The sequence below is a fragment of the Nuphar pumila genome, chromosome 14 (genome assembly GCF_984573655.1).
Source record: "Nuphar pumila chromosome 14, dmNupPumi1.hap1.1, whole genome shotgun sequence".
Classification (NCBI taxonomy): Eukaryota; Viridiplantae; Streptophyta; class Magnoliopsida; order Nymphaeales; family Nymphaeaceae; genus Nuphar; species Nuphar pumila.
This window is the reverse complement of record NC_143262.1, coordinates 64,943,473-65,015,561: the sequence shown is the minus strand read 5'-3', so window position 1 is coordinate 65,015,561 and position 72,089 is coordinate 64,943,473. Positions and strand designations below refer to the sequence as shown.

At 35.0% G+C, this 72,089-nt stretch overlaps 1 pseudogene; it reads right to left on the bottom strand.

Annotated features, from left to right (window-relative positions):
* Positions 1–12,449: 12,449 nt before the first annotated feature.
* Positions 12,450–48,669, bottom strand: LOC149816894 (alkaline/neutral invertase E, chloroplastic-like; annotated as a pseudogene).
* Positions 48,670–72,089: the final 23,420 nt, after the last annotated feature.

Below are 72,089 nucleotides of genomic sequence, written 5' to 3'. Positions count from 1 at the left end.
CATTAAAGTCTCCTTCTTTACACACCAACAATAGACTTCAAGACACCTTATCAATCTTCTTTTTGTAAGACTTTCTCATCAATCTTAATTTTATTAGTCCTCAAATTTGCATTTGGTACTAATATAATTATACTTACAATTGAAGCATTGAATATTAGAATGATCATACCATTGTCGATGACCCATTCTACTACCATAACCTCTACTTGTTCGTATTGGTCTTCTTTAAATCTCATTATTGGCATTACCAAAGTCAAGTCCACCTCTATTTGATTGACCATGACATCTTTGACCTCTTCCTCTGGTCCACCTCTTGTTTTTCTTAAAGACACGTTACTTTGCAAAGCTTAATCTAATAGAGAATTAGTTTTTTTTTGTAAATCATTGCTTATAAACTTGAAGAGAGCTCATGGATTGATTTATAATCATAGTTTCTAGATCTTTGGACTCTTCTATAACTACAACAACAAAATCAATGTTCGTATTCAAAGATTATAAAATATTTTTCACAATTTGAACGTCAGTCAAATTAATTTTTTTAATTGATTAGATACCGTCACCTTCCTTCATTTGGAGCACTTCAAACTTGACTCTTAACGTTTGAAGGCAAACTTTGAAGTAGTTTTGGAGAATCTTCAGTGTTTGTTTTGAATTGGTTGTCAATGCAATTATCTCAAAAATTGATTGATCTACACGTAGATGAAAAAGAGAGATTTCTTATTTTTTTTTTTATTCGCCATGAGAGATTTCTTGTCATCTTTTGATAAAGTATTCAGTTGAGCATTTATTAGTTCAGTATATGCATCATTTGGATACACCAATTCTTGTAATTATCTTTGGACAAACGAGGCTTGATTACTTTTTAGTTAGTAGTGTCCTCAACTATGGTAATCCAAAAAGACTAGCGACTTGTTTCAACTCTTCCAACCCATGCCAAGAAGAAAACAGTAAAGATTCTCCATATCTAAACCTGAGTTTAGACTGGTTGATCATAGATTATAGATAACAAGTTTCATCCAATTCATGTAATATCCTCTTACACTTTATAGAAAATTCTGCTTGAAGCATCTTACAAAGAGATGGTTATAGTTGCTAGACTCCGTATTAAAGATAGAAGACATCTCCTCTAAGGGTCGATGACGCCATTTTTAATTGTTTAACCAGTGTTTTTCAGGAAAATGGACTCTTATTTATTGAGCACCTTCGTCCACCACTTGGAAACTTATGAACTGGGCTGAGTTGGTTTAACAAAAAGAATTGGTGCACCTCCCTTGCCTAATCCAACGGTTGAGTCACAGTCAACGTGGCCGAATGTTGAAGTTGACCTCTTCTAGGCTGACTCAGATTAATAACACGGATTTGGATCTTAAAGACATGCATCATCCATCTTAGCCTATGTATTATTGGACAGCTTTAAACCTACTCTGGACCGGATTCAGGCAGACTTCTGACCAAGATTTACTCAACACACACAAATATACACGTATAGTAACCCGTAACAATGAACGTGCAAATTGTCCACTGTTGGGTGGGATGAGGGCGTGTGATCAGCGGCGGGCGCTAATTCAGCACAAAATCGACTGATTTTCTGCTGAGACAATTAGCAGTGACGCTAATTGGTCTTTTTTGCCCAAAATTGACGCGCGAGGTACATCCGACACTCTTCGACTTTTGTCCATAGACTGTATGAGTTTCATATATATATATATATATATATATATATATATATATATATATATATATATATAGAGAGAGAGAGAGAGAGAGAGAGAGTAGTGTAAGGTTGAACACAAGCAGCACGTGCACAAAGGGCAAAACAACACCGTTTAGCAGCAATCAGCAACCGCGCTACAGCCCCATTTTTTTGGACGCACAGTGCGCAACCGTACATCTGATGGTCATTCTACGCCATTGACATCAAGGAGAGTTCGATGATACCGCATACTCTCTCTCTCTCTCTCTATATATATATATATAGAGAGAGAGGAGGGTATCATCGAACCCCTATATATATATATATAGAGTGAGAGCAATAGTACAATGTCAGTATGAATAACTAGTAATCTCACACTGACAGCCAAAAGAACACTTAACATGCTATTTTTTTCTGTAGCTTTTACTCAGAATAATATACAAGTGAACACAACAGTCTCACTACAAGAAAATTGTTAATTAGCGACGGAAATTTGCGACGGATTTTTTCCGTCGCTAATTAGCGACAGATTAGCTAGAGATAGAATCTGTCGCTAATTCGCTACGGATTAGCGAGGAAACAACTTTTATCGCTAATCTGTCTCTACTTAGCGACGGATTAGCGACTGCAATTTTTTGTCGCTAATTTTTATTACAAGAACACCATTTTAGCGATGGATTTAGAGAGGGAACTCTGTCGTCGCTAATCCGTCGCTAATTAGCGGCAAAATATATTCCGTCGCTTTTTTGGTATTTTGGTATTTTGATTTAGCGACGGAATTTTTTCATCGCTAAGCCGTCGCTAAATGTCGCGTAAATCCCTAATCCCATCCCTCTTTCTCTTTTTCCTGTTTCGCTGTCTTGCTCCCGCCCGCCGCCCTCTCCCTCCCGCCGCCCGTCGGCTCTCGCCACCGCCCGGCCGCCGCCGCTCGCCAGCTGCCGCTCCCCGTCAGCCTCCCGCCACCGCCCGGCGACGCGCAGGTAATCACTTGCATCTTCTTCTTCTTCTTCTTCTTCTTCTTCTTCTTCTTCTTCCTCCGATTCCTCATCTGCAGCCTCCAGGTCATTATTTTTGAAGTTCATATGATTACGAAAATTGGGAGAAATTCGGGGTTTGGTTGATGTAGGTTTCGAATGATTTTTAAATACATACTTTTGTTTGGGGTTTTGATTTTTAGTGTTTCGATTTTGGACATGGGTGAACGGTGAATCGGTGATGGCTTGATGGGGCTTTCCAAATATATAGGAATTTTGTTTCTAAACTAATTTGATTAATTTGTTGTTACTTGTTAGTTGTTGCTTGTTAATGATTCATGAATGATAAAGTTAGAGTTTAGAATTTTTTGCACAGTTTGTCCATCACATTTTCAGTTGCTAGATGGGATCTCAGTGTCATGTAGATGGCTATATATGTTTTTTTTTCTGATTTCTTGAAATAGTGTTGCTAAAAGAATATGTTTGGGATTTTTATGCATCTCATTGCAACAGATTCTTTTGGTTCAGTTACTTCAGTTGGAGTTTTTTTTTTGTTTGATTTGAGCATGTGAATGTGAAGATGTGTGATGTCTGTGGTTGGTTGACTAGGCTGTTTTTTTTGTTTTAAATGTTCTGTTATAAGTTATGACCCGCCTGTAGCATATAAGCAGGTGTCCGCTTCGAATTTCCGATGATGATTGTATCATCAGATTGAAATTTAGATAATGGTTTTCCATGGTTGGATTGTGATACAACTGAATCCACGTATTTATTCAGATTTTGGTTCTGATTTGGGCAAAATTGTATAAACAGAGTTCCTAACTTCTATTTTGATATTTATTTCATAGAATCATTTTTTGCTTTCTAGAAATTGCAGAAGGGTCTCTGATTTGCCTATTACCCCCTGGAGTGCCATTTTGCTACGAATTGCATGAGTTTTATTTTTCAAAAATAATAGCAAGTTTAGAAACTCTTGTTGCATGCGTAAACTAGATTAGAAAAACAAAACATTTGTTTGATTATTTTGTGAATATTTTTTAGAATTACTAGTTTATAAAGAATCTTTTAATCCTAGTATTTATCTATGTTTAGGCAAATGACAAATAGAATAATCATGGTTTTAGTAAAGCCATCAATATCGAACTGAGATATAATTGATTGTGGGTTTGGATCTGATCATATTTGGGTTTATTTATGTAATTAACCAATCCTATGCGATAAGGTATCAATTGCTATGTCAGGGTAGAAATCACAATCCCTCCACATGTGAATTGCTTCTTCTTAATTCATTTTTTCCATGATGTTCAATGCTTCTGTTTCACTTTATTTCATCGCATTTCATCATTAGATATATCATCAACAATTTAGTTGTTTTTTGCATTGCATAAGTGTTTGTGTTTCCCTAATTAGCTTCAATATTCATTTTAACACAGTGTTTTTTGCAGATTTCTCAACGGAACTCGCTTGTGCCCCGCCACCCGTGGTAAGTAAGTGACAAAAACAATGCAAATCAGGTAAATACCCGTGGTGAGTAAGTGATGCAAGCGCATCACATGTTATTTAATTTATTGAATGTAACACTTTATTGTTCACACACTCACTTAGTTGTTGATATCTAGGACTGCTTTGTTGGAGTTCGGAGATCATGCTGAGCATGATTTTAATGTATGAGAATAGAAGTGTTCTTATTTTTGGAGTACGCTCATGCTATGCATGGTAGTAGTTAGTGGGATATTGAAGTGTGTTTGCTGCAGGTACATGTTTGACATTTGTTTGATATGAATTATTTCGATGTATTGCAATGTTTGATGTGATTGTATCCATGCTTACATGTAGTTACTTTCAATTTGATTATGTCTTCCATGTGAAATTGTATACTGAAAGCATGCTTCAAATGAATGTATCGTGTCATGAATAGTTTGCACATGAAAATATTAAGTTATCAATGCATGCACCATAATTCTTGTGATTGTATGACATCATATATTGCATGATAAATTTGATATTTTGTTCATCATAGCATTCTGATGGTTCTCTTTTAACTGGTTAGGATACTATTCGTAACATCATACGACAGAATGACTGCAAACCGTGAATGGATGTACCGTAGGTTAATGGACAATGAGTTATCGCATGAATATATGGATGGTGTCGATAGTTTTATTGAATTTGCAACGGCAAGTGTCAGTACGGTAGATCCCACAGGTCGGATTCGGTGTCCCTGCAAGATTTATAAGAATAATCGATTTGTAGAACCTCATGGCGTTAGACATCATCTATACAGGAAGGGTTTTGTGAGTGATTATCAGAACTTGATGTTTCATGGAGAAGAATTTAGAAACAATTTTGATGCACGGGTGAATGTGGTGCACGATAATCCATATACGAATTTGATATTTGATGCTGCAGGAACAGAACTGGGTTCTGCTATGAGTTCTAGTGATATAAGAACTGCCGTAGATGAAGAATCACCAAACGATGCAGCTAGTAGATTTTATGATTTACTTAGAGATGCTGATGAGCCACTTTGGAACGGTTGTGAGAGTCACACTATCTTGTCTGCAGTTCTTCAACTAATGAATTTGAAGTCTGAGTATAATTTGAGTCAATCATGTTTTGACCGTTTGTGCATGATTGTGAAGAGTATGTTGCCTAAAGATGAGAAATTGCCACAAAATTTCTATCGTGCGAAAGTTATGGTCAACGCTCTAGGTATGGGTTACAAAAAGATTGATGCTTGTCCAAATCACTGCATGTTGTATTTCAAGGAGCAGGAAAACGACATATCATGCCTGTCATGTGGGCATCCTCGGTTCAAGCCAAAGACAAGAGGCAATGGTAACACGAGATCAAAGGAAGTTTCATACAAGTCGCTCCGCTACTTTCCTATCACTCCTAGATTGCAGCGATTGTATATGTCTTCAAGGACAGCTAAACACATGAGATGTCATGCAAATAAAGTTCGACACGATAAAAACAAGATCACGCACCTGTTGACGCTGAAGCTTGGAAGCACTTTGATCGTACTCATCAGAACTTCGCAATGGAAGTGCGAAATGTTAGACTCGGTCTATGTACAGATGGATTTAATCCATTTGGGGGTAGATCAACTCCATACTCATGCTGGCCAGTATTTGTAACTCCATACAACCTTCCACCAAGCTTGTGTATGAAACATCCAAATCTTTTCTTGTCTCTGTTGATCCCTGGTCCGACCTCACCTGGCCAAAATCTTGATGTATATCTAAGGCCATTGATTGATGAATTAAAAGTACTGTGGGATGACGGTGTTACAACGTATGATGCCCACAAAAAACAAAATTTCAACATGAAGGCCGCTGTTCTATGGACAATCAGTGACTTCCCTGCATATGGTATGTTATCTGGTTGGAGCACACATGGGAGGTTGGCTTGTCCGTACTGCATGGAGGATTCCAAAGCTTTTAGATTGAGGCATGGAAGGAAGCCTTGCTGGTTTGATTGCCATCGTCGATTTCTACCCAGCGATCATCCGTTCCGACGTCAAAAGAATGCATTTACAGCAGGCACAACTGAAACGGAAGGTCCATCCTCAAGATTGTCTGGCATAGAGATTCTAAGAAGATTGCGATACTTTCCAGATGTATTAACAGATGCCCGCAGTCCTACACCCTTCCGTGGATTTGGGAAGGATCACAATTGGACGAAAAAATCTATTTTTTGGGAACTACCGTATTGGCTGACCCTATTGATACGACATAATTTGGATGTGATGCATGTAGAAAAAAATGTGTTTGATAATGTGTTCAATACAGTAATGAATATTAAAGGAAAAACAAAGGATAATCCGAAGGTCCGTATGGATTTAAAATTAATATGTAAAAGACCAGAATTGGAACTCAAAGAGTATAATGGCAAAGTACTGAAACCAAAGGCGAAGTACGTGCTCGGACCTGATCAAATAAAACATGTATGTCAATGGTTGAGACAACTGAGATTTCCAGATGGATATGTCTCTAACATTGCTCGGGCTGTGAAGATTGATGATGGACAGTTATATGGGTTGAAGAGCCATGATTGTCATATCTTTATGTAACGATTGATACCCCTAGCATTCCATGATATGTTAGACAAACCTATATGGGGGGTATTGTCTGAGTTGAGCGAATTTTTCAGAACATTGTGCGCATCGGAGGTCGTTGTATCAGATGTAAAGAATCTCGAGGACTCTGTCATCACCACTGTTTGTCTGTTAGAAAAGATATTTCCGCCAACATTTTTCGATGTTATGGAACATTTGATCATACATCTGCCATATGAACTAAGAGTTGGTGGCCCTGTGCAATATCGATGGATGTACCCATTTGAAAGGTATATGTTTTTTTATATTTGTCTCTTTAATGACAGATATTTAAAATTTGAAATGTATATTCTTGTCAGATGCATGTTCGACCTAAAAAAAAAGGTTCGTAATAAAGCAAGAGTAGAAGGCTCTATTTGTGAGGCGTACACTTTAGAAGAGATTTCAAATTTCTCATCTATGTACTTCGAACCTCATATTCCAACACGTTACACATGCCCGCCCCGTAACGATGATGGAGAACAAGTAACTGTAGCTGACAAGCTGTCGATATTTCAACCACTTGGGCATGCATTTGGTAGTTGCCGATCAAGGCTATTGACAGATCGAGAGCAAGATGCAGCACACATCTATATTCTTTTTAATTGCTCAGCGATCGACCCATACATCGAGTAAGTATATGTATATGCAACTCAATTATAAATCCTTTTATGTTCTATATGTGGATACATGACTCGGTAATATAAGTATTTGTGGTTTGCAGACGAGTTGATCTGGAGTTGCGAAACGAAGTTTCACATCTCACTGATGCAGAAGTACAAAAAGAACGTGAAACTAAGTTTGTGGAGTGGTTGAAACAGTTGGTAAAGAAGCTAACATAAATTTTGTACTTATAAACAACACTAAGTTACTTAATTGATCGTGATCACAATCATTGTTTATGTTTGTGCGTAGGTTCGCAATGGTGATGTTAAAGATCAAGGAATATGTGATTTAGAAAATGGTCCGACCAAAGTTGTGCAATGCTACAACGGGTATATCGTAAATGGTTATCGATTCCATACAAAAGACTACGGTGTAAACAAATCAACGATAAATAGTGGCGTGTGTGTCAAGGGTAGCAGCTACGGTGAAAATGAACATGATTACTACGATGTTATAGAGGAAATAATGGAGTTGACTTACTTAGGCATGAATAACAGGGTTACGATATTCAGGTGTCATTGGTTTGATCCAACTGCAACAAGACTCGACAAAGCTTCAGGTATTGTGGAGGTGAATCATAAATCCAGGTTTGGAACATATGAACCATTCATATTAGCCTCTCAAGCTCAACAAGTTTATTATACTTCATATCCGAGTATAAAAAAGTCAGATAGAAATGAATGGTGGGCAGTTTGCAAGGTGAAATCCAAACTATACCCCGAGTATGATCAGTTACAGGAAGATGAGTTAGCTGAAGACAGTGATTACTATCAATCAGATGATGTCTGTGACTTCGCTTATGGTCACGATGTTGCGCATGATATGCATGTCATATCTCCATTGGCTGATGAAACATTCATAGAGGAATGTGATCCAAATGATGTACCAAGTGGATGGGCAAACAATGAAGAAGAAGAAGAAGAAAGTCAAACTAGTGACGAGGAAGAATTCTCAAGCTAGTGAGCAAAATCTTATACTACAAACCTCTATTTAAATGCATTGTAATACTTGATGTGAGTTGTATTGCAATACTTGGTGTGAATAATTAAAAATTTTATTTGAATGTATTGTAATACTTGATACGAATGATTCAAATGCATTATAATACTTGATGTGAATGATTTCAATTATCTGAATGTATTATAATTTATGCAATTAACGAATGATTTGAATTAGTGCAATACTTGATGTCAATGATTTGAATTATTTGAATGCATTGCAATGCTTGATGTGAATGACTTGAATGCATTGTAATACTTGATGTGAATGATTTCAATTATCTGAATGTATTATAATTTATGCAATTAACGAATGATTTGAATTAGTGCAATACTTGATGTCAATGATTTGAATTATTTGAATGCATTGCAATGCTTGATGTGAATGACTTGAATGCATTGTAATACTTGATGTGAATTATTTGAATGTATTGTATGACATATGTTATTTGTTAGAATATGGTTCGTGGAGGTTATAGTGGTCGCTCATCCAGTAGTAGCCAGGCTCAACCTTCATCTTCACGGGCTCCTGTGATAGGTATATCATATAACTAATTAGATGCTTGATTAGTTCAAATGCACATTTTGAGAATTTCTAATGTATTTTTTTTACAGATGATGTTGCGCCTGTACACGACCCACCTACACCAGTTCATCACACAAGTCAACAGCCAACACAGGAAACAGGGTCTTCTCAGGCTGGCACAAGAAGACTCATTCGAATAGTGTATATCGATAATCGACAGTAAGTATTTTGTTTTCAATTATTGCATATCTTTTAAATATTTTATATTGATATTTACTGTGTAATAATTCATGTGCAGCACGAGGTTTGAGCCACAAGAAGTAGTACGGGAGATTAGGAATTCACTTCTTCAACATCTACCAGGACCAGTTGCTCAATGGAAAGAGTACCCAAAGGAGGTGTTAGACAGATTGTGGTCCTCATTCATGGTATACAGTTGTTCCTCATAGTTAATGTGTTTCATATTTAATTTATTTAAGCAATGTCTACTAACTTTCTGAAAATATTTGTAGGCTTCAAATCGCTTCGCAACTACGGTGGAAGAAAATGATGCAAGGAAGGTGTGACAGAAGGTGGCTGCCAATCGATTTGCAGACATGCTGCACACTATGAAGATTGCAGCAAAAAAAACATCTGGCGTAATAGATGATCCATTACTGTGGAAGGGCCATGGTCCTATTACTATCAGGAGAGATTACTGGGATGAAATGTGCGATAAGTGGGCGGGAGATGCATTTAAAAATCGCTTTGCGAAGGCTTCACAAAATCGATCGAAGATGCCCGAAGCCCATCTACACACAGGTGGATCTAAGACATTTGGGAGCCACCTAAAGAAAATGGTAACTCATCAATATATAATATTAATTTTATAAGTATTGTTGCAAACTTATGTACTAAATCTTTTGTCATTTAACTTCGCAGGAAGCAGAAAAGGGAGGCAGTGTACCATATAAGGATGTGTTTGTAGAAACACATAAACGGAAGACCACGAGAGTCTTCGTATCAGAGAAGGCGAGAACGACAACGGTATGTATTAATTCTATTAATAATCATTGCAATATATTTGCAAGTTATCATAATGTTATCATTAATTATTAATGAATACTTTAAACATTATTTTGTAGGAGGCATATGAGCAACAGATGGTAGAGCGATATGGCGAAGACGCTACTCAACATCCATCATTTGATCCTACAGCATGGGTGACTGCAGCAGGTGAACCCAAAAAAGGTCGCGTGTTCGGGTTTTGGAGTAATATGAATACTTCACCAGTTATTGGTTCTTCCAGTTACGGCTCACCGACTTCTTGCGCCGACATAAGCTCCAAGCAGCCGACTATTCTTTCCGGTGATGATGTACGCGAGATCATTAATGAATCACTGAATAACTACTTCCAATACACCGTCGCCCCCTTTCTCCGAAATGAGATCAAGGCCGCTGTTTAGGATAGGGGATCTTCGATTCCAGGTCCCTCTCAGGTATAATCACATATATAGTTTTTTTTACTGTCTTAAAACACATCTGAGCATGGTAGAATCACATATAGAGTTTTTCTAGATGCCTTAGAACACATATGAACATGCTATAATCACATATTCAATTTTTTTACTGCCTTAGCACACATATGAGCATGATAGAATCACATATAAAGTTGTTTTGCCTGCCTTAGAGCACATATGAGCATGCTATATTCACATATTCAATTTTTTTACTGCCTTAGCACACATACGAGCATGATCGAATCACATATATAGTTTTTTGCCTGCCTTAAAGCACATCTGAGCATGGTAGAATCACATATAGAGTTTTTTTAGATGCCTTAGAACACATATGAACATGCTATAATCACATATTCAATTTTTTGACTGCCTTAGCACACATATGAGCATGATAGAATCACATATATATATATATATATATATATATATATATATATATATATATATATAACTTTTTGTCTGCCTTAGAGCACATATGAGCATGATAGAATCACATATAAAGTTTTTTTGACTGCATTAGAACACATATGAGCATGCTATAATCACATATTCAGTTTTTTGACTGCCTAAGAACACATATGAGCATATTATAATCACATATTCAGTTTTTTGACTGGCTTAGCACACATATGAGCATGCTATAATAACATATAGAGTTTTTTAACTGCCTTAGAACACATATGAACATGTTATATATCATTTATGATAGAATCACATATAAAATTTTTGGTTTTGCCTGGCTTAGAGCACATATGAGCATGCTATATTCACATATTCAATTTTTTTACTGCCTTAGCACACATACGAGCATGATCGAATCACATATATAGTTTTTTGCCTGCCTTAAAGCACATCTGAGCATGGTAGAATCACATATAGAGTTTTTTTAGATGCCTTAGAACACATATGAACATGCTATAATCATATATTCAATTTTTTGACTGCCTTAGCACACATATGAGCATGATAGAATCACATATAGAGTTTTTTTATTGCCTTAGATCACACATGAGCACATGATAGAATCACATATAGTGTGTAATTTATTTCATTATATTTTGTTTATCAATACTGACTGTTCTTTTCTTGTGTAGGCTGCTAGCGATAATCAGGGTAGTGGAGCTGAAGGGACAGATAAAGACAATGAACAAGAAGACGCACAAAATCTTGGCGATGATTAGAGGACTGTGTTGAAGAAGTTCTATTTTTTTTATTTTTCCTAATTGTAATTGTTGAATTGTAAATAATTAAACTTCTTAATTTTAAGGTGGAACGATTAATTGTTGTAGATACTTGTTATATGAATTTTTTTGTGTGGTTTGTTTTTTATTTACAGGAAATAGAAATTATACAGGAAATAGAAATTGTACAGTTCTCGGTAATTAATTTTCAAATAATTTTTTTTTATTTTTTTTTCGTGTTTGCGACGGATTAGTGACGGAACCATCCGTCGCTATTCATATTAATCTAGCGACGACATAGCGACGGAATTAAATCCGACGCCAAACCGTGGTCGCCGTTTAGTACCGGCGGATTGGCGACGGAATATAGCGCTCGTTATTCCGTCGCAATTAGCGACGGACCTGGCGACGGAATAATTCCGTCGCCAGTTAGCGTCGAAATATTCGCGACGTAAGCATATTGTCGCCTCGTTGTCGCTAATCCGTCACTAACATGGTTAGCGACGGATTAGCGACGGAATGTGGTCGTCGCTAATCTACTACTTTGTTGTAGTGTCTTGTGACATGAATAGCAATGATACGCTGGAAAAGGAAGCGCAATGAAGGTCAGATAGAGGAAGATAAGTATCCCACTTGAGTAACTGAACCATGGCATAACAGGTGCAGTATCAAGGCTACCATTTTTATTGTATGGCTTTCATCGAACCGCAGCAAGCACATTGACCTATTTCTCATTGATGTGAAACCATCCAACAGACTGCCAACATCTAAATACACTGATCACGTACTTTTATGCTTGCTTTCTCTGAATTCTCATACAATGTAGCTCTTGTTGGCCCTCCGACCCCGTTTCCTCTTGGGATTGGCATCTAGCATGCAGTAGAAAGCACTCACCAATTCAGCATCCTCTTCACACGTAAGAATCTTTGCAGCTTCTGGGTTTCTTAGTAAGAGCTTCGCCACTAGAAGGCCAGCAACAGACCATGCCTGATATAAGCGTGCTTGTTTCCCAATGAGACGTCCTTTCTTCGTGTCATAATATTCCGGCCATCGATCTCTTGATATTTGCCTCTCTGCAACCTCAACCGCTTTTGCTGCCACCTCCAATCTATTCATCTTTATGCATGCCACAGTTAGCTGCAATAAGAACACATGTATCAGAGTTCAAGCAGGAGGATTTCCTCCAGGGATTCAAATCCAAGACCCCAGTAATAACAGTGTGACAAACATCTCATTCGACTAATCCCAAGCAATCTTAGTTGCTGTGTGTGTGTGCGCGCGCGCGTGTGTGTGTGTGAGAGAGAGAGAGAGAGCACTGCATGAAGATATTCACAAAATTTGGTTCAAATAAGAATCAAACCAAATGTTGTTTCAAACCAATCCAAGTTTTGCAAAGTAAAGACAGAAAAATCAGCCATGAAGATCGACTCTCATGTTTGACGGGGTCGATCACCCCATCAATGCCGAAAAAATCTAAGAAGTGTAGTTTTCCTCTTTGAGCTACTTGTCACACCACTGAGCACATCCACTGACGTATAAATGCACTTATGTTCAAATATTTAGCTCTGACAAGGAACTCTCTTTTTTTTATTTACAACTGCAATGTGGGAATATCATACAGAGGTTGGTACTACCTGCCAAAGTAATGTCGGCCACGAACCACCATTATGATATGACCAAGGCCTGCAACACCAACAGTAGAAAATAAATATGCATACATAAAGTAAATGACAAAGCAAGCTGAATTTCATCATAAGGATGTCACACTTAAGTGTTTTTTGGGTCACTGCCAGTGATGATTCTCCACTCTTCACCTTCAAGAGCGGGATAACATATCTTGAATGGCATCTCTGCAACTAAGTCGGTCCACTTTGCTTCAATCAGGTCAAGTATAGCTTCAGACTGCTCTTTTGTAGCTAAACTACAAACTACAGACCACAAGTTTCCAAGAGAAAAGAAACGGAAATCCATGTGAGCTGGTTGTAAATTCCCAATCAAATACCCTCCTCGATTAGGCATCCATTCCACTAACCAAGGGGGGATCTGATCCGGATAGATGTTGAACTTGTTAACAGCATCATAAGAGTACTCCTCGGTCTTGTAACGATAGATCTCATTGAGTTTCTTCACATCAACCCAATAATATTCTCTTATATGGAAAGATAATGCTATGAGCCGATTATTCAATGCTCGGATGAGGTCAGCCGATCCATCCTCAGGTGCAAGCATTTCACGGGCACAGAGAAGAGCTGAATAGAACAATGCCTGCGTGAAATAAGAAACAACAAACCAGTTAGGTGCCACTTCCAGCATCTCCAATTCAGGGAGGTGCTCACTATGAAAGATGAACGCCGAAATAGAAAACTAAGATTGTGCAGAATGATCCAAGCAGAGAGAATCCATAGAGAGAGTTGAACAGGTATACATTCAGACAACTGATGTTGGAGAGATCTGTTGAGAAACTCTGTTTTGATGTCACGTAATATGATACACTGTCGTATTTGATTTTATATGATATGATAATATGTCCTCTTGAAAAATGTTATATTATGACTGAATATGTTTTGCCATAAATCTAACGAGTATTTGATGCAAGGATATCTCACCCAAAAAGGATGGAGACTTTCTGTTCAAGTACAACTAGTGCAATCATACTCCTTGAAGAAAAAGCTTGATGAGTCATGCATTCCTAAAGATCAACTGAAGAGATCGGCTACCTCAAGATGAAGATTTTTTTCTTCTTTAGAGTCATATGTAACAGAACCTTCAGGAACATGCATATTGCATATTACATACTCATTCATAAAAACTATATCATAAAATAATACGATAGTTTCAAAAAGCTCCTTTTTGAAAACTAATAATTGTACCTCCTTACAACCATTTATGAAAAAGGTATTTTGACATGATTTCAAAATGTAAAAATTGTACCTTACATCATATACAAGACAACATGAAAAGAAATGTAGGAAAAAGACAAAACATGAAATCGGCTACATAAAGAAAAACAAATATAATATGTTTCTTGAAAAGACTCTAATTACCTTCTTTAAAGAAATAATTTTAAATATGGGTAAAAGACAAAACATGAAAATCGGCTACACAAAGAAAACAAATATAATATGTTTTTGAAAAGACTCTAGTTACCTTATTTAAAGAAATGATTTCAAATATGGGTAAAAGACAAAACATGAAAATCAGCTATACAAAGAAAACAAATATAATAAAGGTTTTGATAAAAACTCTAGTTACCTTTTTACAAACCCATAGAATGTTGACTTACTTGAAGTCATCATTCTCTTTGTACAAGCATTAAATACCTCCTGTAAGAAATCCTTGTTAAAAATCCTTCTCAAGAATGTCGACCTTCTTGTAGTCCTCATTCTCTCTGAAGACTTTGAAAAACACAAGATAAAGAAAACACTTGACATGACTATGTACAAATAAATATCTCAAAGCACTCATTGTACTTACACTCATTTAAAGTAAAGAAGTACTTATGTACCTCAAATCATTAATTAGAATAAAGACAAAACTACAATGCAACGTTCAATGTACTATTGTAAGAAATAGACTTTTTATATAAAATATGTATTACCTAAAATATTACAACGACTAGTGTACCCTATATTTTACTTTTATGGAAAAAGGCATTCTCGAATTTCTCTAAAAAATGTTTTTGAAATGACAACAAATCACATTTCAAAAAGGCTACGATTTCAAAATGTAACGACTACTTTTTTAAAGCTATATAAACACACTCAAATAAACTATTCACAAGGGAATGGAATAGACGTGTGAGCTTACAATGAGAAAAATTCTATTCATTATTTAAAAAAAGAGCCTTGAAAAAGAAAGAGAAAAAAAAAAGAAAGAAAAGAGAAAAAGTCAAGTCCAGCTCTTTGACAAAGAGTATCCTCTGAGTGACAAACAGAACATTCTGAGAATCCTTCATTCGTGCATTCATATCATTCTGAAGGTTCTATAGGAAGTATTGTAACTCTGTTATTCACTGTATTCCTTCTTTATTGAAAGAAGTAGACCTCTGTGTAAGAGGGTGTGCCCTTCTCTGTTGAGAGAAGAAGACCTCTGTGAAAGAGGGTGTTGTCCTTCTCTGTTGAGAGAAGAAGACCTCTGAGGAAGAGGGTGTTGTACTATTTATCCGGTGACTCGGATGTTATAGTGGAAAGCTCAAGTGGTTTGCTTGGGGACTGGATGTAGGTCTGGGTATTGACCGAACCAGTATAAATTCTGTGTTTTATGTGTTGTGCCTTATTGCTTGATTATTTTATTTTATCGATCTTTATCATATTTCATTATTCACCCCCCCTCTAGTGGAATTTCATTTGGTATCAGAGCAGGTCTGCTGGTTTCGACATAACAAGTCTTCCAGCACAAATGGCATCTACCTCTTATGCTCGTGATATTGAAGGACAACACGCATCTCGTCCTCCTTTCTTCAATGGCTCCAACTATGGATACTGGAAGTGCATAATGGCTATATTTCTCAAATCCATAGATTTTGCTGTATGGAAAATTGTTGAGCATTCATACACATCTCCATCCGCAGACTATAACTTATGGTTTGATGAAGAAAAGAAAATGGCAAACCTAAATGCAAAGGCTATGAATGCCTTATATTGTGCCATTGATCAAAACGAATTCAATAGAATATCTATATGTGAATCTGCATATGATATTTGGCATTCTTTGGAGGTTATTCATGAAGGAACAAACAAAGTGAAAGAAGCCAAAATCTCATCTCTTGTTAGAAAATATGAGTTGTTCAAAATGAACAAAGATGAACCCATCACAGAGATGTTTACCAGATTCACCAACATCACCAACGATCTGAAATCTCTGGGTGTAACATATTCCCAAACAGAAAAGGTGAAGAAAATCTTGAGATCTCTCACAACTGATTGAGAGAAAAAGACTACAGCTATTGAGAAGCTCAAGATTTATCTAAGCTTACTTTGAATGACTTAATAGGCAATCTTCTGGCCTATGAAGTCCACATGAAAGAAAAAAGGGAAGAAGAGCAGCCAATAAAGAAAACTCTAGCTTTCCCAGCTCTATCTGAGAATGAAGACTCAGATAAAGAATCCGAAATTGCGCTACTAACCAGAAAATTTCAGCGCTTCATGAGAAGGAACCGGCTTCCAAACAAGCACAAGGAAAGAAAAGATCCTAAGGAAGATCCCATGTGCTATCAGTGTAATAAGCCAGGTCAATTAAGGCGTGACTGTCCCCTTCTCAAAAGAAAATCCAAGACCGAGGAACCAAAGAAGAGGTTCTTCAAGAAAAAGGCTCTGCATGCTCAATGGGATGACTCAGAACCATCCACCAGTGAAGAGTCAAGTGATGATGAAGCCGAAACTGCAAACATGTGCTTCATGGCAAACGAAAGTTCTGTAAGTGAAATTTCTGATTTTTCCTTTGAAGAACTTCTAGATGCTTTTCAAGAACTATTTGAAGAATCTAGAAAATTAAGCTCCAAAAATAAAACATTAAAATCTGAAAATTTAGAGCTTTCCCAAAAAAATGAAAAACTCAGCAATGAAAACTCTGAGTTGAAAAAGAAAAATCTTCTTATTGCTTCTGAAATCTTATCTACTAGCTTCAAGACTAAAAATCTGCAAGTAGAAATTTCAGAATTAAAAAGTAAAACTGAAAACCTTATGAAAACGGTTTTTAAGTTTACTAAAGGAAAAGAGAACTTGGATAAACTCCTATCTTCTCAAAAAGTCTCTTTCTACAAGAATGGTATTGGCTACTCTCATTTCAACAAGCCTTCTTGTATGAATCAAAAGACCACTTTTGTGAAAAGTTCGTCTGAACCAAATAAGGAGTATTATAATGTTAATTTTTTTAACTCCTCTAAGGTTGTAGACAAACCCAAATCCAAATGGATATGGGTTCCAAGGTCTAACAAAAAGGGACCCGATTGGGTACCAAAAAGAAATTTTACTTAATGTTTTGCAGGCTCCAAACAAGAAGAACAGATGGATACTAGATAGTGGATGTTCAAAGAACATGACAGGACATCCAGACCTTTTTACTGTTCTTCATCATAAAGAAGGAGGAACCGTCACCTTTGGAGATAACAACAAAGGTTTGATAATTGGCATTGGTAATATTGGTAACATAGATAAACCTCTTATCAAAGACGTTCTCCTTGTTAAAGGCTTAAAACATAACCTACTAAATATTAGTCAGATGTGTGACACAGGTTATAATGTTAGCTTTAATCATGATGCATGCCTCATAGCAGACACCAACGAAAACATCATCTTAAAAGGTATAAGAAAAAATAATATATATGAACTATACCTAGAAAACATCACAGAACATTGCCTTATAGCTAATAATGACTCTCAACATTTATGGCACATGAGAATGGGTCATGTAAATTCTAAGTACATGTCTAAATTAGCTAAAAATAAGTTAGTACGTGGGTTACCCAAAATATCTTTTAAAAAAGATTATTTTTGTGATGCATGTCAATTAGGAAAACTGTTCAAATCATCTTTTAAATCAAAAAATATCATTTCTAGCAAAAGACCTCTAGAGCTTCTCCACCTGGATCTTTTTGGTCCTTCTAGAGTAGCTAGTCATAATCACAATAAATACGTTTTTGTCATTGTAGATGACTTCTCAAGATTTACTTGGGTAATATTTTTGAAAAACAAAAGTGATACGTTTTGTCAATTTGAAATTTTATGTAAAAAATTACAAAATGAAAAATCTTGTTCTATTGTTAAAATCCGTAGTGACCATGGAGGAGAATTCGAAAATGAACTTTTTGAAAATTTTTGTAACTTGCATGGTATTTCTCATAACTTTGCCTTTCCTAGAGCTGCACCTCAAAATGGTGTAGTAGAAAGAAAGAATAGAACCCTTCAGGAATCTGCTAGAACTATGCTCCAACACAATAATCTTGCTAAATCTTTTTGGGCAGAAGCTGTTAATACTGCATGCTACATAACAAATAGAGTTCTCATTAGACCTTTATTAAATAAAACTCCCTATGAACTATTCTATGACAGAACTCCAAGAATAGACTATTTCAAAGTCTTTGGATGTAAATGCTTTATCCTAAACACAAAAGATAGCCTGGATAAATTTGATTCTAAATCCGTTGAAGGCATATTCTTAGGATATTCAAGTCATAGTAAAGCATACAGAGTTTTCAATAAGAGTTATAATACTATTGAAGAATCTATGCATGTTAGTTTTTGTGAATCTATTGATCAATCTGTTCATAAGCAAACTAACGATGATGATGTTGAAAGTACAGATTTATTTTTAGATAACACAGCTAAGTCTAATGAAGATGATCATCAAAGAACATTTGTCGATATCAAAGATCATCCTCAAAAGCAGATTTTGGGAGAACTGACAAAGGGGGTTCAAACTAGAGCTCAACTAGAACGGATTGCAAACATGGCTTTCATTTCTCAACTTGAACCAAAGAAAATTGATGAAGCCATCATCGGTGAGTTCTGGATGCTAGCCATGACTGAAGAACTGAATCAATTCCAAAGGAATGAAGTTTGGGATCTTGTACCAAGACCAAAGGATCATCCAATCATTGGGACAAGATGGATCTTCAGAAACAAGCTAGATGAAACAGGTAATGTTGTAAGAAATAAGGCAAGACTAGTAGCTCAAGGATACAACCAGGAGGAAGGTATTGATTTTGATGAAACATTTGCTCCTGTTGCTAGAGTTGAATCTATTAGAATGTTTTTAGCATATGCAAGCTATATGGACTTTAAACTGTATCAAATGGATGTTAAAAGTACTTTTTTAAATGGTTTTATAAATGAAGAAGTTTATATAAAACAACCTCCTGGATTTGAAAATGAACAATATCCAGATCATGTTTTCAAACTCAAACGTGCCTTGTATGGTTTAAAACAAGCACCTCGTGCTTGGTATGATAGACTTAAAACCTTTTTGTTAAAAACTGGTTTTTCTGTAGGCAAAGCAGACTCTACATTATTTGTTAAAATAGTGAATAATCATACCCTAATTGTTCAAATATATGTAGACGATATCATCTTTGGATCTTCTAACAACACTCTTTGTGAAGAATTTTCTAAGTCTATGCAGAAAGAATTTGAAATGAGTATGATGGGAGAACTCACCTACTTTCTTGGACTGCATATTAAGCAAACCAAGGATGGAGTTTTCATCAATCAATCTAAGTATGCTCGTGAACTTCTGAAGAGGTTCAACATGAACTCAACTGCTTCAAAATCTACTCCTATGAGCACTACTACTGTTTTGGACAAAGATGAAGATGGTAAGTCTGTTGATACAAAGGTATACCGAGGTATGATAGGATCACTTCTATATTTAACTGCTAGCCGTCCAGATATTATGTTCAGTGTTTGCTTGTGTGCTAGATTTCAGTCAAATCCAAAAGAATCACATCTTAAAGCTGTAAAAAGAATAATGAGATATTTAAAAGACACAATTGATTTTGGATTATTCTATTCAAAATCCTCTACATTTGATCTAATCTCATACAGCGATGCTGACTTTGCTGGAAGTAAATCTGATAGAAAAAGCACAAGTGGAACATGTCATATGCTAGGGCACTCACTAGTATCATGGTTCAGTAAGAAACAAAACTGTGTATCTTTATCAACTACTGAAGCTGAATACATTGCTGCTAGCCTAGCCTGTACCCAAGTTATCTGGATGAAACAAACCTTAAAAGATTTTGGTTTAAATTTTGAAAATACAACTATCTTCTGTGATAATACTAGTGCTATAAACTTATTTAAAAATCCTATTTTACACTCACGAACTAAGCACATTCAAATAAGACACCACTTCTTAAGAGAACAAGTCTTAAACAAAATAATTAAACTGGAATTCATACCCACTAATCAACAGTTAGCAGATATTTTCACTAAACCATTGAAACATGAAGACTTTACACTAATTAGAAGAGAACTAGGAATATGCAAACTAAGTGACTTATAAATTAATCACACTTATTATAATAAGTTTTGTTAAAATTTTATTTTAAAAAGTTTTCTTCTTCTTGTCGATTTTTGTTAGTCAAACTAGATTTCCATATTCACGTACACTTTAAAAATCTTATAAGACACATTCTTTATGTATTTCAACTTGTCATCTTTTCAAGTACACACCCATTATGACTTCTTGTCCTATCTCTTTTCACTCATATCCATAAAAACTAATTATATTAAAAGCTATCATGACATTGTTTACATCACTCATCTCATAACTCCTTTATTATTTTTGTCCTTTTGTGAAAACTTCTCTTACGATAAATTGATTCACCTTCAACATAATGACATAATTAGTTTATGAAAAATCTTGCTTTTTAAATTTTTAGTTAAAATCGGATGATTATTTTTTTTCCTTCTTCCAAAAGATCTAGTTACTATGTTCTCACGTAAACTTTTTACTATATCATGTGATATCTCATATATTACGTACACACTATTATATCTCACGTACATTTTTACTATATCATCTTTTATATCATAGCCTAAAGAACTATCTATTATCATCTCTTCATGTTTTACATCTTTTACAAAAAGTATTGTAAAAACACTTGTACTCCACCCATTAGTACGTTTTGTATCACCTTTTTATCTCTCTCTCTCTCATACAAATTGAGTCTCCATTCTTGTCAAACCGAGTTTGTGAGTCCTTTTAAAACCTAACTATGAACTTCCTCAAATCGAGTTTCTTTAAAATATGTTTATCAAATAAACAATAATTCATATCAATCATAACTTTATGTCTTTTATTAATCATGATTTTTTATTACTTCTTATCCTACTCGAAAATCCATATATGTCATCTCACTTTTTCTCTATGACTACTCTCACTCCTTCCACGCATATCCATAAAAATATTTCTTATACAAACAATTATTACTCTTCATTCATAAATATCTTTTTGTCTCATCACTATTTATAGTCAAATTATGTCCCTCTCATCTTTACGTATACTCATAAAACAATACAAATGTGAAGACACATTAATCATGACACATTTTTTTTAGGCATTCTTTTCTTTAAAAAATGTCATATCTTTCAAACCACATATCCGTATCACCCTTCTTTATGTCTATTCATTCTTCTTCCACGCCTATCAAAATATATATTTATTAAATAACAAATTATTGCCTCTCACTCACTCATCTTTGTTTGTCTTATTCCAAAATCACACTTCACGAATTTGGAATGCTTCCATATCAAGTAATATCATGTAGTTAAAGTTGTTTGTTTTATTAGGCCATTATTTTCTTCACTCTCTTCAATATGTCACTCCATACTCCATTCATAACATTTCTCACTACTCGATACACTCTCCCATAGTATATTTGTTCAAATCTATGTCCTTCTTAACTTACATACCAATATGATACACTATCTTCCACCATTGATTTGATTTGTCATTCACAAGCCCCTTAACTTACAACTCACGAATTTCCTTATTCAAACTACAATCCAAAAATCATTCACTTCCATTGTCTTCAATTATTGTCACCATTATTTCTCTTCTTCTATTTATTAGATTGATTCATATCTCATTCCCACAATTTTTTCTATTCACTTACAAACCCTTACTCGTTCCAAGATCTTCTCTCTTGCTCGTTTTCTTTTTGCTCTTGCAATGGCATTCTCTGGCACATCCGACTTACTCCAAGCTTCTGAGTTGAGATTTCCTGATCTCGTTCACACTTATCACTCCATAAAATCTTTGACCATCCTACCAGGCAGCTTGATTCACCTTGAAGCCCTTCTAGCATTTGATTTACAAACTTCTCTTTCTGAACTTATTCATGTTCTAGCCTCTCCAAAACAAATGTCCATCTATCCTCACCTTATCAAAGTTTTCTACACCAACCTTTCTATCGACCATGTGACTCTTCTATCACTTCCATGGTACATGGAAAAATTTTCTCCTTTGACATATCTCAGTTAGGCAATATTTTGAATATTTCTTCTTACGGTATTGAACTTCCCAACGTTGTTCCTCTCGACCACTCTGTGTTTCAGAAAATCCTCCTCTCCACTCGCTCCACTCACTTCCCATGGCATGAGAGCAATCTCCAACCTCATGCTCTGTTGTTGTCCAAAATTCTTTCCTCCAATATCGTCCCCAAGTCGCCCTCCAAGGGATTTATTGCAAATGAAGTCTCCCTTCTTCTTTATGCCATCTTCTCTGCCTTTCCTATCAACTGGACCAGTGTCATCTTCCACAACATGATCAACTTTCATTCTTTTAAGTCTCTTCCCTTCAGATACTTCATCTCACTCATTCTTGAATTCTTCCTGATTCCTCTTGCAACCGATGTCGTCTACTACTCAAACAATATAATTGATGACTCCTCTCTTTATGAAGAAGAGTCCTCTTCTCTAAACTCTGACGACGAAGGCCTTCAAGAAGCAGATCAAGCAGCAACTTCTGACCTTGACATCTTCACAGCTATTGTCAATATTCAGAACACCCAGGATCTCCTTCTGAAGAATCAAGCTTCACTCCAACTCGGCCAAGATGCATTACTCCACAAGTTTCACCCTTCCTCCGGCTCAAAATAAACGTATTTTTTTTGGTCTATAATAACTTTTAATTACTTTTGGTCTGTAATAACTCTCTTACTATGATCCCTTCCTTTTTGTCCATGACAAAGGGGGAGAAAACCCGTCTCCATTATTGGAGAAATACTCTCTTTAAACATTTTTCAATATTTTATCATATTATTATCTCTATGCATAATGTCTTTTTGACAGGGGGAGCATATTTTGTCATCATAAAAAAGGGGGAGAATGTTGAGAAACTCTGTTTTGATGTCACATAATATGATACACTGTCGTATTTGTTTTTATATGATATGATAATATGTCCTCTTGAAAAATGTTATATTATGACTGAATATGTTTTGCCATAAATCTAACGAGTATTTGATGCAAGGACATCTCACCCAAAAAGGATGGAGACTTCTTGTTCAAGTACAACTAGCGCAATCATACTCCTTGAAGAAAAAGCTTGATGAGCCATGCATTTCTAAAGATCAACTGAAGAGATCAGCTACCTCAAGATGAAGATTTTTTTCTTCTTTAGAGTCATATGTAACAGAACCTTCAGGAACATGCATATTGCATATTACATACTCATTCATAAAAACTATATCATAAAAGTATACGATAGTTTCAAAAAACTCCTTTTTGAAAACTAATAATTGTACCTCCTTACAACCATTTATGAAAAATGTATTTTGACATGATTTCAAAATGTAATAATTGTACCTTACATCATATACAAGACAACATGAAAAGAAATGTAGGAAAAAGACAAAACATGAAATCGGCTACATAAAGAAAAACAAATATAATATGTTTCTTGAAAAGACTCTAATTACCTTCTTTAAAGAAATAATTTTAAATATGGGTAAAAGACAAAACATATGAGCATTTTGTTTATATTTTGTTTATAAATATTACCAATTTGGTTCTCTTGTAGGATGCTGGAGATGATCAGTATAGAGAAGCTGACAGAGGTATGGAGGGAGGGGTAGATCGAGAAAATGAAGAGGATGATGCCCCGAATCTTGATGATGATTAGTTTCATATATTTAATTTGTTTGACATACTTGTAATTAATTATAACTTGGCAAAAACTGTATTTAATTGTTTAACTTAGAACCTGTGTTAATTTTGTTTCACCTGTATATGTATTTTGTTTTTTATAAGTAGGTTATATGAATTGTATTACGAGAAATTTTTCTCGAGTTTCATAATTCATTTTTTTTTTAAATTTTTTAAAATTAGCGACAAATTATTTCTGTCGCCAAGCCATTGGCAATTTCAATCAGACGATGGTTTGAGACGGACTTTAATCCGTTGCTAACTTGCCGACGACAAGTTAGCGACAGATTATATCTGAATATAATCTGTCGCTAATTAGCGACAGAAATAAGCCATCGCTAATTAGGGACAGACTGGTGATAGATAAATTCTGTCGTAATTTAGCGACTAGGATTATGCGACGGATGCTATCCATCACGAATCCGTTGCGAATTCGTCGCTAAACACGTTGGCGACAGAATCTGCGACGGATAGTGACCTTCGCTAATACACATTTTTCTTGTAGTGATTGTTTTGTTTGTTAATATTGATTTGTAATATATTATGCTGAATTATTGTATATCGATTTGTAAGATATTATATGTTTTCTAGTGTCAATGTATGAAATATTGTTTTATTTGTTAATAACGATTTGTAATATATTATGTTGAATTGTCGTATATCGATTTGTAAGATATTATGTGTTTTCTATAGTCGATTTATGAGATATTGTTTTGTTTGTTAATATCGATTTGTAATATATTATGTTGAATTGTCGTATATCGATTTGTAATATATTATGCTGAATTGTCATATATCGATTTGTAAGATATTATGTGTTTTCTATTATCAATTTGTGAGATATTGTTTTGTTTGTTAATATCGATTTATAATATATTATGCTGAATTATCGTATATCGATTTGTAAGATATTATGTATTTTCTAATGTCGATTTGTGAGATATTGTTTTGTTTGTTACTAACGATTTGTAAGATATTATGTATTTTCTAGTGTCGATTTGTGAGATATTATTTTGTTTGTTAATATCGATTTGTAATATATTATGCTGAATTGTTATATATCGATTTGTAAGATTTTATGTGTTTTCTATTATCAATTTGTGAGATATTGTTTTGTTTGTTAATATCGATTTATAATATATTATGCTAAATTATCGTATATTGATTTGTAAGATATTATGTATTTTCTAATGTCGATTTGTGAGATATTGTTTTGTTTGTTACTATCGATTTGTAATATATTATGCTGAATTGCCATATATCGATTTGTAAGATATTATGTGTTTTCTAGTGTCAAATTATGAGATATTGTTTTGTTTGTTAACATCGATTTGTAATATATTATGTTGAATTGCCGTATATCGATTTGTAAGATATTATGCATTTTCTAGTGTCGATTTGTGAGATATTGTTCTGTTTGTTACTATCGATTTGTAATATATTTTGCTGAATTGTTGTATATTGATTTGTAAGATATTATGTTGAATTATCATAAACCAATTTGTAATATATTATGTTGAATTGTCATATATCGATTTGTAAGATATTATGTGTTTTCTAGTATCGATTTCTGAGATATGGTTTTGTTTGTTAATATCAATTTGTAAGCTATTATATTGAATCTTTGATACTGTGATTCATTCAATCGTTTCTTTGACTTGCTTAACTAATCGGTATCCATTGTTATATGCATCTTGCATAAATCGTAGTAAATGTATGCGCTAGCTAATGCAAATTGATATTTTGCTCATGACAGTGTTGAGCATATCAACTAGTTGCAGTGAAGATGATGTATCTCAATGATTGGGAAGTCATGGAGCAACGAACATCCATACTATATACGCACCTGAAGAATTGAATATGTGCACTAATGATGCACATGATAAGAAAGGTGCAGACATTGGATTCACTCTTAAGTTGAATATTCCAGCAGACGAAATGCAATTCGATAATGAGGTAGACGGTCATGACAGTCCACTTGACAAAGGTGCAGGCACCTCAAGTCTACATGATAGTACATTTGACTTTTTCCTGTAGAGAGAATGCAGTTTAATAATGAGGAAGCTGCATAAAATTTTTACAATGATTATGCCTTAAAACTTGGCTTCAGTGTTAGAAGGTATTCTTGGGCAAAAAATGCATAGGGTGTTGTAGTGAGAAAGGCATATGTTTGTTCTAAGCAAGGTTGGAAAAAGTCAAGTGAAAATCCAACAAGAAGCAAGCCGAATTCAAGATGCAGTTGTCCAGCGAGAATGGTGTTAAGAAGACTTTCGAATGGGAAATATGTAGTTTGTACTTTAATCAATGATCATAACCATGAATTAGTCACTTCATTTATGACTCCTATGTTAAGGTCACATTGTAAAGTAACTGAAGCACATGCTGCAATTGTTGCAATTGCTGAAATAGCTGATAGCGCCAGCCCTTCAACATAATATCCTACAAATCGATATACGGGTGCACTGAAAATGGTTTGCAAGAAAATGTCTAAGAAACAATCAACCCCTAAGCAACCAAGCCCTTCGCATGAACAAGTATGTAATACAGTATATTGCTTCCCATGTAAACGATAATGACAATGCATGTGAGGTATAATGAATTAGAACATGGTCTGCTGAATGCATTTGTTCATCTGCGTGGTTTTTAGTTTGTAGTGTATCGTCAACCTTTTCTATCTTTTGCTTTAGCTAATGTTCAATTTGAGACACAAGGAAGATGTTGATTTTGAATACGAAGTGCCATTGACGTGATCGCAGGTAACAATCGAGGAACCTCCATCTTCTCCACCCTCTGTTTCATTGTTGTCTTATTGCGACATACCAATATCATCGAAGAAACCCATGTTGGAGGAGCCAACCCCACCAAGAAGGTGGTTGCAGTTGAAATTGGAGCCACCATCTTCCCCACTTCAGTCTTCTCCTCCAAGATTGATGTACCATGAAGCCTCGTTGTCGAGGAGACCCGTGTTGGAGGAGCCTCCAAGAAGGCAGTCTGTGAGATTGCAGGAGCCCCCACGTTCACCATGAGCATCTCTTATATGCTTGCCATATCGATAATTCGTTGTTGTAAATCGATAATTCTTTGTTGTAATTCTATAATTATTTGTTGTAAATCGATAATTGTTTATTGTAATGTTATAATTCTTTGTTGTAATTCTATAATAGAAATCATACTACAAATATTATAAAAAAATCGATACTAGAAAACACATAATATCTTACAAATCGATATATAGCAATTGAGCATAATATATTACAAATCGATACAGAAATTCAACATAATAGCTTACAAACCGATATTAACAAACAAAACCATATCTCACAAATCGATACTAGAAAACACACATTATCTTATAAATTGATATACGACAATTTAGCATAATATATTAAAAATTGATATTAAGCAATTCAGCATAATATCTTACAAATCGATATATGGCAATTTAGCATAATATATTACAAATCAATATTAACAACCAAAACAATATCTCACAAATCGATATACGACAATTCAGCATAATATATTACAAATCGATTTACGTCAATTCAGCATAATATCCTACAAATCGATATACGACAATTCAGTAAAATATATTACAAATCGATATTAACGAACAAAACAATATCTCACAAGATGACGAAATTCCACTAGAGGGGGAGGGTGAATAGTGAAATATGATAAAGATCGATAAACTAAAATTAAAGGCAATAAGGCACAACACAGAAAAACACAGGATTTATACTCGTTCGGTCGAGTTACTGACCTACATCCAGTCCCCAAGTGAAACACTTGAGCTTTTCACTATAACATCCGTGTTACGGGATAAATAGTACAACACCCTCTTTCTCAGAGGTCTAATTCTCTCAACAGAGAAGAGAAACACCCTCTTTCACAGAGGTCTACTTCTCTCAACAAAGAAGGGAAACACCCTTTTTCACAGAGGTCTACTTCTCTCAACAGAGAAGGAAAACACCCTCTTTCACAGAGGTCTACTTCTCTCAACAGAGAAGGGAAACACCCTCTTTCACAAAGGTCTACTTCTCTCAACAGAGAAGGGATACAACAGAAAACAAAAAGTTACAATACTTTCCTATAGAACCTTCACAATGATATGAATGCACGAATGAAGATTCTCAGAATGTTCTTTTCTTTTCACACACAATAGATTCTTTTGTCAAAGAGCTTTTCTTGACTTTTTCTCTTTCTTTTCTTTTTCTTTTCTTTTTCTTTTCTCTTTCTTTTTCTAAGCTCTTTTTTTCGAATATCGAATAAGAGTTTTTCTCTTTGTAAGCTTACGTCTATACTGAAAGACTATTTTGTTTGTATATATATAGTCTTAAGAAAAAAATAGTCGTTGCCTTATTGAAATGATTATCCTTTTGGGATATGAGGTGTCAGGTCATTTCAAAAACAACTTTGTGTGAAATGATAAGTGTAGTATATTGCTTTTTCGAAAAGTCTTCTTTCCATAAGTGTAGCATTTGGGCTACACTTATTCATTGTTGCTTTTTAAATAAGGTATAATTTGTAATGTGTCTTTTCTCATAATAAATGATTTGTAGTACATTGAACGTTGGTGTGTAATCTATCATGTAATTTTGTCTTTACTCAATTTAATGATTTGTAGTATATTAATATTTTTCTTACAAATCGTCACTTCTTTAGTTAAATGCATGTAAGTACAATAAATGCTTTGTTAAGTACTTTATTGATAAATGGTCATTTCTCAAATGCTTTTTGAGATGGCATTTAATATTTACAGAAAGAATGATGGCTTTAAGTAAGTCAACATTCTTGAGTGTGAATTTTATTATTAAATAAATGGTCATTTCTCAAATGCTTTTTGAGATGACATTTAATGTTTACAGAAAGAATGATGGCTTTAAGTAAGTCGACATTCTTGAGTGTAAATTTTATTATTAAATAAATGGTCATTTCAAAACTTAATTGTCTTGTTTAAACAATAAGCAATTTTGTATATAAAATAATATTTGTCAATTCAAGATAAACGATTTTGTATTATGAGTTAATTCATTTTGTCTTTTTCTTTCATACTTGAAATTATTAACTTTGATATCATTTCAAGTTGTCTTTTTCATAAATGCTTGTAAGAAGGTACAATGATTTGTTTCAAAAAAAATGTTTTTGAAATATCGTATCCTTTTATGAAAACTTAGTTTTTTTTTGTAAATAAATGGCTTGTGTGATATTTAAAGCATGTAATATGAAATATGCAATATGCATGCTTCTGAAGGTTCTGTTACATATGACTCTAAAGAAGAAAAAAGTCTTCATCTTGAAGTAGCCGATCTTCTAGGATAGTCTTTATGAATGTATGACCCATCAAGCTTTTTCTCCAGAGAGTATGATTGCATCAAATAGTTGTACTTGATCAGGTTGTCTCCATTCTTTTTAGGTGAAATAAACTTGCATCAATTACTCGTTAAATGCATGACAAATCATATCCAGTCATAATATAACATTTTCATGAAGGCATATCATCATATCATATTAAAGCATGTATGACAGCATATCATATTATGTATCATCAAAACATAGTTTCTCAACATTCTCTCCCTTTTTTATGATGACAATATATGCTCCCCCTGTCAAAAAGCCATATGCATAATAATAATGATATCATAAAAAAACATAAAAAAGTAAAAGTTTGAGTTTTAAAGAATTTCTCCAGCATAGGAGAGACAGGTTTTTCTCCCCCTTTGTCATAGACAAAAAGGAGGGATCAGAGTATAAAAAAATATTATTACAGACCAACAAAAAAGTTCATTCAGAATCAGATGAGTGATGAAACTTCTGGAGTAGAGCATCTTGGCCGATCTTCAATGATTGAAAGGCTTAGTGCAGAGAAGCTTGGTTCCTCAGTAGGAGATCTTGAGAGTTCTGGATGTCGACAAGAGCTGAGAATATGTCTAGTTCAGAAGTTGTTGCCGAATCTGCCTCACCATGGCCTTCATCGTCAGAAAGTTGAGGAGGTGACCCTTCGGGGAAGTAGGAGTCATCAAATGCATGAATAGAATAAAAGACAACATCATTTTGAAGTGGCACATCGAAATACTTAAGAATATGGGTGATAAAATAACCGAATGGAAGAGAACGAAAGGTACGAAAATTAATCATGTTATTGAAAATGATGCTGGACCAATTTATGGGGAAGGAACAAAAGATCACATAGATGATAAGAGAGATTTCGTTTGCCATGAATCCCTTGGATGGTTGTTTGGGGAAGACATTGGAGGAGAGGATTTGTGACAATAGCAGAGCATGGGGTTTCAGATTGGTCGTATGCCACGGGAAGTGGGTGGATCGAGTGGAGTGGAGGACCTTTTTAAACACAGTACGATCTAGATGTACTATGTTTGGTAGTTCGATTCCATAGGAAGAAATGTTAAGAATGCAGCCTAATAGGGGAATGTCAAAAGAAATTATTTAACCATGGACCATTGTAGTGATAGTTGATTAGTCATGGTTGACAGAGAGGTTGGTGTAGAAAATTTTGATTAGATGAAGATAATAGGACATAGAGTTGGACGATCCGAAGATATAAACAAAGTCTTGAAGGGAGGTTTCAAGGTCGAAAGAGGTGAATGCTTCAAAGTGAACTAGCTTACCAGATTGGATCGGAAGAGAGTTAATGGAGTGGAAGTGGTGAATGAGATCAGGATATCTCAAATCAGCAGACTCAATCATATTGACATCAGAAGATCTTGAAGAAGAGGCCATTTCAAGTAACTTGAGAGAATAAAAGCTTGGAGAGAATAAGAGCTTGTAGGTTGATAACAAATTTTGAATGAATTCATGAAGAGTGAATCATTTCATTAAATAGAGGGATGAAATTTATTATAATAACAAGTGAATGACAATTGAAGTGAATGAAGTTTGGATTTTAGTTGAGTTGAGAACTCGTGAATGTAACTTAAGGCACTTGTGAATGATAGATCAAATCACTCTTTGGAAGAGTGTGTTGATGAGAGTATATTATATTATGATAGATGACAAGAACATAGTTTCAAAAATTATTTTTCTATATAAGGAAATTTTGATATAGGAGAGTCCATCATATTGTGAAATTTGTCATGGTTTGAGTATGAGTGCTCTTTGGAAGTATTGTGTGTGATTGAAAAAGGATGGATAAAAGAGGAGAGATGAATAGAGCCAATGAGGTGAGATGCACGATGTAAATAATGATCCATATATTTTAAAGATTTTCATTAAAGAGGTGATGAGATGTGAAGAGCCTTGAAAAAAAATATCATGAAAAGAAAGTATGTAAGAGTGTTATAAAGTAATATTATGTGAGATGGAAGATGAATAATGGCCTAATAAGACAAACAACAAGTTGAAAAAAAAATTTATTTTTACTTAAAGAGGATAGATTCTATATTCGTAAGGGATGCATTTAGAAAGAGACAAAAGAGACTTATGAGAGAAGAGAGCAAGAGTAGTCAAAGAAAAGAGTGATGATATACATGGATTTTCGAATAGGACATGTATGGAGAAGAGGACAAAAATAATTGATGATTGACATGAGATGAAAGACATAAAGAAATGTCATGGTTGTCTTGAATTAATGTTTATAGCTCATAGATTGTTGAAAGACATAGTTTTAAAGACAAAAGAAACTCGGCATGAGAGAGTTCATTGTTTTGGAGAATAAAAAATGAGGTTGTCAAATCTTGTCAAGTAGCCAAATCCACGGTTTCAAAAGGTGGATTCAAATTTCGTAGAAGAGAGAGAAAGATGAGACCAATGAAAAAGGACAACCAATACTTAATTGATTTGAAAAAAATATATAAGAGAGACATGATTGTCGAGAATGAGTTTTGTATGGATTCTTATAGAGATGTGTAAAAGGGGTGATTTGACATAAAGTTGAGTGTACTTTGAAATATATGACATATTGAAAAAGAAGAGTTGACATAAAGCATTTGTTTTGTGCTAAAAAGCTTGTGGTGTACGTGAATATGTGAATTACTCTTTTTGACTTTGAAAAAGGTGGTAAAAGGAAATGAAAACAAAACATGAAAAGAATAAAAATATAAACACTCGAGTATAAATAATGATGATAGTCTAAAATGCAATTCGTAAATGAGTGTGGGAAAGACAAAAGATGATGTGACATAAAGTGTTTTTGACATCCTTACATGTTAAGCTTTATTTAAGATACATTTTGTGAAGGAGATTTTGTAGTAAAATTATAGTTTAACATTTGAAAAGGTGAACTTGTGTAGAATGATTTTACTATATCCCAATTAGTTATATGAATTAAATTTATAAATCACTTAATTTACAGATTCCTATTTCTCTTCTAATTCTTATAAAGTCTTCATTTTTTAAAGGTTTAGTGAAAATATCTGCTAATTATTTATTAGTGGATATAAATTCTAGTTTGATTATGTTGTTTAAGACTTGTTCTCTTAAAAAGTGGTGTCTAATTTGAATGTGTTTAGTTCGTGAGTGTAAAATAGGATTTTTAGACAAATTTATAGCACTTGTATTATCACATAAAATAGTAGTATTTTCAAATTTTAAACCAAAATCTTTTAAAGTCTGTTTCATCCAACTTGTGTACATGCTAGGCTTGCAGCTATGTATTCAGCTTCAGTAGTTGACAATAATACACAATTTTGTTTCTTACTGAACCATAAAACTAGTGAGTGCCCTAGCATATGACATATTCCACATGTGCTTTTTCTGTCAGATTTACTTCCAGTGAAATCAGCATCACTGTATGAGATTAAATCAAATGTAGATGATTTTGAATAAAATAACCCAAAATCAACTTTGCCTTTTAGATATCTCATTATTCTTTTTACAACTTTAAGATGTGATTCCTTTGGATTTGATTGAAATCTAGCACACAAGCAAACAATGAACATGATATATGGACGGCTAGCAGTTAAATAAAGTAGTGATCCTATCATACCTCTGAATAACTTTGTATCTACAGTCTTACCATCTTCATCTCTGTCCAATACAGTAGTTGTGCTCATAGGGGTATTCTTTGAAGCAGTTGAGTTCATGTTGAACCTCTTCAGAAGTTCATGAGCATATTTAGACTGATTGATGAAGATTCCATCCTTGGTTTGCTTAATATGCAGTCCAAGAAAGTAGGTGAGTTCTCCCATCATACTCATTTCGAATTCTTTCTACATGGACTTAGAAAAATCTTCACAAAGATTGTTGTTAGTAGATCCAAATATGATATCGTCCACATATATTTGAACGATTAAGGTATGATCATTCACTATTTTTACAAATAAAGTTGAATATGCTTTGCCTACAGAAAATTCGGTTTTTAATAAAAAAGTTTTAAGTCTGTCATACTAAGCACGAGGTGCTTGTTTTAAACCATATAAAGCACATTTTAGTTTAAAGACATGATCTGAAAATTGTTCATTTTCAAAACCTGGAGGTTGTTTTACATAAACTTCTTCATTTATAAAACCATTTAAAAAAACACTTTTAACATCCATTTGGTATAGTTTAAAATCCATATAGCTTGCATATGCTAAAAACATTCTTATAGATTCAAGTCTAGCAACAAGAGCAAAAGTTTCATCAAAATCAATACCTTCCTCCTAATTGTATCCTTGAGCTACTAGCCTTGCCTTGTTTCTTATAACATTACCTGTTTTATCTAGCTTGTTTCTGAAGATCCATCTTGTCCCAATGATTTGATGATCTTTTGGTCTTTGTACAAGATCCCATACATCATTTCTTTGGAACTGATTCAGTTCTTCAGTCATGGCTATCATCCAGAACTCGTCAATGATGGCTTCATCAATCTTCTTTGGTTCAAGTTGAGAAATGAATGCCATATTTGCAATTCGTTTCAGCTGAGCTCTAGTTTGAACCCCCTTAGTCAGGTCTCCCAAAATCTGCTTTTGAGGATGATCTCTGATTTCAGCAAATGTTCTTTGAAGATCATCTTCATTCTGTTTATCTATGTTATCTAAGAAAAAATCTATACTTTCAAGATCATCATTGTTAGTTTGCTTATGAACAAATTGATCAATAGATTCACAAAAACTGACATGCATTGATTCTTCAATAGTGTTTGAACTCTTATTAAAAACTCTGTATGCTTTACTATGACTTGAATATCCTAAGAATATACCTTCAACAGATTTAGCATCAAATTTATCATGGCTATCTTTTCTGTTAAGGATAAAGCATTTACACCCAAAGACTTTGAAGTAGTCTATTCTTGGAGTTCTGCCATAGAATAGTTCATAGAGAGTTTTATTCAATAACAGCCTGATAAGAACTCTATTTGAGATATAACATGTAGTGTTAACAACTTCAGCCCAAAAATGTTTAGCAAGATTATTATGTTGGAGCATAGTTCTAGCAGATTCTTGAAGGGTTCTATTCTTTCTTTCTTTCTACTACACCATTTTGAGGTACAACTCTAGGAAAGGCAAAGTTATGAGATATACCATGCAAGTTACAAAAATTTACAAAAAGGTCATTATCAAATTCTCCTCCATGGTCATTACGAATTTTGATAATTGTAGAGAATTTTTCATTTTGTAACTTTTTACATAAGATTTCAAATTCATAAAACGTATCACTTTTATTTTTTTAAAATATTACCCAAGTAAATCTTGAGTAATCATCTACAATGACAAAAGCATATTTATTATGATTAAGACTAGCTACTCTAGAAGGACCAAAAAGATCCAGGTGGAGAAGCTCTAAAGGTCTTTTACTTGAAACAATATTTTTTGATTTGAAAGATGATTTTGACAATTTTTCTAATTGACAAGCATCACAAAAACAGTCCTTTTTAAATGATATTTTAGGTAACCCACGTACCAAGTTGTTCTTAGCTAATTTAGACATATATTAAGAGTTAACATGACCCATTCTCATATGCCATAAATTTTGAGAGTCATTATTAGCTATAAGGCAGTGTTCAATAATATTCTCTAGGTATAATTCATATATATTATTTTTTCTTATACCTTTTAAAATAATATTTTCATTGGTGTCTGCTATGAGGCATGCATCATGTTTGAAGCTAACGTCATAACCTGTGTCACACATTTGACTTATAATTAAGAGGTTGCGTTTTAAACCTTTAACAAGGAGAACATCTTTGATAAGAGGTTTATCGATATTACCAATATTGCCAATAACAATTATCAAACCTTTGTTGTTATCTCCAAAGGTGACAGTTCCTCCTTCTTTATGATGAAGAACAACAAAAAGATCTGGATGTCCTGTCATATGCTTTGAACATCCACTGTCTAGTATCCATCTGTTCTTCTTCTTTAGAGCCTGCAAAAGATCAAGTAAAACTTTTTTTTGGTACCCGATCGGGTCCCTTTTTGTTAGACTTTGGAACCCATATCCATTTAGATTTGGGTTTATCTACAGATTTAGAGGAGTACATGGTATTAAAATTGAAGTTGTAATACTCCTGTTTAGGCTCAGCAGAACCTTTGACAAATGTAGTCCTTTGATTCATACAAGAAGGTTTATTTAGATGAGAGTAACCAATATCATTCTTGTAAAAAAAGAATTTTTGAGAGGATAGGAGTTTGTCCAGGTTCTCTTTCCCTTTGCTAAACTTGAAAACCGTTTTCATAATGTTTTCAGTTTTGCTTTTTAATTCTGAAATTTCTACTTGAAGATTTTTTGTCTTGGAACTAGTAGAACAGATTTCAGAAGAATACAATTTTTCTTTTTCAACTCAGAAATTTCAACACTGAGTTCTTCATTTTTCTGGAGAAGCTCTAGATTTTCAGATTTTAAAATTTTGTTTTTGAGAATCATTTTTCTTGATTCATCAAAAAGTTCTTGAAAAGCATTTTGAAGTTCTTCAAAAGAAAAATCAAAAGATTCACTTACAGAGCTTTCTTCTGCCATGAAGCACATGTTAGCCGTTTCGGCTTCATCATCACTTGACTCTTCACTTATGGATGATTCTGAATCATCCCATTGAGCATGCAGAGCCTTCTTCTTGAAGAACCTTTTCTTTGGTTCCTCCGTTTTGGATTTTCTTTTTAGAAGAGGACAGTCACGTCTTATGTGACCTGACTTATTACACTGATAGCACATGGTATCTTCCTTAGAATCTTTCTTTTCCATGTGCTTATTTGATAGCCTGTTCTTTCTCATGAAATGCTGAAATTTTCGAGTAAGCAGCGCAATTTCAAATTCCTTTTTCGAGTCCTCATTCTCAAAAAAGGCTGAGAAGGCGAGATTTTTTTTGTAGGTTGTTCCTCTTTCCTTCTTTCCTTCATATGAACTTCATAGGCCATAAGATTGCCTATTAAGTCATCCAGAGTAAGCTTGGATAAATCTTGAGCTTCTTCAATAGCTGTTGTCTTTTTCTCCCAATCAGTTGTGAGAGATCTCAAGATTTTCTTCACCTTATCGGTCTGGGAATAGGTTTCTCCCAGAGATTTAAGGTCGTTGGTGATGTTGGTGAATCTTGTAAATATCTCTGTGATGGGTTCATCTTTATTCATTTTGAATAGCTCATATTTTTGAACCAGAGACAAGATCTTAGCTTCCTTTACTTTGTTGGTTCCTTCATGGATAACCTCCAGTGAGTGCCAAATATCATATGCGGTTTCACAAACTGATATTATGTTGAATTCATTTTGATCAATGGCACAGTACAAAGCATTCATGGCCTTTGCATTTAGATTTTCCATCTTCTTTTCTTCATCAGACCATAAGCTATAGTCTGAAGATGGAGATGTGTATGGACTTTCAACAATTTTTCATACAACAAAGTCTATAGATTTGAGAAATATGGTCACCCTGCATTTTCAATATCCATAGTTGGAGCCGTTGAAGAAAGGAGGGCGAGATGCATGTTGTCCTTCGATGTCACGAGCATAAGAAGTTGATGCCATTAGTGTTGGAAGACTTGTTAGGTCGCAACCAGCAAAACCTGCTCTGATACCAAATGAAGTTCCACTAGATGGGGGGTGAATAGTGAAATATGATAAAGATCGATAAAATAAAATTAAAGGCAATAAGGCACAACACAGAAAAACACAGGATTTATACTGGTTCGGTCGAGTTACTGACCTACATCCAGTCCCCAAGTAAAACACATGAGCTTTTCACTATAACATCCATGTTACGGGATAAATAGTACAACACCCTCTTTCCCAGAGGTCTACTTCTCTCAACAGAGAAGGGAAACACCCTCTTTTACAGAGGTCTACTTCTCTCAACAGAGAAGGGAAACACCCTCTTTTACAGAGGTCTACTTCTCTCAACAGAGAAGGGAAACACCCTCTTTTACAGAGGTCTACTTCTCTCAACAGAGAAGGGAAACACCCTCTTTCACAGAGGTCTACTTCTCTCAACAGAGAAAGGATACAACAGAAAACAAAAAGTTACAATACTTTCCTATAGAACCTTCAAAATGATATGAATGCACGACTGAAGATTCTCAGAATGTTCTTTTCTTTTCACACACAATAGATTCTTTTGTCAAAGAGTTTTTCTTGACTTTTTCTCTTTCTTTTCTTTTTCTTTTTCTAAGCTCTCTTTTTCGAATATTGAATAGGAGTTTTTCTCTTTGTAAACTCACGTCTATACTGAAATACTATTTTGTTTGTATATATATAGTCTTAAGAAAAAAATAGTTGTTGCTTTATTGAAATGATTGTCCTTTTGGGATATGAGGTGTCAGGTCATTTCAAAAACAACTTTGTGTGAAATGATAAGTGTACTATATTGCTTTTTCAAAAAGTCTTCTTTCCATAAGTGTAGCATTTGGGCTATACTTATTCGTTGTTGCTTTTTAAATAAGGTATAATCTGTAATGGGTCTTTTTTCATAATAAATGATTTGTAGTACATTGAACGTTGGAGTGTAATCTATCATGTAATTTTGTCTTTACTCAATTTAATGATTTATAGTATATCAATATTTTTCTTACAAATCGTCACTTCTTTAATTAAATGCATGTAAGTACAATAAATGCTTTGTTAAGTACTTTATTTATAAATGGTCATTTCTCAAATGCTTTTTGAGATGGCATTTAATGTTTACAGAAAGAATGATGGCTTTAAGTAAGTCTTCATTCTTGAATGTGAATTTTATTATTAAATAAATGGTCATTTCTCAAATGCTTTTTGAGATGACATTTAATGTTTACAGAAAGAATGATGGCTTTAAGTAAGTCAACATTCTTGAGTGTGAATTTTATTATTAAATAAATGGTCATTTCAAAACTTAATTGTCTTGTTTAAACAGTAAGCAATTTTGTATATAAAATAATATTTGTCAATTCAAGATAAACGATTTTGTATTATGAGTTAATTCATTTTGTCTTTTTCTTTCATACTTGAAATCATTAGCTTTTATATCATTTCAAGTTGTCTTTTTCATAAATGCTTGTAAGAAAGTACAATGATTTGTTTAAAAAAAAATGTTTTTGAAATATCGTATCCTTTTATGAAAACTTAGTTTTTTTTGTAAATAGATGGCGTGTGTGATATTTAAAGCATGTAATATGAAATATGCAATATGCATGCTTCTAAAGGTTTTGTTACATATGACTCTAAAAAAGAAAAAAGTCTTCATCTTGAAGTAGCCGATCTTCTAGGATAGTCTTTATGAATGTATGGCCCATCAAGTTTTTTCTCTAGAGAGTATGATTGCATCAAATAGTTATACTTGATCAGGTTGTCTCCATTCTTCTTAGGTGAAATAACCTTGCATCAAATACTCGTTAAATGCATGACAAATCATATCCAGTCATAATATAACATTTTCATGAAGACATATCATCATATCATATTAAAGCATGTATGACAGCATATCATATTATGTATCATCAAAACATAGTTTCTCAACAGATGACACTAAAAAACAAATAATATCTTACAAATTGATATTCAACAATTCAGCACAATATATTACAAATCAATATTAAGCAATTCAACATAATATCTTACAAATCGATATTAACAACTAAAACAATATCTCACAAATCGATACTGAAAAACACAATATCTTAAAAATCGATATACGACAATTCAGCATAATATATTACAAATTGATATTAACAACCAAAACAATATCTCACAAATCGACACTAGAAAACACATAATATCTTACAAATCGATATACGACAATTCAACATAATATATTAAAAAAAGATAATAACAAACAAAACAATATCTCACACATCGACACTAGAAAATACATAATATCTTATAAATCGATATACGATAATTCAACATAATATATTATAAATCGATAGTAACAAACAAAACAATATCTCACAAAAATCGATATAGTATCCTATAAATTATAAGATGTGTCAATTTTCAAGATATTTGTATTATGATTTTGAAACATGTGCCTGTGGAATTTATATTGTTGTGATTTGGGTGCTTAAGGTGTCGATTTGCGTATTCAACACACGTGTCTCAGGTTCATAATTTTGGTTTATGGATCAATGTGAATTTTGTGCACAGTTTTACAAAATTTGTATATAGTCTACAAAATGTGTTACAAATGTTTGTACATAAAAAATTTGAAAATTAAAAGTTGAACAAAAAATTGCTCTCTCTCTCTTATAGTAGAATGTAACCCTCTTCACGTTATCCTTAAGAACAGGTAGACGTTTAAAAGGACTTCCTCTTACTCCTAGGGACCTCGCATCCTTCATAGCTTTCTAGGTAATCTTGTAGTCTGGGTTTTTGTATCTTCCTTAACTAGAAAATTCTTTAATTTTTTGCATAGTTCTGCGCGAAATCCAGGTATGTCATCCTGAAAAAAAAACCCCGAAAGTCAGACCAATATAAAAATGTAGTCACCAATAATATAGGATAATAAAACATGTTTAAGTGTACAACATACAACGGTGAATTCTGGTGCTCATCCATAGTATATTACTTCAATATACTTCATTACAAAGATGCCACAATCGACACCATCATTTTGTAAAGGAGTATCCTCTGCGATGTCAAGCCTCCACGGACCAATGTCGACACCCAACATGTCTCTGAAAAATCCATCTTGTGGTTTATGTAAAAGCAAGTAAATTCTGGGCCACGGTATAAGATACAGTAATCTTAAAGATAGAAACTTACCAAATACACAATGACACGGTCTACACCAATGTTATAGTCAAAGGAGTTGCATAATCATATTTTTTGTTCTTGTACATCCAACACGTATAATACCCAATGCTTTTTTGATTGCCACAATATAGGAATCAATATTTGCAAATTGATTATAAAATATCATAAAAAATAGATATGGAAATGCATACTGATACCATAAAAATCGATGTTAAGAAACAACATATAAATCAATATTAAGAATCAAACCAATATCTTAAATCGATATTAGGAATCAACATCGAAATCAATATTAAGAATCAGAACAACATCTTAAATCGATATGAAAATTCCTATTGATAGCTTAAAAATAGATATTAAGAATCAACATAGAAATCGATATTAAGAATCAAAACAATATCTTAAATTGATATTAAGAATCATCATATAAATCAATATTAAGATTCAGAGCAATATCTTAAATCAATTTAGAAATTTGTATTGATATTTTAAAAATCGATATTAAGAATCAAAACAATATCCTAAATCGATATTAAGAATCAAAACAACATCTCAAATCGATATGAAAATTTGTATTGATATCTTAAAAATCTGTATTTAGAATCAAAACAATATCTTAAGTCGATATTAAGAATCAAAACAATATCTTAAATCGATATTAAGAATCAGCATAGAAATCAATATTAAGAATCAGAACAATATCTGAAATTGATATGTTGATAGCTTAAAAATAGGTGTTAAGAATCAACATAGAAATTGATATTAAGAATCAAAACAATATCTTAAATCAATATTAACAATCTAAACAATATCTTAAAATTTGATATTTAGAATCGGCATAGAAATCGATATTAAGAATAAAAAAAATATCTTAAATCTATATGCAAATTTCTATTGATAGCTTAAAAATCGATATTAAGAATCAAAACAAGATCTTAAATAGATTTAACATCTTACAAAGCGATATAGTCACAAACCTTTTCACTTGAACAAAAGTCTGTTATTTGGTCATTGTTACTCCAGTATTGTAGTCCGTCTAGAAATCCAGCCACGTATGGCATTCGACGGACAATACTCTGTTGAACGAAACAATAATAATAGTAAGTTTAAAACACGAACATTAGTATATATATATATATATAAGATAACCGATATACCATAAAATAAGGGGTGACGATGTGGACCAGCATGGTTGTTCTCTTGCTTTGAATATACATGACAAAATCATGTATAGTCTGTTTACAACAAATATGCACTTGTTAATATACATACCCATGACATACGTAAATGTATAACTGATAGTGGTTTCATACGTACAAAATTACTAATAGTGTGTCCTACAAATTCATCATGCATTCGGTCGATGTTCTCTTCGAGCACTTTGTTGAGTTTTCTGGCACCTTGTTTTGTAGATGTTGTACTGAAATTAGTTGAATATTCAGTAAATGAACTACAGCATTATATTCAGTAAACAAACTATAAACGAATTAAAAAAGATGAAGCAGGTTATAAGAATCAAAGGTATCCTTTTTTGTGAACGTTCAACTGAATCGCAACGTCCTTCTTCGACATTGATACAGTTTTTGCAACGAAGGAGGTTAAAGGAAACGTCAATTTTTTTGTTTGTTGCTCACGAAGTTGGTTACAGAAAAGGCTCATTTTCTTCTTTAAATGAAACGTCGCATGTTCCATGCTCTTAAAGGAAACGTCTTGTGTTCCTTGCGAAACACACTACTGAAATTATATGACGCTTCATTCATTTATTCTTTACGCCATTTCACATCCCGCCAGTTTTCAAAAATCACGCAAAAAAAATATTAATAAATAAATAAATTACATTATGCATTAATTAAAAGACGTCGTTTCATTTGCTAGTATCATCGAAACAACGTTAGTCCGTGTAAATGAATGACACGACGCTTAACATCAGTAGCGTGTCAAATGACGTTTCCCTAAACTCTAGACCCTAAACCCTAAACTAATGTTATGTGACGTTCTTTGCACCTAAAGGAAATGCTATAAATAACAAAACCTAAACTAGTAATCGCATAACGATTGAACAAACCTAAGTATAAATTGTGGTAACTTCATAATCGCTATACCTAATAATCGCTATTACCGGAATCACTATACAATATAAACTCAAAAATAGTAATCGCTGTAGGATTTAGCAAACGTAAGTACAAATCATGGTAACTTCATAATCGCTATACCTATTAATCGCTATACTAAGTAATTGCTATCACAGGAAACACTATAAGTAATAAACCCTGAACCGGTATTCGCTATACGATTTAGCAAAAGTAAGTATAAATCATGGAAACTTCATAGTCGCTATACTGAGTAATCGCTAAACTAAGTAATCATTATTATAGGAAATGCTATAAATAATAAACCCTAAACCAGTAATCGTTTTACGATTTAGCAAATGTAAGTACAAATAATGGTATCTTCATAATCCCTATACTGAGTAATCGACATATTAAGTATTCGCTATCTTAGGAAATGCTATAAGTAATAAACCCTAAACTAGTAATCGCTATACGATTTAGCAAATGTAAGTACAAATCATAGTAACTTCATAATCACTATACATAGTAAGCGCTATATAGAGTAATCACTACGACAGGAATCACGATACATAATAAACCCTAAGCCAGTAGGCGCTATACGTAAGTACAAATCATAAAAGAATTATATAATTACAAACCTAAGTTTATATAGTCTTGTCGATTTTTCAGTGGCACTTTTGTGTTACACTTATTAAGGAAAGAATTATATAATTACAACAAATAATGATAGAATTACAATATAAAATTATCGGGATACACAAATCACATAATATGTTTATTCACTGGCACTTAACGACTCAGATGGACATAGAAATCGTCTCTTTCTTGGACTTGGTGGAGTCTCTTTATTCGGTGGCCTCTTCGTTCCCTTAAAACTTATTAAACCCACTAGTAATCATCTCAACCAGTGACCCAATTTGTCTACTCAAATTCTGTATGTCCTTTTATAACTCCTTATTCTCACTCTCCAGCATCACTAACCTTTGGTCGGACGATACCTTCTCCTTTGGGAGCTGTGTTTACTTCTTAACGTGTACTGCAACAAAGGGAATTGTAGTATTTGCCAAAGGGACACGAAGGACGTTACATCTATGCTGGAAGACAACATGCTCGGTGACAAGGGTGACCTCACTTTCATGTTGCTTCTCCTCAAATTTTTGATTTCCACGCATGGGTTGCCAATATTGTTTGAAATAGTTGGGGTCATATTGTCGTTCTTTATAATTATATGGTATAGCACAAACACCTCCTTTGTTTCAGCTATCCAATTGTTTCCTGAAGCGTTCATGCCAATTCATGTTCCTGACCCCACCACTATTCGGTTTCTTTTTCAATACCACTGACAATTTTGGTTACATCAAAGATCTGCTTTAAACCCTTTCCTATTTGCTATAGTGATGGATGAGCTTACAAGATCAATTCAAGAAAATGTGTCGTGGTGTATGTTGTTTGCTGATGATATTGTTTTGATTGATGAGTCTAGAGCTGGGGTTAATGCTAAGTTAGAATTATGGAGACAGACATTGGAAGCAAGAGGTTTTAAGTTGAGTAAGAGTAAGACAGAATACATGGAATGTCGATTTAGTAAGCAACGAAATAGAGATGGGAGTGTAGTGAAGCTTGGTGAGCAAGAAATACCGGTGGATGATTCTTTCAAATATTTGGGATCTATCATTCAAAAGTATGGAGAAATTGATGGAGATGTAAATCATAGGATAAAGGTTGGGTGGATGAAATGGAAGAGTGCAACTGGAGTGTTGTGCGATCGTAGAATGCCATTGCGGTTGAAGGGAAAGTTTTATAGGACGACTATTAGGCCCGCTTTACTATATGGTACGTAATGTTGGGCTGCCAAGAGACATCATATTCAAAAAATGAGTGTAGCTGAGATGCGTATGCTGAGATGGATGTGTGGAAATACAATAAAAGATAAGATTCAGAACGAGGAGATACGTAAGAAGGTAGGCGTTGCACCCATTGAAAATAAGATGAGAGAGAATCGTTTACGGTGGTTTGGACATATTCGACGAAAGCCTAATGATGCTCTAGTTAGAAGGATGGAGAAATGGGAAAATATATTAGTTAAAAGAGGTCGGGGTAGGCCTAGGAAGACATGGATGGAGGTGATAGGAAAGGATATGAATGCTTTGAACCTCACCGAGGACATGGCATTGGATAGAAATGAATGGAGGAGAAGGATTCATGTGGAAGACCCTGAATGATTTTCTTTGTTGGTTCATATCGCCGACCCCAATTGTTTGGGATGAAGGCGTTGTTGTTGTTGTTGTACCACTGACAATTTTGATATCGACTGTCTCAAGCCAACTTGTAGGAGTACTCAACTACCATGCTGCAACTCAGCTTCACATTTGCTAAAGAGCCAAATATTACAGTCAGACAATCTCGCAGCCTTGGCAACAACCTCATCGTCCTCCCCATCCTCATAAGATCTTCACACAACCTGTACAATCGAGATTGTGGTTTAGATATAGACATAATTATTCATGCAAAATGTTGAATGCGATAACGATTTGTATTAAGGAAGACAAAATGTTGAATGCGATGATTACTTAAGAATGCTAAAAATTACAATAATTTACGCTAATAAAAGTTAGATACAAATGCGATAACGATCTGTACTAAGGAATACAAAATCCTAAAGTGATGATTACTTAAGAATGCTAAACATTACAATGATTTACTCTAATAAAAGTTAGATACAAATGCGATAATGATTTGTACTAAGGCAAAATGTTGAATGCGATGATTACTTAAGAATGCTAAACATTACAACAATTTATGCTGATGAAAGTTAGATGCACATGCGATAACGATTTGCACTAAGGAATACCAAATCCTAAATCGATGATTACTTAAGAATGCTAAACATTACAATGATTTACGCTAATGATAGTTAGATGCAAATGCGATAACGATTTGTACTAAAGAAGACAAAATCCTAAAGTGATGATTACTTAAGAATGCTAAACATTATAACGATTTACGCTAATGAAAGTTAGATGCTAAGAAGATAACGATTTGTACTAAGGAAGAAAAAATCTTAAAGCGATGATTACTTAAGAATGATAAACATTACAACGATTTTAAACCATTTACCTCATTTAATTGCAGCCCATCTAAAATGAACTGAGCATTTTCCTCCTTGACATTTATTGAAGGCCACTGGCTGATCTTGGGAAAACCACAAACTGTAGGGCCACAATAAGGATGCAAGGCGACAATATGCTCCCACGTCCAGGCCTACAAAAACAATATATTAGTAAAACTACAACCTTCAACAAGCTTAGTCCACAAGCACTAAATATATAATAAACAAATATGTGAACAAATGGACAAAACCCCCCGATGGTTTTCGCACCCCTACTCGCACGGTAAAGTTGATGGTACAAGTGTGCAAGCATAGCAACACCCCATGCCTAGTTGTCGACTTCATCTAAGTCTTCCAGGAACTACAGCCACAAGTAACTTATTATTGAACCAGAACAATCAGAAAATAAAGTAAGTCCAAAAAAATAAAGAAGAAAGCCGCACAACTCTTGGTCAGCTGCTTCATATGCACATGCAGCGGACTGGCCTTTCAATTTATTACAAAAAAATGAACTTTCATCGATGAGGAATTGCTTCCACCAAAAATACACTCACGTCATTCCTTCATCAACATTCCTAGAAAGGTCGTGCAATTGTTCCTTGGGTTATAGTTTGAATCCCGTGTTAGGACAATACTTCTATGGTACTTAAGATCCGTAATCCGTGCCACATCTTCTAGGGTCATGGTGATCTCAAAACTCCCAAACTGGAATGTGTTCGTCTTATGGTTTCACTTATTGACCAAGTGGGTCATGGTGTTCCAGCAATTTTCAAAATAATGTTGGTCTAGAAGGCCGCCGAAGTGAATCTTTTGTAATCGGTCCTTCTAATATTCACTCAGCTTTCTGAACCACGACAAAACTACAGGCTACTGACACTACCCTTTCAGCTTTTCACTTGTTGCTCTACTTTTCTTCTGACCTGCCTGTAACACAAAATATCAAATCATAGTTAATCGCTATGCATAGTAATCACTATCACAGTAATCGCTATACAGAGTAATCGCTATCGTATTAATTGCTATATAAAATAATCACTATACAGAGTAATCACTATACATAATAATCGTTATACATAGTAATTGCTATACAGAGTAATCGCTATTCATAATAATCGCTATACATAGTAATCGCTATTCATAGTAATCACTATTCATAGTAATCGCTATACATAATAATACCTACAACAATACATCGTGGCATACAATAGCGATTAACGTACCTTGGTCATACTTTTCTCCTCTTCATCCCCTCCCTTTCTTTGCTTTTGTACTTCTTCCTTCCTTCCAGTATTAACAACCATTGTCTACTTTTTCCTTTCCCTATTCCTTTTCTTCCTCTTGCTTCTTCCTTTCTTTTTCCTTCTCTTCCTTATCCTGCTTCTTCCTTTCTCTTTCCTTCTCTTCCTCGTCCACCTTCTCTTTCCTTTGTCTTTCCTTCTTTTTCTCATCCTCCTTCTCCTTCCTTTGTCTTTTCTTCTCTTCCTTGTCTGCCTTCTCCTTCTTTTGTCTTTCCTTCTCTTTCTCGTCCTCCTTCTCCTTCTTTTGTCTTTCCTTCTCTTCCTTGTCTTCCTTCTCCTTCCTTTGCCTTTCCTTCTCTTCCTCATACTGAATCTGCTTCCTTTGCCTTTCATCTTCCTTCTTCTTCAATTGTCTTTGCTTCTCTTCCTCTTCCTCCTTTTTCAACTGTCTTTGCTTCTCTTCCTCCTCCTTCTTCTTCTTCAATTGCCTTTACTTCTCTTCCTCCTTCTTATTCTTTCTTTGCTTTTCCGTATCCTCCTCCTCCTTCTTTTGCCTTCGCTTCTCTTCCTCCTCCTTATTCTTCCTTTGCTTTTCCATCTCCTCCTCCTCCTCCTCCTTTTGCCTCTGCTTCTCTTCCTCCTTCTCCTTATTCTTCCTTTGCTTTTCTCTCTCCTCCTCCTTCTTTTGCCTTCGTTTCTCTTCCATCTTCTCCTTATTCTTCCTTTGCTTTTCCCTCAACTCCTCCTCCTCCTTTTGCTTTCGCTTCTCTTTCTCCTTCTCCTTATTATTCTTTTGCTTTCCCCTATCCTCCACCTCTGTGAACACCCCAAATTTTTCAAAATGTTGTAAATATCCCCTTTCTGCCCTTTGTCCCCATTTTCTGGGTAATTGAGTCAGTTTTAAATCTAAATCCCCTTTTTGTTTCTCAAAATTTGGTTGAAATTAAATTCATTTTCCATATCTGACTCAGTTTCGGATCCGGATCCATTATCAAAATCCAAATCTGAGCTTCATTATCCAATTTTAAATTAAATTCTCAAAATTACCAAAATAATCTTTTGCAAAACTCAGACACTTCGTCCGGTATCCGTTTGGACCCATCGAGTTGTATTTTTCGATTCGAGGTTTAAAAACTTGAACATTTCCTCAAAACCTGGGTCCAAAACCCCTTTTCTGAAGAGATCTTCCCCAAGATGGCCCGAAATTCTTGAGAAAACATTTTTAAATATTTCTTAGAAAAATACAAAAATTTAGTGTTTTAAATCTTAGTTTTTCTATTACAAAAATACAAAAAATGAAAAAAATGAAAAAATACAAAAAAATTAGTTTTAATCCTTGTTTTCTTAAAACTTTAGGATTTTATTCTAAAATTACAAAAAAAATGGAAAAATCATGCAAAAAACCAAAGAAATTAGGAAAAACTACACGTTTTTTTTGAAGATTTTGCCGAAAAACTCACCCTTAACCACCTTTTTAGAAAAACTTGAAAAGGAGGCCCCTTTTTGGAAAAAACTGATTTTTAATGTGTAAGGGTCGAGTTAGGGTTTTGAAAACCCCCTTCGCCACCGAGACCTTCTGCTCCAAAGCAACCCCATGTGCCTCCAACCGCCGAGCTCCTCCACTGTTTCCCGTGCACATCTTCCTCTCGCTTTCCACCCTCAATCTGCAACCGTCTCTGACCCTTTTCCTCTCACTGCCTCGATCCCCCGTTCGATGGGCATCCATCACGCCTCCACCCTTCGATCGACGATCGCTCCATCTCAACCATCGATGCCCAACCGTCATCTGCTTCTCGACCCTTCCTCTCTCTATAAAATCAGGCGCACAGGAGAAGGCGGGATCATGGACGGTGAGCATATCAATCTCCAACTTCTCCATTGCCTTTCTCCTGCAATAGAATAGAACCCTTTTCAAAAGAGGAGTTGACCCTCCTTCCGGATATTTCCAGAATCAACAGCACATAGGAGCGAGGCCTTCTCCTTTCCCAAGCTAACATCAAAATCACGGTACGGTTTTTGCTGAGCAACCCGATCGTGGTATTAATCTTTCAGAAGTAAAAAGGTAGGCCTTAAACTCAAAATCTTATGGTAGCATGATTTCCTCTATGGTTATAACAACATGAAGCGTCTGTAGAATTCTGTAGCATTTGGTCCCCTGCAACATGTATCATTCCATCATCTGTTGTACATATCATGACACCTAACTGTTATCGCACTTACCAATGCACCATTGATCCCTTGATTGACACATTTCAGAAGGGTAATCTACATACCTCTTCATAAGGAAAGCAATAATGCACCTTTCGTAGATAAATCATTGGTATCTCACGCCTATTGCCAGGGATGTCTGAAAACCCAGGTTTTGCTGCCCTAGACAGTGAAGCCCCTATTTGAATCACTCACTGTTGACTGAATTCAACCCTAAATGTCCTGCTGATTTTCACTTGGTCTGCTTTAGATATTTTAAGTGTTGAATACTGGTGACGGAACAATGATGTTAGTATTAATTTGTTAATCCATTAGTGTTAAGTTAGACAGATCCATTAAGATGATCAGTTAGGTGAGTGAGATATTCATTTGAGCATCATTAATTGTCTGATTAAGTAAATCGTTGGTTGATCAGCAAAGTAATTAGCATCGTCAGTTGCTTGGTAATTGTTTAAATAGTGGTTGGTTTTAGCATTTAGAGATCGTCATTTTTTTGTTTCTTTTCTTCTTATATATCATCTCATTAATGTCCTGTTTTGAGTCTTTAATTCCCCTGTCTTCAGCAATCCCACCACCTGCTGTAGGTGCCTCAAACAGCACACTGTTGTTGCCAGCAAGCAACCTCTATGTCATTCATCAACAATATCTCCTGTATATCGCCTTCGTGTCTCCACTTATGTGTGGCTCATTGCTAGCACTACTGCACCTACACAGTCCCTTCACATTCAACATCTCTATTCTCATAACAAATACCATTCATTTATGTCACACATACTGAATGTGAGCATATATATGTATATATATATAAATATCATGCTTGGATATGTATATATATATGTGTATCTCTCTCTCTATATATATATATGTATAAATGTATATGTGTAAATATATATATATATGAATATACCTATACATAGGTATACATGTATATATATATATATATATATATATATGTATTTTTTTTATTTTTTTTTATGCATGTATATGGCCTACATAAATGTATATCAGTTCTTAATCCGTCTATCATATGTCTCGTGCTAACTCGGTCTTGCAGGAAGATGTAAGAAGTTTAAATTTCCCTTTTGGATTTGAAATTTCTGATATTTGCAATTCAGAGTTGTAATAAATTAGGTATAAATGAGAAGCTTTACATTTCCATCTCTAGATAGAATGAATGAGCATTGTAAATGTCATGAATTGCTTGTTTTCATGCATCTTTGTCTTTCTTTCAAAAATTCTCACAAATGGTGAAGCACGAATGGCACGTGCACCATTTCATAAGAGGTAAATTAATCCTAAGTTGATGATTTATACCAACGACCATAGTCGGGGTGTAAACAAGACTTAGGATTTTTATCTTTTACGAAATAACATTGGATCCACACTGGATCTATTTTCAAAATTCATCATATTTCCTTAAATATTTTCTCCTTTTATTAGAATTTATCTTAAAATTGACTCAAAATATATACCAATGGCCATAGTCAGGGTATATTGAGAGTTAATTTCATTTTAAATTCTATAAAAGCGCCAAATGTGTTTCATTCTTCACCTGAGCTTAAATATAGATTATTATATAATACATTCAATGACCATAGTCAATGATGTATTATATCTTCAATCTTATTTTAACTCATTTAAAGAATGTAATAGCTTTTCAAAAAACCAATTTCAAAATTCTTTTCATTCATCATTTAGGATAGAACTACATCATATTTTCAAAATTACTTTTTCAAAACTCCAAGTGATGTAAATATCTTCTTCAATTAAATTCATCTTTTTCAATTCTATTTCATTTTCCACCTCGGAGTCCAATTTAACTTTGAGATTTCAATTTCATTTCATATTCAAAATTTCCGAATTCAGATTCATTTTCACAGCTCAATTTTACTTTGAAATTTTAAATTCATTTTCAAAAGATTCCAACCAAACTCAAAGTTCAATTTAACTTTGAGATTCTTGATTCATTTCAAACTTCAAATCCCAGGTTTAAATTGACTTTGGGATTCATCTATATATTCAAAATTCAATTTCTAAAAATCTTTCTCCCAAATTCAAATCAAACTTAGAAATTCCTGATTCATCTTCTGAACTTAAACTCCAATTCCATTTTAAGATCCAAGATTCAACACTCATATTGGATCTCAGACTTCAGATCCAATTCTATTTTAGGATCCAAGACCCAATTTCACATTTGGATCTCAGACTTCAGATCCAAATCCATCTTAGGATCCAGATCCTAATTCTATTTCAGATCCGAACCCATCTTAGGGTCCAGAGCCCAATTCTATATTTGGATCTCAGACCTTAGATCCAATTTTCCATTCTAGGATTCAGAACCGATTTCACTTTGGATCTTAGACTGCAGATCCAATTTTCCATCTTAGGATCCAGAAATCAACTACATTTGGATCTCAGACTTCAGATCCACAATCTATCTTAGGATCCAGAACCCAACTCCACATTGGATCTCAGATTTCAGATCCATTCCATTTCAGGATTCAGAACCCAAAAATCCATCTTAGATTCTAAAACCTTGGATCCCATTCTTTTTAGGATCCAGAATCCAATCCCAATTCTAGATTTCAAATTCCATTTTCGGATCTAATCCGGATTTCTTAAATCCATTTCCATTATTAAATACCATTTGATTTCCTCAGACCCATTCTAAGATTCAAAGCCAATATCACTTTAAAATTTCATCTTCTTCTCCTAAACCCATGATTAAATTCAAAGTCCATTTTTGACTTTGAAAATTCATTTCCTTTTCATTTCAAAGCTTTAGATCATCTTTCTCCAAGTCAAGATTCATTCTTCCAAAACTCTGATTTACTTCAAAAACTTAGAACTTCTCTGATCTATCCCAAGTTCTAAGTTAGATTCAATCATTCCTTCACTTCCCTCTCAAGTTCATCTCAGAATACTTGGAAATTTCCAAATCAATTTTCAAAAGGAGCATACATTTTTGCATTTGCACAAGCATGATTCTTTGTGTATTTAGAGTTAGAATAAATTCTTAGATTATATTTAGGCAAAGCAAAAGGTATAGATTCGATCCTTGGTTCGATTACCCCTGGTAAAGGCACCAGGAACGGTCGAACCTCGTACCGACGAGCGAATCCCGTCTTTCCATTTTTCCCGCGAATTTTCAAAACGGAGGCGAGTAATTTTCTAAATGTTTTCAAATAAAGGTCAAGTGAAAACCGCGCAAAAGAGTTCCTCTTCTCTTCTCTTTCCTTTCTTTCTTTTCTCTTCTCTCTTTCTTTTCTTGCTTTTATTCTTCTCCCTTCAAAAAGGAGGAAAATAGAGGTTAGAAAAAGGAAAGGAGAAGGAAGAGAGAGAAACCAACAAGAGTATAGGAAAAATTTTTGCGATGATCACAGGTTTGGCGACTGTGATGGGACCCGTCTTCGTCCGGTTGGATCTATGCCTTTGCTTTGCTTTTATATAATCTTAGTCTTTATTCTAACACATGTCAGCTACATTTCCATGCAAACCTTAGGAGCCTAGACTCTGTCCTAAGCTTACATCATTGCATATAGGATCTAAGTATGGTTTGGTAGGACCATATTGAGAAGAATATTCCATGTTCACATTAGACTTAGGTTTTAAATACAACTCTTCTCAATTTTAGGGATTGAATGCAAAACAATGTATGCAAGTGTATGCTTCTTCTTATTTAAATCTATCTCTTTAGGACTCGCATTAGAGCCTTCTGATTTTTTTTGCATGTTGATCATATTTTGAAAACATTCCTACCTATATTGTCCTGGTCTTCACGTTGCTGGGCTGTCTCACTGAACCATAGTTTGGGAGAGAGCCTCACAACTGGACCACTTATTTGGGTTCGCGCCCCCCTACCACGTACCTAAGGGCCATAGTCCGAGGTATATCGGTAGGTGCTCAAGGATGTTGGGAAGCCTTACCTTAGAACCTGAGAGATATCTTTATATGCCACGTATTTCGAGCTTCGGCTTGAGTATATCGGCATACCTTGATTGGAATCAGATGATATAAATCTTAGAGTTAGGATTAAGGTCCTATCTGCCATTTTAAATATTGCATTTAGAGTCAGCCTTTAGAGAATGCTGTGTGCACATCTTTGTTGATATGACTTTAGCTATGCAATGTCTCTCATATTTTCTTATATATATATATCAAACCTTTCCAAAACCCTGGGCATATTATTCAAAATTTTCCTTCTCTTCGGAAAACCCAGGTGTATTTTTCTTTTCCTTTCTTGATTTCTTTAAATTCTTTTATGATCCTGCCTGCAATTTTTCCAATTTTTCAAAATTTACCATTTATTCTAAAATTGTCTTCTACATATCCTCTAAATCTATTTTGTAACAAAAAGTTCTTTCATCAAGAGATGTCCTTTTTAATTATATTCTAAATTGTTTATTTCTTCTCACGGGAAAATAATTCAATTGTCATACCTCTCGTACGGACTCAATCCCTAGTAGTGGGATATCTCTTTATCAATTTGATTTCTTCCTTTATCAAAGTTTCCTCCAAAATCTTTCTAAAAGGGTCCCATTTTGTCCTACAGAAAAAACATTTGGTATTAACGGGTGGTCCAGACTGAGATCAGAGACCGCACCAGTTAGAAGCAAGAATTGAGAAATGGACTCTCAGAGGTTTGCCAGAGAAGGAGGTCAGGACAGCCAGAATGAGATTGATCCTGCCATATATCGGTTGTTCAAAAAGATGATGGTTGAGATATTATCCGAGCAGGCTGAAGCCAGTTTTGGAAAAGCTCCCACCAAGGAAGAGACACCTGTCACTTTCCGAACGAGCAAGCACAACGATGGCAGTGCAGGAAGTTCTAAAATCAGCAAGAGTGGCAACAAAGGCAACCCGGACAATCAAAACAGCAATTTAGAGTCATCTAGGAACCAGGAGGGAAAGTTCAGCAGAAACCAAGATGAACCACTTCAATCCAATCCTCCGCAGAAGGAGAAGTATCAGGAAAAGCTAAAGCGTAAAGATTGGAGTAGTAACCGAGATTTCACTCCCTTGGATGAGCCGCTGGATAAAGTTCTTGAATACATGTTAACCAAGAAACTAGTCAGGCTCCCAAAAGCCACGAGTCCTTCCACTATCTTGGGAAAATACAAGAACCAATTCTGCAAATTCCATAGGACAACAGGACATGACACTGATCACTGCTTTGTTTTCAAAAATATTATTCAAGACTGCATTGATAGGAATCTTTTTGTTGAAGACAAAGAAGAAAAGTGCCTGATTCCCCTAACCAAGCATGCTCAGTCTAGCTCTCAGAAAAGGGACGGCTCTCGACAAAAATCCGGCAAGCCAAAAGAGACAAAGCATGTTGGCTGAAGTTATGATCGCGAGTTTTCTCCTTTAGGTCAGCCAGTCGAGGAAGTTCTCAAATACCTGCTCACGGAAGATATGATCAAGCTTCCCAGGGGAGTTGATCCTTCAGTCACCATGGGAAAATGGAAAGAATGTTTTTGCAAATTCCATCAAGTAAGGGGGCACGATACAGAGCATTGCTTCATCCTCAAAAACATCATACAGGATTTCATCGACAAAAAAATTTTGGTACCAGATGAAGGAGGGGAGCAACCTGCAGTTCCAACCTAGACTCTTCCGGATCACCCAAAGAATTGATAAAACCAAAGTTTCCTGCTTTCGTCTCTTTTTGTTAGTTATCTTGTAGGGGCAAGTCAGCTCAACCTTCTATGGATCTTTTCCTTTTTTTAAGTTCTTGTAAATACTCAGTTTTTGTCATCAAACCTTTGCTTATCAATGAAATGTCATATTTTTTTTTATATCTTTGATATTCAAATACTTCCTTCTTTTGCCATACTGGGGCATTTAAATTCTTGTTCTTTTCGGAATGTGAGACAATCCTGACATCATTCATGAGAGAAATGATATTGCCTATGAGGGCCTTTTCAAAAATCATGAATTTAAAAAAAAAAAAAAAAAATCTTCGTTATGACCAAGGAGTTCAAATATTCCTTGGTCTAACCTTTGACAAAAAATCAACCCTCGTGTTGATCACGTCATCAAAAATAAGTTTTTCAAACCATTATATTGAAAGATCAACCCTTGTGTTGGTCTTATCTTCCAAAATGAATTTTAAACTTTTCAAAGATCAATCCTTGTGTTGATCTTATCTTTCAAAGTGGATTTCAAAACCCTTATATTCAGAAATCAATCCTGGTATTGATCTTCTCTTCCAAAATAGATTTCAAATCTTTTTATTCAAAAGTTCAACTCTTGTGTTGATCTTATCCTCCAAAATTGATCTCAAAACTTTTTCAGAGATCAACCCTGGCATTGTTCTTATCTTTTAAAAAGGGTTATAGATCATCATATTCAAAGATCAATCATTGCATTGGTCTTATCTTCCAAAAATGGGTTTTAAATCATTATATTCAAAGATCGACCCTGTGTTGGTCTTATCTTCCAAAATTGGTTTTTAAGCATTATCTTCAACGATCAACCCTTGTGTTGATCTTATTATCAATTTTGAACTGTCATTTTTAGAAATCATATCTGTTGTTGATCTTCTTTTTCAAAAATTAGATTTCAAAATCATTGCCTTCAAAAATTGACCCTCATGATGATCTCTCATGTTGATTCGAAGGATCAGTCCTCGCACTGATCATTCTTCTTGCGGTGGATTTTCTTCCCAAAAATGATTTTTCACTCAAATAAACATTTTCCCTTAAAGATCCCACGTGCAGGCAGGATCAGACAAACTCTTTTTCAAAAAATCTCCTCAACTTTTCAGTTAATCTTGTTATCTTTATTAGTTGCATTCATTTCATCTTCAATTTAATCAAATTTTCGTCAGTTTATTATCCTTATCAATTTTTTGTCAGGTTTTCATCAATTTCATTAAATTCTATCAAATTTTTATTCTTAAAACCCTTTCAGGTTAAGGGATAAACCTGATGCCTCTTTCCCATGAGGTATTTTCTAAATCTTCTTTTTTTCGCCCTTTCAGGTTAAGGGATAAACCTGACCCTCGTTGTCCGAGGTGTCTTACCCTTTCAGGTTAAGGGATAAACCTGATGCCTCTTTCCCATGAGGTATTTTCTAAATCTTCTTTTTTTCGCCCTTTCAGGTTAAGGGATAAACCTGACCCTCGTTGTCCAAGGTGTCTTACCCTTTCAGGTTAAGGGATAAACCTGACCCTCGTTGTCCGAGGTGTCTTACCCTTTCAGGTTAAGGGATAAACCTGACCCTCGTTGTCTGAGGTGTTTCCCATTCAAGATAAGGGATAATCCTGATACCCCTCGTAGGAGCCACAATGCTACCTATGAGGACTCTTTTGTAGATACAAGTTTTTTTATCTTTGTTGATTTTCTAGAGTTATATCAGTTTCTCTTTATTAAATCTCTTTAAATTCTATTCTTCTTTCCATTCAGGATGAGGGATAATCCTGAAACCCCTCTCTGGAACGATAGTGTTACCTATGAGGATTCTTTTGTAAATAACAAGTTTTATCAACCTTCATTTGATTTTTTAAATTTATATCAATTTCTCTTTATTTAAATTTTCCTTAAAATCTATTCTTTTCCCATTCAGGATAAGGGATAATCCTGATACCCCTCATAGGAGCATCGTTGCCACCCGTGAGAATTCTTTTCCAAAACAAATTTCCAAATAAATCTATTTAAATTCCTCTCCATGTTTATAAACTTTTTTCTTCTTCAAATAAAGGGATAAATCTGGATTATTCCCTCATAAATTCTTCAATTCTCATCAAATTTTATTCTATATTCCTTTAGGATACGGGGAGATCCTGAAGCCGTTCGAATCTTAGGCCATCTTGGGTTAAGGATCTCGAATAAAAACCCTCATCTTCATCATCAAAATCTACTCATGCTTCTGTCAATCCTTCAAATTCCAACTCTTGGGTAGAAATTATTTCCTTCCCGTCTGAGTTCCGACTCAGGTTTTTGTTTTTGTTTTTGTTTTCATTTTTATCCGGGTTCCGACTCGGGTTCCCTTTTTTTTTATATATCGTTTGAAGTTTCGAGTTCCGAATCGAACTTCCTATCGGATTCAACGCTCGTGTTGGAACCGATCGTACCCTTGAAGATTCGAGTTTTTCAAAACTCGGGTTCTTCCTTTTTTTTATCATTATTTTTAAAAGATCCGGGTTCCGACTCGGGTTTTCCCTTCTTTATATATCGTTTGAAGTTTCGAGTTCCGACTCGGACTTCCTATCGGATTCAACGCTCGTGTTGGAACCGATCGTACCCTTGAAGATTCGAGTTTTTCAAAACTCGGGTTCTTCCATTTTTTTTATCATTATTTTTAAAGATCCGGGTTCCGACTCGGGCCTTCCCTTTTTATATTTATATATCATTTGAAGTTTCGAGTTCCGACTCGAACTTCCTATCGGATTCAACGCTCGTGTTGGAACCGATCGTACCCTTGAAGATTCGAGTTTTTCAAAACTCGGGTTCTTTCTTTTTTTTATCAATATTTTTAAAAGATCCAGGTTCCGACTCGGGTTTTCCCTTCTTTATATATCGTTTGAAGTCTCAAGTTCCGACTCGGACTTCCTATCGGATTCAACGCTCGTGTTGGAACCGATCGTACCCTTAAAGATTCGAGTTTTTCAAAGCTCGGATTCTTCCATTTTTTATCATTATTTTTAAAGATCCGGGTTCCGACTCGGGTTTTCCCTTTTTATATATCATTTGAAGTTTCGAGTTCCGACTCGGACTTCCTATCGGATTCAACGCTTGTGTTGGAACCGATCGTACCCTTGAAGATTCGAGTTTTTCAAAACTCGGGTTCTTCCATTTTTTTATCATTATTTTTAAAGATCCGGGTTCCGACTCTGGCCTTCCCTTTTTATATTTATATATCATTTGAAGTTTCGAGTTCTGACTCGAACTTTCTATCGGATTCAACGCTCGTGTTGGAACCGATCGTACCCTTGAAGATTCGAGTTTTTCAAAACTCGGGTTCTTCCTTTTTTTTTTATCATTATTTTTAAAAAGATTCGGGTTCCGACTCGGGTTTTCCCTTCTTTATATATCGTTTGAAGTCTCGAGTTCCGACTCAGACTTCCTATCGGATTCAACGCTCGTGTTGGAACCGATCGTATCCTTGAAGATTCGAGTTTTTCAAAACTCAGGTTCTTCCATTTTTTTATTTTTAAAGATCCGGGTTCCGACTCGGGTTTTTCCTTCTTTATATATCGTTTGAAGTCTCGAGTTCCGACTCGAACTTCCTATCGGATTCAACGCTCGTCTTGGAACCTATCGTACCCTTGAAGATTCGAGTTTTTCAAAACTCGGGTTCTTCCATTTTTTTTATCATTATTTTTAAAGATCCGGGTTCCGACTCGGGTCTTCCCTTTTTATATTTATATATCATTTGAAGTTTCGAGTTCCGACTCGAACTTCCTATCGGATTGAACGCTCGTGTTGGAACCGATCGTACCCTTGAAGATTCGAGTTTTTCAAAACTCGGGTTCTTTCTTTTTTTATCATTATTTTTAAAAGATCCGGGTTCCGACTCGGGTTTTCCCTTCTTTATATATCGTTTGAAGTCTCGAGTTCTGACTCGGACTTCCTATCGGATTCAGCGCTCGTGCTGGAACCGATCGTACCCTTTAAGATTCGAGTTTTTCAAAACTCGGGTTCTTCCATTTTTTTTATCTTTATTTTGAAAGATCCGGGTTCCGACTCGGGTCTTCCCTTTTTATATTTATATATCATTTGAAGTTTCGAGTTCCGACTCGAACTTCCATTCGGATTCAATGCTCGTGTTGGAACCAATCGTACCCTTGAAGATTCGAGTTTTTCAAAACTCGGGTTCTTCCATTTTTTATCATTATTTTTAAAGATCCGGGTTCCGACTCGGGTTTTCCCTTTTTATATATCGTTTGAAGTTTCGAGTTCCGACTCGGACTTCCCATCGGATTCAACGCCCGTGTTGGAGCCGATTGTACCCTTGAAGATTCGAGTTTTTCAAAGCTCGGATTCTTCTATTTTTTATCATTATTTTTAAAGATCCGGGTTCTGACTCGGGTTTTCCCTTTTTATATATCATTTGAAGTTTCGAGTTCTGACTCGGACTTCCTATCAGATTCAACGCTCGTGTTGGAACCGATCGTACCCTTGAAGATTCGAGTTTTTCAAAGCTCGAATTCTTCCATTTTTTTATCATTATTTTTAAAGATCTGGGTTCCGACTCGGGTTTTCCCTTTTTATATATCGTTTGAAGTTTCGAGTTCCGACTCGGACTTCCCATCTGATTCACCGCCCGTGTTGGAGCCGATCGTACCCTTGAAGATTCGAGTTGTTCAAAACTCGGATTCTTCCATTTTTTATCATTATTTTTAAAGATCCGGGTTCCGACTCGGGTTTTCCCTTCTTTATATATCGTTTGAAGTCTCGAGTTCCGACTCGGACTTCCTATCGGATTCAACGCTCGTGTTGGAACCGATCGTACCCTTGAAGATTCGAGTTTTTCAAAGCTCGGATTCTTCCATTTTTTATCATTATTTTTAAAGATCCGGGTTCCGACTCGGGTTTTCCCTTTTTATATATCGTTTGAAGTTTCGAGTTCCGACTCGGACTTCCTATCGGATTCAACGCGCGTGTTGGAACCGATCGTACCCTTGAAGATTCGAGTTTTTCAAAGCTCGGATTCTTCCATTTTTTTATCATTATTTTTAAAGATCCGGGTTCTGACTCGGGTTTTCCCTTTTTATATATCGTTTGAAGTTTCGAGTTCCGACTCGGACTTCCCATTGGATTCAACGCCCATGTTGGAGCCGATCGTACCCTTGAAGATTCGAGTTGTTCAAAACTCGGATTTTTCCATTTTTTATCATTATTTTTAAAGATCCGGGTTCCGACTCGGGTTTTCCCTTCTTTATATATCGTTTGAAGTCTTGATTTCCGACTCGGACTTCCTATCGGATTCAACGCTCGTGTTGGAACCGATCGTACCCTTGAAGATTCGAGTTTTTCAAAGCTAGGATTCTTCTATTTTTTATCATTATTTTTAAAGATCCGGGTTCTGACTCGGGTTTTCCCTTTTTATATATCGTTTGAAGTTTCGAGTTCTGACTCGGACTTCCTATCAGATTCAACGCTCGTGTTGGAACCGATCGTACCCTTGAAGATTCGAGTTTTTCAAAGCTCGGATTCTTCCATTTTTTTTATCATTATTTTTAAAGATCTGGGTTCCGACTCGGGTTTTCCCTTTTTATATATCGTTTGAAGTTTCGAGTTCCGACTCGGACTTCCCATCTGATTCAACGCCCGTGTTGGAGCCGATCGTACCCTTGAAGATTCGAGTTGTTCAAAACTCGGATTCTTCCATTTTTTATCATTATTTTTAAAGATCCGGGTTCCGACTCGGGTTTTCCCTTCTTTATATATCGTTTGAAGTCTCGAGTTCTGACTCGGACTTCCTATCGGATTCAATGCTCGTGTTGGAACCGATCATACCCTTGAAGATTCGAGTTTTCGAAACTCGGATTCCCCATCTTTATCATCATTTTTAAAAGATCCGGGTTCCGACTCGGGTTTTTCCTCTTGTATATCATTTGAAGTCTCAAGTCCCTACTTGAACTTTCTTTTGAATCCAATGCTCGTGTTGGACAAAATTGTTGGGTTGAGAATTCGAGTTTTCAAACTCGATTCTCACTCATTTTCTTATATTTAAAAAACCGAGTTCCGACTTGGATTTTCGCTTTTTGTATATCCCTATTTTTTTCAAAGTTCCTCCTTAAATTCCCCTTCAGGATAAGGGATAATCTTGAAACACCGACAATCATTCTCGCTCAATTCTCAAATATCTTCGAATGTCGGTCTCATTTTTCAAATCCTCCTCTTGAAAAACCCAGTGCTCGTACTGGTATGCATTTCTAAAAACCCAGTGCTCGTACTGGTGTGCATTTCGAAAACTAGTGCTCGTACTGGTGTGCATTTCGAAAACCCAGTGCTCGTACTGGTGTGCATTTTTCGAAAACCCAGCGCTCATACTGGGGCATTTTTTGAAAACCCAGTGCTCGTACTGGTGTGCATTTTTCGAAAACCCAGTGCTCGTACTGGTGTGCATTTTTCAAAAACCCAGCGCTCGTACTGGAGCATTTTTCAAAATCCAGTGCTCGTGCTGGCACATCTAGCGCTCGTGCTAGTGTTTGGCTGACTAATCAGTTAGCCCTCCAGGTTCAGTCTTTGTGCTAACCAAGCATCATCGTTTCAAAGTTCTAAATTCTCAATTTTAACCTTCGGGTTATCATTTTATCAAAAATCAATCTTTTTCTCTTGCGAAGGACCCTCTTCAGGGAGAGTTCAAGGGAGCTCGTTCCTTTCGCATACAACCATCTTTCGTTCGCAAGAACCCTTTTCCAGGGAGAGTTTGAAGGGACTCGTTCTTCTTCGCGAACAGTTTGCAAAACAACAACCAACTTTACACAAGAGAACCCCTTTTCCAGGGAGAGCTTCGACGGAAGCTCGTTTCTCTTGTGGCCCCTGTTTTTATCATCTTTGGCCAACCCCTTCACAGAGGACCCTCTTCTAGGGAGAGTGTGATGGACTCGTTTCTCTGTGATACTTTCCCAAACTTTGTTTTTCGGCCACCTTTCCATAAGAGAAGCCTAGAGATAGGGAGTTTTGACAAAAACTTAATTTCTCTTCGAAAGTTCCGTTTTGCAAACACCTCCTCTTTCAGGGAAGAGAGTATTTCCAACTTCCCATTCAGGTAAGGGCTTAAGCCTGAATCTCTCTTTTTGGGGAAAAAGAGAGGAGAATTTTGTCATGGATGTGTCGACTCGATATCAAGCGACCTTCGTCAAGGATTTCTAGAATATGTTGCCAATTTGCTGCAAAAGGTCATTGTTGATCTCAAAATTTTCATCGCACAAAGAATTATCTCAAACTACCTTCAGTATCATTTTCAAAAGAGCAAGACTCTTGCGAAATAAGAGCTAAATTCAAGCTTATCCTGTTGGTCAACCTAGAGGATGAAGAAAAATCTTTGATATAATCGGCAGAGGAAAATTCAATGATGTTGAAAAGCCATGAGTGAGCTGATATTGATCATAGCTATGGCGCATGCTTAAAGAGTATTCTTTTGCAGTAAGACAGTGGAAATATCCTGGGCAGTAAAAAGAACCTACCCAATCCATATATCCTCAGTCATCTAGGTTAAGCTGCAATCAAATATCCGCAAAAGGGATCTCTCAATTGTCGTCAAGATGAAGGCGAATTAAGCGAGTGGATCCCCGGGGCCAAAGAAGATTTGAAACATCTCCAAGATGACGGAGTTTGCGAAAGATCCTTCCAGGGAAAGTTCGGATCACCGTCGAGATGAAGGCGGATGCGATGGACCTACCGACAAACCCTAAAAGATATTTGATTTCTGCTATCATTTAGAGATTTCAACCCAAGGACCAATGTCATAATTCCTGAGAAAGAAAAAGAAGGATCGGAACATCTCCAAGATGAAGGAGTTTGTGACGTACCCTTCCTCGAAAAAGAGAGAAAAGTCAGGACATCTCCAAAATGAAGGAGGATGTAAAAGAACCCAGAAAAGATCCATGGTTCAAAAAGAGTGCAAACAGATCGTCATGGAAAATGCCCAGGATATCAAACTGCCCGAAACTGTCAAGAATCATCTTTATCTATGTGAAATTCTTTATCAATGTCTTTTCACTTAATTGCTTTTATGAAGCTAAGAATGTTTCCTCTTCTTTTCATATTAGGGAAATTGATATCTTCCTTGAGGAAACTCAACAGCAACAAATTTGAATTTTAGATCTCAAAATCTACAGAGTTAGCCCAATTGAAGCTAATACTTTAGGTAGAAAGAGGTGATATCTTCACACATGAGCACAATTCAATCATTCTGAATCAGCTACAATTTTTGATATCTTATTGGCAATATTTTCTAATTATCCCAACATGAAGTGTGAACTTGAGATCGTTTTTGACGTATCCTGACGTCATCCCTCCTTAGGACTGAAAAGTCCTTTCCTTCTGTCTGAACTAAGCGCTCTCAGATTCACACACTTCCCTGTGCTCCCCACTGTCCCGCCATAGACAGTACCCGCTCAGGATAAGGGTAAAACCCGAACTTTTTGCAAAAGATCTGTTATTGTCAAAAGCTATTTTCAGTCTCAGCAACGAGGCACCCAAGAACAACCCCTTTTCAAGCTTTAGGGACTCATTTTTATCCTTTTGCAAAAACCCCTCTTGGATTTGTTGTGCAAAGTCTAGAGGCCCATCACAGTTTTCCTCGCTCCTCGAGGATTCTGTATCCATTCAGGCTAAGGATTAAACCTGTCACCTCGCTTCTCGAGGTGTAACCCAAAAACCTTCTGCGAGAGGTCGTCTGTTTTTAGAAAGATGATTTTAGTCTCAGCAATGAGGCGCCCAAGATCATCCCTTTTCCAAGCTTTAGGGAATCCCTTGATTTTCTCTTCTCGCAAACCCCTTCTGGATTTGTTCGTCCAAATTCCGAAGGCCCCATCATGGTTTCTTCATCCGAGGATTCCGTATCATCGTCCCTTTCAGGTTAAGGGTTAAGCCTGAACCTCGCTCCATGAGGTATTTTCCGTTCAGGTTAGGGTTAAACCTGAGTCCCATTTCCGACTAGATATCCTTTCTAGTCCCATCACGGTTTCTTCACTCAAAGATTTTGTATGGTCGTCCCTCTCAGGATAAGGGTGAAGCCTGAACCTCGCTCTGCGAGTTACCTTCCTTTCAGGTTTGGGTTAAACCTGAGCCTCGCTTAGACGAGGTAATTCTTCCCGTCCCATCATGGTTTTTCCCACAAAGGAATCCATGTTCTGTATATCCATCTAGGAAAGGATCATGTTTTAAATTTCATCTCACAAGGCATTTCTATCAAAAATGTCCCATCGAGGTCCGTTTATATTTCCTTTCCCCCATCCAAATTATCTTGATCTATCTTCGTCCCATCCAGGTTAAGGGCTAAACCTGAGTCATTCTAAAGGGTTGATCTTATCTCACCCATGAAACTTGATCAAAATTCTTATCTTTCACCATCCCTGGGATTTTCACCCAAAGTCCCATCACGATTTCCTCATTTCTATCATTCAGTCGTATCGTTGTCGAGGATTTCATCCCCCCCGGGACCATTCAGGATAAAAGTTTCAAGCCCGGCAAGCCGTATTTTCAAAATAATTCTTCCACACCGAGCTCGGATCAGCTGACTGGGGCATTTTTCAAAATTTGGAGTGTTTCTTTGCCACTAAGCTCGGCTTTCAACCGGCTTAGTAGCAAAGAGGGGCATCTGTGAACACCCCAAATTTTTCAAAATGTTGTAAATATCCCCTTTCTGCCCTTTGTCCCCATTTTCTGGGTAATTGAGTCAGTTTTAAATCTAAATCCCCTTTTTGTTTCTCAAAATTTGGTTGAAATTAAATTCATTTTCCATATCTGACTCAGTTTCGGATCCGGATCCATTATCAAAATCCAAATCTGAGCTTCATTATCCAATTTTAAATTAAATTCTCAAAATTACCAAAATAATCTTTTGCAAAGCTCAGACACTTCGTCCGGTATCCGTTTGGACCCATCGAATTGTATTTTTCGATTCGAGGTTTAAAAACTTGAACATTTCCTCAAAACCTGGGTCCAAAACCCCTTTTTCTGAAGAGATCTTCCCCAAGATGGCCCGAAATTCTTGAGAAAACATTTTTAAATATTTCTTAGAAAAATACAAAAATTTAGTGTTTTAAATCTTAGTTTTTCTATTACAAAAATACAAAAAATGAAAAAAATGAAAAAATACAAAAAAATTAGTTTTAATCCTTGTTTTCTTAAAACTTTAGGATTTTATTCTAAAAATACAAAAAAATGGAAAAATCATGCAAAAAACCAAAGAAATTAGGAAAAACTACACGTTTTTTTTGAAGATTTTGCCGAAAAACTCACCCTTAACCACCTTTTTAGAAAAACCTGAAAAGGAGGCCCCTTTTTGGAAAAAACTGATTTTTAATGTGTAAGGGTCGAGTTAGGGTTTTGAAAACCCCCTTCGCCACCGAGACCTTCTGCTCCAAAGCAACCCCATGTGCCTCCAACCGCCGAGCTCCTCCACTGTTTCCCGTGCACATCTTCCTCTCGCTTTCCACACTCAATCTGCAACCGTCTCTGACCCTTTTCCTCTCACTGCCTCGATCCCCCGTTCGATGGGCATCCATCACGCCTCCACCCTTCGATCGACGATCGCTCCATCTCAACCATCGATGCCCAACCGTCATCTGCTTCTCGACCCTTCCTCTCTCTATAAAATCAGGCGCACAGGAGAAGGCGGGATCCTGGACGGTGAGCATATCAATCTCCAACCTCTCCATTGCCTTTCTCCTGCAATAGAAGAGAACCCTTTTCAAAAGAGGAGTTGACCCTCCTTCCGGATATTTCCAGAATCAACAGCACATAGGAGCGAGGCCTTCTCCTTTCCCAAGCTAACATCAAAATCACGGTACGGTTTTTGCTGAGCAACCCGATCGTGGTATTAATCTTTCAGAAGTAAAAAGGTAGGCCTTAAACTCAAAATCTTATGGTAGCATGATTTCCTCTATGGTTATAACAACATGAAGCGTCTGTAGAATTCTGTAGCATTTGGTCCCCTGCAACATGTATCATTCCATCATCTGTTGTACATATCATGACACCTAACTGTTATCGCACTTACCAATGCACCATTGATCCCTTGATTGACACATTTCAGAAGGGTAATCTACATACCTCTTCATAAGGAAAGCAATAATGCACCTTTCGTAGATAAATCATTGGTATCTCACGCCTATTGCCAGGGATGTCTGAAAACCCAGGTTTTGCTGCCCCAGACAGTGAAGCCCCTGTTTGAATCACTCACTGTTGACTGAATTCAACCCTAAATGTCCTGCTGATTTTCACTTGGTCTGCTTTAGATATTTTAAGTGTTGAATACTGGTGACGGAACAATGATGTTAGTATTAATTTGTTAATCCATTAGTGTTAAGTTAGACAGATCCATTAAGATGATCAGTTAGGTGAGTGAGATATTCATTTGAGCATCATTAATTGTCTGATTAAGTAAATCGTTGGTTGATCAGCAAAGTAATTAGCATCGTCAGTTCCTTGGTAATTGTTTAAATAGTGGTTGGTTTTAGCATTTAGAGATCGTCATTTTATTGTTTCTTTTCTTCTTATATATCATCTCATTAATGTCCTGTTTTGAGTCTTTAATTCCCCTGTCTTCAGCAATCCCACCACCTGCTGTAGGTGCCTCAAACAGCACACTGTTGTTGCCAGCAAGCAACCTCTATGTCATTCATCAACAATATCTCCTGTATATCGCCTTCGTGTCTCCACTTATGTGTGGCTCATTGCTAGCACTACTGCACCTACACAGTCCCTTCACATTCAACATCTCTATTCTCATAACAAATACCATTCATTTATGTCACACATACTGAATGTGAGCATATATATGTATATATATATAAATATCATGCTTGGATATGTATATATATATGTGTATCTCTCTCTCTCTATATATATATATATGTATAAATGTATATGTGTAAATATATATATATATATATGAATATACCTATACATAGGTATACATGTATATATATATATATATATATATATATATATATATATATATATATATATATATATATATATATATATATATATGTATGTATTTTTTTTTTTTATGCATGTATATGGCCTACATAAATGTATATCAGTTCTTAATCCGTCTATCATATGTCTCGTGCTAACTCGGTCTTGCAGGAAGATGTAAGAAGTTTAAATTTCCCTTTTGGATTTGAAATTTCTGATATTTGCAATTCAGAGTTGTAATAAATTAGGTATAAATGAGAAGCTTTACATTTCCATCTCTAGATAGAATGAATGAGCATTGTAAATGTCATGAATTGCTTGTTTTCATGCATCTTTGTCTTTCTTTCAAAAATTCTCACAAATGGTGAAGCACGAATGGCACGTGCACCATTTCATAAGAGGTAAATTAATCCTAAGTTGATGATTTATACCAACGACCATAGTCGGGGTGTAAACAAGACTTATGATTTTTATCTTTTACGAAATAACATTGGATCCACACTGGATCTATTTTCAAAATTCATCATATTTCCTTAAATATTTTCTCCTTTTATTAGAATTTAACTTAAAATTGACTCAAAATATATACCAATGGTCATAGTCAGGGTATATTGAGAGTTAATTTCATTTTAAATTCTATAAAAGCGCCAAATGTGTTTCATTCTTCACCTGAGCTTAAATATAGATTATTATATAATACATTCAATGACCATAGTCAAGGATGTATTATATCTTCAATCTTATTTTAACTCATTTAAAGAACGTAATAGCTTTTCAAAAAACCAATTTCAAAATTCTTTTCATTCATCATTTAGGATAGAACTACATCATATTTTCAAAATTACTTTTTCAAAACTCCAAGTGATGTCAATATCTTCTTCAATTAAATTCATCTTTTTCAATTCTATTTCATTTTCGACCTCGGAGTCCAATTTAACTTTGAGATTTCAATTTCATTTCATATTCAAAATTTCCGAATTCAGATTCATTTTCACAGCTCAATTTTACTTTGAAATTTCAAATTCATTTTCAAAAGATTCCAACCAAACTCAAAGTTCAATTTAACTTTGAGATTCTTGATTCATTTCAAACTTCAAATCCCAGGTTTAAATTGACTTTGGGATTCATCTATATATTCAAAATTCAATTTCTAAAAATCTTTCTCCCAAATTCAAATCAAACTTAGAAATTCCTGATTCATCTTCTGAACTTAAACTCCAATTCCATTTTAAGATCCAAGATTCAACACTCATATTGGATCTCAGACTTCAGATCCAATTCTATTTTAGGATCCAAGACCCAATTTCACATTTGGATCTCAGACTTCAGATCCAAATCCATCTTAGGATCCAGATCCTAATTCTATTTCAGATCCGAACCCATCTTAGGGTCCAGAGCCCAATTCTATATTTGGATCTCAGACCTTAGATCCAATTTTCCATTCTAGGATTCAGAACCGATTTCACTTTGGATCTTAGACTGCAGATCCAATTTTCCATCTTAGGATCCAGAAATCAACTACATTTGGATCTCAGACTTCAGATCCACAATCTATCTTAGGATCCAGAACCCAACTCCACATTGGATCTCAGATTTCAGATCCATTCCATTTCAGGATTCAGAACCCAAAAATCCATCTTAGATTCTAAAACCTTGGATCCCATTCTTTTTAGGATCCAGAATCCAATCCCAATTCTAGATTTCAAATTCCATTTTCGGATCTAATCCGGATTTCTTAAATCCATTTCCATTATTAAATACTATTTGATTTCCTCAGACCCATTCTAAGATTCAAAGCCAATATCACTTTAAAATTTCATCTTCTTCTCCTAAACCCATGATTAAATTCAAAGTCCATTTCTGACTTTGAAAATTCATTTCCTTTTCATTTCAAAGCTTTAGATCATTCTTTCTCCAAGTCAAGATTCATTCTTCCAAAACTCTGATTTACTTCAAAAACTTAGAACTTCTCTGATTTATCCCAAGTTCTAAGTTAGATTCAATCATTCCTTCACTTCCCTCCCAAGTTCATCTCAGAATACTTGGAAATTTCCAAATCAATTTTCAAAAGGAGCATACATTTTTGCATTTGCACAAGCATGATTCTTTGTGCATTTAGAGTTAGAATAAATTCTTAGATTATATTTAGGCAAAGCAAAAGGTATAGATTCGATCCTTGGTTCGATTACCCCTGGTAAAGGCGCCAGGAACGGTCGAACCTCGTACCGACGAGCGAATCCCGTCTCTCCATTTTTCCCGCGAATTTTCAAAACGGAGGCGAGTAATTTTCTAAATGTTTTCAAATAAAGGTCAAGTGAAAACCGCGCAAAAGAGTTCCTCTTCTCTTTCCTTTCTTTCTTTTCTCTTCTCTCTTTCTTTTCTTGCTTTTATTCTTCTCCCTTCAAAAAGGAGGAAAATAGAGGTTAGAAAAAGGAAAGGAGAAGGAAGAGAGAGAAACCAACAAGAGTATAGGAAAATTTTTTGCGATGATCACAACCTCCTTCTTCTTTTGCCTTGATTTCCTTTGCTTTTTTTTTCATTATCCTCCTCCTTCCTTTCATTTTGCTTCTCTTCGTCATCCTTCTTCTTCTTTTTCATCTGTACTTCTTCCTCATCATTCTTCGTTGGATTATCATCTTCAATATCTGACGGATTAGGCTTCGCTCTATACTTTACCAGAAATTGCTCCCTTTCTTTATCATTCTCAATCTTTATTATTCTGTAGTACACTTATAATTGCTCATACAAAGCATATTGTTCGACTATTTTGTCAAGAGATTTTCCCGTTGACGATGAAGTGTTTCTTCTCTTAGGAATGTAAGTCATTGGTAACCTGCACAACATAAAAAACTCACCGAGACGGTAAAGGGTGCTTCGGCAAAAGAAGATGAAGCGTTAGATTTTTTATGGAACGTTTAGGGGGAATTATTGTGAAGAGCTCCTTTTATAGCCCAGGAGTTTAATGCTTATGGGACCCACCAAAGATTTTTTTCAGTTCACATTTTTGGCGGTTCATGTTTTATAATAAAAGATTTTATAATGACGTCTTTGTTGGCCACAAAGATTTGCATTTGATACAAAAATATTATCACAGTATAACGCAATTCGATGATCAAATATCATACAAATCGATATAAAAATTATTGTTGATAGCTTATAAATCGATATACAGAATCAAGATAGAAATCAATATTTAGAATAAAAAAAATATCTTAAATCGATATTAAGAATCAAAACAACATCTTAAATCGATATGTAAATTCCTATTGATATCTTAAAAATTGATATTTAGAATCAAAACAATATCTTAAATTGATATTAAGAACCAAACAATATCTTAAATTGATATTAAGAATCAACCTAGAAATCGATATTAACATTCAGAAAAATATCTTAAATCGATTTGGAAATTCATATTGATATCTTTAAAATCGATATTTAGAATCAGAACAATATCTTAAATCGATATTAAGAATCAAAACAACATCTTAAATTGATATGAAAATTCCTATTGATATCTTAACAATCGATATTTAGAATCAAAACAATATCTTAAATCGATATTAAGAATCAAAACAATATCTTAAATTCATATTAAGAATCAACATAGAAATCAATATTAAGATTGAGAACAATATCTTAAATCGATTTGAAAATTCATATTTATATCTTAAAAATCGATATTTAGAATCAAAACAATATCTTAAATCAATATTAATAATCAAAACAATATCTTAAGGGTTTAGGGTTAGGGTTTTTAGGGTTTAAGGTTTTTAGGGATTAGGGTTAGGGTATAGGGTATAGGGTTTAGGGTATAGGGTATATGGTTTAGGGTTTAGGGTTTAGGGTTAGGGTTTAGGCATTAGGGTTTAGGGTTAGGGTTTAGGCATTAGGGTTTACGATTTAGGTTTTTGTTTAGGTTAGTGTTTAGGTTTAGGGTTTAGGGTTTAGGTATATGGTTTAAGGTTTAGAGTTTAGAGTTTAGGGTTTAGGGTTAAAGGGTATAGGGTTAGGGTTAGGGTTTAGGGTTTATGATTTAGGTTTAGGGTTTAGGTTTTAGGTTTTAGGTTTTAGGGTTCAAATCACATCCTTCATAAGTAGATATCGTTGTAACATTTTGGCTTCATAAGTAAACATTGTAGTATGATTTAGCAAACTTAAGTACAAATCGTGGTCACTTCATAAATCTTTACAATTTTGATACCTTAGGTAAATCGCTATTGCTCAAGGCTTATACAATTAGTGAAAATCATTCATTCACTCAGTATATGCAATGTATCGCAAATCACAGTTGTAGTAACATATTACCGATTTATGAGATATTGTTTTGTTTGTTAATATCGATTTGTAAGCTATTATGCAGAATTTTTATATCGATTTGTAATATTTTTTGTAAGCTATTGTGAGATATGTATAGCGATTTGTAAGATATTATGTGTTTTGTAGTGTCGATTTGTAAGCTATTATGCTGAATTGTCGTATAGATTTTTAATATATTATGCGATATGTATATCAATTTGTAAGATATTATGTATTTTCTAGTATCGATTTGTAGAATATTATACCATGTATTGTCCTATCGTGATCTACACAATGATGTCTTCGGCCATAATTGGACAAAAATCGCAATTTGCATGAGTACAAATCGCGATAAAAGTGCACAGACAAATCGTTGTCTCATCTAGCCTTCAAATATACACATCATTAAGGGTTTAGGGTTTAGCGTATTGGCTTAGGTATAGTAATATATTATGTGATATGTTGACCGATTTATAAAGGATATGACATAATTTGTAATATATTTTACCATATGTATATGAAAGTGCAGTAGGATCGAGGCAACGAGCACTAGAGGGGGGGTGAATAATGCTTTTAAAAATTGTCTGCAGAATATTAACGAATTTTGCAATTTGAAAAGCAAACACACAAAGAACACATAATTTATCCTGGTTCGGTCTTTCTCGACCTACATCTAGTCCCCAAGCAAAACCCGCTTGAGATTTCCACTATCAACCTTGTGTAACTACAAGATCATACAGACCAAATCCGGTCCCACTTTCAGTAACACACCTACTGAAAGCAAACAACTCCTTTAATCCAAGGAGTCCTTCCTTTTACAGAAAATAAGTAACAACAACTTACAATACAACCTATGAGCCTTTCTTTTGAATGCAAATAAGATGCAATTGGCTTTTGAGGTTGTTGAAATACTCTACTCACGAATTCACTATCTCTCAAAAGAATTTGAGTGAAAAACTGAAGTGAAAATATCAAGTGAGTGAGAAAATAAATACTTGAATGAATAGGAGTGAAAAGCAAGAAGTAATTCAATTGGATTTGGTGTTTTTGAGTGTAGAATGCACTCATATTTATAATTGAAAGTTTCCAAACGTTGAGGGTATGAAAGGGTGTCAAAACAGTCAATTTTGAACGATCAAAACGTTTGAAAAATGAAAAGACATGCCTTTTTGAAGTTTTAGGAAAA